The sequence below is a fragment of the Papaver somniferum genome, chromosome 4 (genome assembly GCF_003573695.1).
Source record: "Papaver somniferum cultivar HN1 chromosome 4, ASM357369v1, whole genome shotgun sequence".
NCBI lineage: Eukaryota > Viridiplantae > Streptophyta > Magnoliopsida > Ranunculales > Papaveraceae > Papaver > Papaver somniferum.
Window position 1 is genome coordinate 136,132,307 of NC_039361.1, and position 72,089 is coordinate 136,204,395.

At 38.7% G+C, this 72,089-nt stretch overlaps 2 protein-coding genes and 1 long non-coding RNA gene across 4 annotated transcripts; 2 read left to right on the top strand and 1 right to left on the bottom strand.

The window, feature by feature from the left end:
- The first annotated feature begins 14,634 nt into the window (after positions 1-14,634).
- LOC113362750 (TPR repeat-containing protein ZIP4-like) lies at positions 14,635-20,007 on the top strand. Of its 2 annotated transcripts, XM_026605244.1 has the most exons (6): positions 14,635-16,156; positions 16,680-16,869; positions 17,034-17,066; positions 17,566-18,189; positions 18,413-19,108; positions 19,545-20,007. In XM_026605244.1, exons 1-5 carry the CDS (start codon positions 14,844-14,846, stop codon positions 19,082-19,084), a joined length of 2,832 nt encoding a protein of 943 aa, XP_026461029.1. In that variant the 5' UTR covers positions 14,635-14,843; the 3' UTR covers positions 19,085-19,108; positions 19,545-20,007. The 2 variants fall into 2 exon arrangements, with proteins under 2 accessions (XP_026461029.1, XP_026461028.1); XM_026605243.1 differs by lacking the exon at positions 19,545-20,007 and having other exon boundaries at positions 18,413-19,280.
- A 7,995-nt stretch (positions 20,008-28,002) lies between these two features.
- Positions 28,003-28,872, top strand: LOC113273165. The gene has a single exon (XM_026522928.1). The coding sequence runs from the start codon at positions 28,003-28,005 to the stop codon at positions 28,870-28,872; it is 870 nt and encodes a 289-aa protein (XP_026378713.1).
- Positions 28,873-29,746: 874 nt separating this feature from the next.
- On the bottom strand, positions 29,747-31,215 carry LOC113362751. The gene is made up of 4 exons (XR_003365809.1): positions 30,728-31,215; positions 30,547-30,644; positions 30,227-30,442; positions 29,747-30,137 (listed from the first exon to the last, which is right to left on the bottom strand). It is a non-coding gene; the product is annotated as an uncharacterized LOC113362751 (long non-coding RNA).
- Positions 31,216-72,089: the final 40,874 nt, after the last annotated feature.

Genomic DNA, 72,089 nt, shown 5'->3' on the forward strand with positions numbered 1-72,089 from the left:
TAATTTACTTTAAATTATAATAACAACAATTATAATTGCGGAAAACAAAAGTAAATGACACAGCAAGATTTTGTTAACGAGGAAACCGCAAATGCATAAAAACCCCGTGACCTAGTCCAGGATTGAATACTCTCAGAATTAAGAGACAAGCACGGTTTCTAATATGAATGAAGCACAAATACTGGAACAACGTAAACTCAAGCTTCAGTCACTTCAATGTATTCAAATGAAACATCTTCACGAACCTGAGATGCAAAGAAAGTTTCATCATCACTTTGGTTCACAAGATTGCTCATGTCACCATTATCAGTTCCATCATCCACTATTCCGTCGTTTCACACATGATGTGACGATTATATGAATTAGAGTGCTTCAAATATAGAATTCAAAGGGAAATCACACAATTTATAATGTAAGTGATTAACGTTATCAACATCCTTCATTAATCGTTCAATACACAAGCAAATGGTCTAAAGACACAAAAGGGGCGTTTTGCAACAAGCTCGTCTGAGACGGTTTTAAACTATCTTGCACAAAAAAGCGAGATGAGAATAATTGGTGAAGAATCTAGGGATTGGTCATATGCCATTCACTTCTTATGTATGTCCTCTACAACATATCCAAAATTCACAATAATTGGATGAACGAGCAAAAATATGTGACCGAAACATTGAACTACATGACAACCGAAAAGTTTCTGAAGACTTCCTGGAAGTTTACTGTTCGTTAATTTCGACCACCAAACGGGCTCAAAACTCAAAAATATTCTTTGGAAAAGCTAGGAAATTTCCTGGGAATAAAAAATCTGGGGTAGATCATGAAAAATGGACATCGTATGAAGATTCTACAATATTTTCAACGAAGACCTAACTTATGAATTTTCTGATAACGAATTATGATGAAATTTTTCATTCATCCACATGAATCTTCATCCATTTAACCAAGGTTTCATGTATCTATCAAGATGATGCAATATGAAAACTTATTTGGATCCTCCACAAGTCATTTGTGGATTTAGAACGACAACAAGAATAAGTCCACCGCAGCCGGTGATACATATTGATGCTTTGAAGACCAACAACTCGATGGAATGATGATTTCCTATTTGAAGAAGAGACTCACAAGTGCTAAACCTACCAAGTTGGTCATTTCACCACCCAAATCAGCGGTGCCTTGTATATCCACACTCACTGGACGATGCTCTATCATACTGCCAGAGTCCTTGTTCAAGCTATTAATCGCGCGCGACATTTGAGCAATTAGAGAATTCTGGTAGTATCTCTTATGACTAAGTTCAATTGCTTATTTCGTTTGTAATCAGGAAAAAAATCACCATCCAGTGCTTACTGTGAAACATGATTGTCCCTCACTAAGCAGGGGACTTAATGTTAATGGTGAATTTTTGACAAAGGCTAAAATCATAAAACCATGATCTTGCATATTTCTGACACGACTTTGGACATGTATGTGAAAATCATATTTTATGTTGCGTGAAAGCTCATTTCACAATCCCTAACTAAGTGAACATCCTCTCAGAGCATGCATGAATATATGATCATTAAAGCCTCTCAACTGAGCTTTCAACACTTCGCATATTTCATCAATAATTCTGTATAGGAATCAATAATGATTGGACGACTCCTAGACATATTGCATGCTAGTATAGAGCATTAACGTCTTCAGGATGTCTCAATGTTCCCTGACTATAAAAAATTGATATTCAGAGCGAGTATGATGTCTCCACCATCTCATACCTCGATTCTCGAATAAACGCTCTTAGACATATTGCATGCTAATATAAAGCAATTCATAGATTAATTCTAGCGCAACATTCATCAATTGAATTCCTAGATAATAATCTATTTTATCTCATTACTCCGTTTCATGGCTTATTCTCAGTTGAATTCCATGGATTAGTAATAGATATTCACTCTCATTACTCCGTTTCATGGCTTACTCTCAGCTGAATTCCATGGATTAGTAAAATATATTCACTTTTCGGGCATTTAGGCCAGCACCTAGTAAGCCCCGAGAAAATGGTGCGAGTGTACTTAACAATAATGCACGAACGAGCACCCAAATATGCATAAGTGATCACCCAAATGCATAAACGAGCATTCAAAAATATGGACGAACGAGGAAACCTATGCAAAATATGAAAGAAAAATAATAATAAAAAATAAAGGAGTGGCGCGCACGGGACCGGCCCCACCGGCAGGATGGTCATGCCGCCATGGCCAGTCTCACGCCTCCCCTTTTATTTTATTATTTTTCTCATCTCATGAAAACTCCTTTGTTTGAGCAAAACTCGTAGTTTCTCCATATTTCCTCACACGATGAAAAATAATAATTTAAAATAGGGAAGAGCATGGGACCGGGCATACTATCCGGACGGCCATGCCTTGGCCGTGGCAGGTCCCACGCCTCTCTAATTACTTATTTAATTATTATTTCTTCCCTCATCTCATGAAACTCCTTCTTTGAGCAAAAAACCTATTTTTTCCATATTTCTCCAATATTGCTCAAACTTCCAAAAAGCTAAATGGACACACGACCGTCCGGGCTTCTCACATCAAATATTAAAATATTATTATTTTAATATTTCAAAATATCGGTCGCACGAGCAAAGTTCTACTTGCCCATTCAAGCAAAATCGAAAGTTTCAGTCAAGATCAAACTCTTCTGAAAATCCAAAATATTGCTCGAACGCACACCAAAAAATATCGAAATTCTCAGAGTTGAGTCACGGGCTGATGAGCGTCGTTTACTCAACAAAATAATAAGATATCTCTCATTAATTAACAAGTAATAAAGTTGTAGTAAGGATCGTTCCCACGAGGAGTAATGCAATTGATATGTTATCTAAATTAACGAGAATATAAAAGAAGGGTAGTTGGTTGATATAAAGAAGAATAAAAAGGATAATAAGAAAAAGATGATGATAATTGAGAAATCCTTCGCCGTTACTAACCGTTAACTCAACAGTGTACCTGTTTATCTCTTGTTAGAATCAATTGTCACCAACCATAGAATAACAAGTACTCTTAGCTATCCCCAAAATTCATGTTCACTGGATACGGAAGTGCTCGACTACCAGATTTTGTCCAACTGTGCCACCCTGAGGTACGCTTACAAGGTGTAACTCAATCAAATGCTTTAAGGTTTGTGAATTTAGGTTTGATCCCAGCAGTTAAAAGGTATTTTGAGAACAAGGTGTGGGACGATAACTTTTATGGAGACATGTACACCTACAAGAGTAAGGAAAAGTCCCAAGATGTGGTTTATCTGAAGTTGAGATGCCTGTTGTGTTAGAGCACTGCTCGGTCGAACTCGCAAGCGTTTCTATCTCAGGCTTGTTGTCAAGTTTAGTTGCCAAAACTACAAGTCTTGATTTCTAGTCTACTTATAGCTAAGTCTCGGACTAGGATAGAAAGTGTAGTCGAGCTCAAAGACTCCATGGAGATCATCATACAAAGACGAAGAACTACTCAAGGAACTGGTGGAACTTCATAGACTAAAATGTATGTGGAGACTTGAACTTATCTATCACTCAAAAATCTATCTACTCTATCTTCTATCTTGAGACAAAAGTCGTATTGCTATATAGACTTTGATTATACACATTTGCTATTTTGAGATGAGTTTATCTCGCTTATCTATTTCTCGATATATGTGTTGGTAAGCTTTCGCTTTGGCCAAGTTCATCTTTACTAGTGACGAAAGTCATTTAAGTTTCAATTACTTGAAAATTGCTTTGACAAAAAATGGTTTATGAATAACAACTATATAACGTCCTCTAAGAATGTTTCAATGATTGAAATGAGAGTCTAGATTATATAACCATGGTTGGATATAAACATTGTGTGGTAACTCATACGTGTGTAAGTCCTTATTCCTTGAACCAAAGTATGCGTACTTTGATGCTCAGGAAAACCGGAACTAAAGTCCGCGTACCAGTACGCGCACTGTCGGAAGTTCACATCCCGTGAATTTCTGCTGGAGTTTGTGAACTGAAAACAAACTTAGTCCGGGTACTTAAGTCCGCGTACCAGTATGCGTATTTAAGTTGGTTATTTTCTAAAAACTATTATTCATGAACTTAAGCTTATATAAACTAAGGAATCTAAGTTTGAAAACCGTGTCTATAAAGTTCATGAATCGATTCGAGTGAATCAAATTGTTTTTGCTTCGGTTGTGTCTTGTATACTTCTATAAGATCTAGAAATTGAACAACTCTCTAACTAGTTCATTTGAGTCATTTGAACTAGTTATGGTAAAGAAGAATATGGTTGGTATGAAAGTGCTCATATGGCTAACCATTTGGTTAACTACTGTTGAACCAACTAAATGTACATGTTTGGGTACGGTTACACAAACCTAAATAAACGTGCATTTCATTTGTGTGTAACAAGCTAAGTTTCGATCTAACGGTTGAAAGATATTAGATTGAATCTAATCAGGTTTTCATCTAACGGTCAATATTGAATGATTTGTTACTAAGCTAACATTGATGGCAAACCCTGATTTGAAAGACTATATAAAGGAGAACTCTAGCAACTGGGAAACCTAATCCCCACACCTCCTGTGTGATACTAGTTGTATTAGCTAGAGTCGATTCTCCTTTAACCTTAGGTTTCTATCGAGACCCTGTAGGTTAACGACTTGAAGACTTCATTGGGATTGTGAAGCCAGACCGATACTACTTTTCTTGTAGTTGTGTGATCTGATCTTGTTGTTTCTATCGTACTAAGGAAAATCGTAAGATTGGCTTCAGATTTATTTCTCCGATAGGCAAGATATAAAATAAGTCACAAACATCTTCGTCTCATCGTTTGTGATTCCGTAATATCTTCTTTCTCTAGTCGATTAAGATTATTGTGAAGTGATTGATAATTTTAGGTTGTTCTTAGAGAATATAAGTCCGGGTTATCAATTGGTTCATGTTCACCTTGATTTATCAAAAGACGGAACAAAAACTCGTAGGTATTTTTGTGCGAGACAGATTTATCTATTACCGTAGACTTTTCTGTGTGATACAGATTTGTCTATTAAAGTCTTCGATTTTGGGTCGTAGCAACTCTTAGTTGTGGGTGAGATCAGCTAAGGGAATCAAGTACGTGGTATCCTACTGGGATCAGAGATGTAAGGAGGGCAACTGTACCTTGGATCAGTGTGAGATTGATTGGGGTTCAACTACAGTCCAGACCGAAGTTAGTTTGTAGTAGGCTAGTGTTTGTAGCGGCTTAATACAGTGCGTGTTCAATCTGGACTAGGTCCCAAGGTTTTACTGCATTTGCGGTTTCCTTGTTAACAAAAATTATGGTGTCTGTGTTATTTCTTTTCCGCATTATATTTTGTTATATAATTGAAATATCACAGGTTGTGCGTTGAATTGATCAATTGGGAAATCGAACCTTTGGTTTTTGATTGAAATTGATTGATCCTTGAACATTGGTCTTTGGTACCGTTCAAGTGATTTCCCTTGTATTCAATTAGACTCGCAGGTTTCTATTTGCTTGAGTAAGTATTGAATCGAGAAAGTGAGATATAACTCTTTGTATACTTTTATTAAGATTGAGTCTGACTGTCTAGTTGATTCTCTTAAAAGTATATTGGAATTAGTCCATACAGATTTCTGAGCTAAATATTGGGTGTGGTTGTTAGTCCCCCACTTTTTCAATTGGTATCAGAGCAAGCAAACACGTTTTAAGACCTTACAAGTCTCTGTTTGTAGCGATCTGACTTTGTGGACAGGAATTTGATCTCCATAAACGTACCACCAGTTTTCGATGGCTTAAACTACTTATGGTGGAAAATTGCTATGTGTGCTTTTCTTCAAGCTCGTGATTTTCAAACATGGGTACGTTTTTTTAATGGATATGATCCTCCGGTTAATACAGAAAGCGATATATCTATACCTAAGGATATTGGTAGATATAGTCTAGAGGAAATTCTTGCTGCAAAGCAAAATTCTGACGGCTTAAATGCTATCATACATGCCATTACCCTAGATCTTCAGCACCATGTGACTACATGCATAAAGTCTAAAGAAGCCTGGGATATCTTAGAAACCGTATTTGAAGGAAATACTAGTGAGAAAGAAGCTCGGCTTCAAAACCTAAATTCTGATTGGGAAAACCTTCATATGGCAGATGAAGAATCTTTTGATGAGTTTAATCACAAAGTTTCTGAAATTGTTAATGCATCTTTTGCATTGGGTAAGACCATTCCTGAAAAGGACACTGAGATGAAAATTCTCAAATCATTGCCATCTAGATACGATTCTAAGAAGCATGCCATCGTTGAGGGAAATAACCTTGATACTCTTTCCAGAAATACTCTTTTTGGAAAGTTAAAAATTCTTGATTAAAATTATGTTCGAACATCTGCATTCAATGTTGTTTCCAACACAAGTGAAGCCTCTAACTTTTCTTGGGTTGATGAATGTTGTTCCAATGATGTTGGTTTTAATAAATCACTGATAACAGAAAGGATCAAAGAATTTGTAAAAAGAAGCAATAGATGTGATAAACATCTTTTGTCATCTTTTTCTTCAGACGATTCAACAGAAGAAAAATCTTTCCTAAGTATCAACGTCTTGGATACGTCTAATGGATGTAATGAACCCTCAGCTCTTGTAGCAGAAACATCCACCTACTCAATTTATGATTCAGAACATGAGTCTGACACAGATATTTTTGAATTCTTGAATAGAGAGTTTCTTCAAGAAAATCTTCAATTAAAAGCTTCATTGAGGAAACTTGAATCATCAATCCAGGTGAAAAATCTTGAGATAGATTGTCTTAATGATAAACTCACCAGAACCATAGCTCTAAAGGAAAAAGAGATTAATACTCTTAAGGATGATCTACAGAGATTATCTGGAAGTTATGACAAAATTTCAGCAATGTTATTCGGTCAGAAATCCTTTGGAAACACAAATGATTTAGGATTTAAAGGCAAAACTGCATGCATAATCAACCCCATTGTTCCTGATCATGGAAGAATGAAGGTTGATGGTTGTGATAAACAGAAGGAAATTCAACAAGACAAAGAATCTTTATTTATTTGTTCATTTTGTGGAAATGCAAATCATGTTCAAAGCACGTGTTGGAGATTCAAAAGGAACAACAAAAGAATTTCCAAACTTCAAAAGAACATGCAAGAGACGAATCTGGATAATCAACGTGGTTTTCCTAAAACCAGTGTTTCCAGAGTCGGAAGAGGTAGGAAATTTGTTTATACAACAAACCTTGGTAAACCACTATGTGGTAAAAGAGGGGAGCGTTTGGCTCACGTCGTCACTGTATAATATCAGTGACGTTCGCATCCTCATCTTTAACTTGAGAAAATGAGGTTTGCGTCTATGTAACTCAAGTGGTGTATTAATTTTTGTTAAGAAAATATTCTCCTAGTATTATAGATAATGGATCATTAAATCACGGAAGACTTGTTTTACATTCTTCTAGGGTTTGGGCGTTCATAAGTCTATTTATAATTGTTTGTAGCTTTTTTTCTCTTTCTCCCTAGAAGATAAAGTTTCATGGCTCCTGTAACTAGAGGTACCACAAGTAAGGATGCAGTCGAAGCAGTTAATGTGTATCTGTGTAAAAGAATCTCTTCCTCAAATGTGAAGAAAGTGAAAGCTACAAATGATGGAGAAGGTTCTGCCTCTAACTGCCTCTTATCTGTTATCATCTTGATAATAACTTTAGAGGTTTGGTGAATGATTTCATCAACAAAAGAAATGATTTAAAATCTCAAATTGTTTCATCTTTAGATGAGATAACTCACTATGAACAAATGTTGTCTCTAACAAAGAACACCTTGCATGAGATAAAAAGAGAACTTAGTGAGTTGACTGATATTTCTGAAGATTTGGAGGAATTGAACGATCCCATAATCAATGGGTTTTTCAATAATGAGAAGGAATTCTCGGTAGATGCTCTGAGAAATCTCTACAACATCTAGTAAATCTTCTGATGAGAATTTATTTTCTTGTTTTATTTATAAGAATAATTAGAGTTTGGAATAGCCATTATTGTGATTACACATAGCTATGTCCAACGTTTTCATATTCATGTTTTCAGGTTTACTTGTTTAAATTCTAAAATTGTTTGGAAGATGATTTTTTGCAGTATTAATGTTTATGGTTTTATATATTGCAATTTTTCATGGGATATGTGTGTTTGCGTCCGTGAACTATGATTGTCCCATACCTTGTCAAAAGTTAAGTCTCTCATATGTCGATACACATGTATTGATAAAAGAATGAACGAACTTTTGAAATTACAAAAGTTTTAAGCGTATTATATGTCATTATACAAATATTGATCGAAGATAGGATAGACTTTTGTTTACGAGGATTATGTCTATTGTATGTAATTGTGAAAATAGTGATGGAAAATAGAACGAATCCTTGTCTATTATGCAGTATTGATCTTCCCTGATCCATATTTTTATATATATATATTGTGCGGCTCCATAAGTTCTCTTATGTTGAGCATTTCTTATTAAGTTAATCATGGGTTTTCTTGTGGTTAATTTAGTTGAGTATTTTTGGATTCAAATTCATATTCGTATGTGATTTGTTATGTCCAAATAAATCCTTCTTTTCTTGTGAAAGTAAGGTCGCTCTTGTTGTTCTTTCGGGAATGACATTTTATGAGGGAGATTTCTTAATTGAACTTGCGCTTAATTGCCAAATCTTTGTGGGGAATGCGGCTGTGGAATATTATAGGGGTTATCTTGTATCTTTATAAACTCCTTGATGAAAGCATTTAGCTTCGGATGTATGATTGCATCTAAAAAGTTGATACGTGCTTTCTTTTGGTCATGAAATCTCTCTATGTAAATTCCGTTAGGATCCCACTAGTTTTCGTATCTTTGCCAATTTTATTGACAAAAAGGGAGAGAATTAATGTGTACTTCACACTACAAATACATATGGTTTTCGGATCATAATGTAAGGGGTAGTGGTTTCCATGTGATATGGAGTATTGACTAAAGGAGAGTGATACATATCACCATAGTATTGTTGTAGAAGTTGTGATACAATTGAACTTTGATGTTGTGTAATAATACTATGACACTGTGTAACAATGATTGAGAATTCTTGTTTTCTCATTGTTATGGCTACGGAGCGTTGCTATCTCAAGATTGTTGTCAAATTTAGTTGCCAAAACTATAAGTCTTGATTTCTAGTCTACTTATAGTTAAGTCTCGGACTAGGATAGAAAGTGTAGTTGAGCTCAAAAACTCCATTGTGATCATCATACAAAGACGAAGAACTACTCAAGGAACTGGTGGAACTTTATCGACTAAAAGGTATGTGGAGACTTGAACTTATCTATCACTCAAAAGTCTATCTACTTTATCTCTTATCTTGAGACAAAATTCGTATTGCTATATAGACTTTGATTATACTCATTTTCTATTTCGAGCCGAGTTTATCTCGCTTATCTATTTCTCGAAATATGTGTTGGTAAGCTTTCGCTTTGGCCAAGTTCATCTTTACTGGTGACGAAATTCATTTAAGTTTCAATTACTTGAAATTTTCTTTGACAAAAAATGGTTTGTGAATAACAACTATATAACGTCCTCTAAGAATGTTTCAATGATTGAAATGAGAGTTTAGATTATATAACCATGGTTGGATATAAACATTGTGTGGTAACTCATACGTGTGTCAGTCCTTATTCCTTGAACCAAAGTATGCGTACTTTGATGCTCAGGAAAGCCGGAACTAAAGTCCGCGTACCAGTATGGCACTGTCGGAAGTTCACGTCCCGTGAATTTCTGCTGGAGTTTGTGAACTGAAAACAAACTTAGTCTGGGTACTTAAGTCCGCGTACCAGTACTTAAGTACCCGGACTTATATAAACGATTATTCGTGAACTTAAACTTATATAAACTAAGGAATGCAAGTTTGCAAACCGTGGCTATAAAGTTCATGAATCGACTCGACTGAATCAAACCGTTTTGCTTCGATTGTGTCTCGTATACTTCTATAAGATCTAAGCAATTGAATAACTGTCTAACTAGTTCATTTGAGTCATTTGAACTATTTATGGTAAAGAAGACTATGGTTGATATGAAAGTGCTTATATAGCTAACCATTTGGTTAACTACTGTTGAACCAACTAAATGTACATGTTTGGGTATGGTTACACAAACCTAAATAAACGTGCATTTCATTTGTGTGTAACAAGCTAAGTTTCGATCTAACAGTTGAAAGATATTAGCTTGAATCTAATCAGGTTTTCATCTAACGGTGAATATTGAATGATTTGTTACTAAGCTAACATTAATTGCAAACCCTGATTTGAAAGACTATATAAAGGAGCACTCTAGCAACTGGGAAACCTATTCCCCACACCTCCTATGTGATACTAGTTGTATTAGCTAGAGTCGATTCTCCTTTAACCTTAGGTTTCTATCGAGACCCTGTAGGTTAACGACTTGAAGACTTCATTGGGATTGTGAAGCAAGACCGATACTACTTTTATTGTAGTTGTGTGATCTGATCTTGCTGTTTCTATCGCAATAAGTACAATCGTAAGATCGGCTTTAGATTGATTTCTCCGGTAAGAAAGATATAAAAGAAATCACAAACATCTTCGTCTCATCGTTTGTGATTCCGCAATATTTTCTTTCGCTAGTCGATTAAGATTATTGTGAGGTGATTGATAATTCTAGGATGTTCTTCGGGAATGTAAGTCCGGGTTATCAATTGGTTCCTGTTTACCTTGATTTATCAAAAGACGGAACAAAAACTCGTAGGTATTTCTGTGGGAGACAGATTTATCTATTACCGTAGACTTTTCTGTGTGATGCATATTTGTTTATTAAAGTCTTCAACTTTGGGTCGTAGCAACCCTTAGTTGTGGGTGAGATCAACTAAGGGAATCAAGTGCGTAGTATCTTGCTGGGATCAGAGACGTAAGGAGTGTCATTGTACTTTTGATCAGTGTGAGATTGATTGGGGTTCAACTACAGTCCAGACCGAACTTAGTTTTTAGTAGGATAGTGTCTGTAGCGGCTTAATACAGTGTGTGTTTAATCTGGACTAGGTCCCGGGGTTTTTCTGCATTTGCAGTTTCCTCATTAACAAAACTTCTTGTGTTTGTGTTATTTGTTTTCCACATTATATTTTGTTATATAATTGAAATATCACGGGTTGTGCGTTGAATCGATCAATTGGGAAATCCAACCTTTGGTTGTTGATTGGAATTGATTGATCCTTGAACATTGGTCTTTGGTACCGTTCAGGTGATTTCTCTTGTATTCAATTAGACTCGCAGATTTCTATTTGCTCGAGTAAGTATTGAATCGAGAAAGTGAGATATAACTCTTTGATATACTTTTATTAAGATTGAGTCTGACTGTCTAGTTGATTCTCTTAAAAGTATATTGGAGTTAGTCCATACCGAATGCTAAGCGAAATATTGGTTGTGGTTGTTAGACCCCCGCTTTTTCAAGTTGGACAACTTGACGACGAAAAATGTTGTCTTTGACCTTTACAAGGGGGATTTGGCCAAAGGAAAAAGAAAGATGATTGGGTGCGACGAGCAAGCTCATTATTTTGGGCTTTTGTTTCACCCAAGAGGATATGTAATGTACAAACCAATCAGAGTCGCAAGATAATGCGGATACATATAAAAAATCCCAAAGGAGCACAAGAAGTTTAAAATCGATGAGAAAAAAAGCGAGTCATTTGATAATGATATTGAGATTGTTCACGACCCTTTACCATCATGTAAATATTGGGAAGACATATGGTACAACAAACATGCTATGGATGGTCGATTGAGAACAGATGATGAGGAAATTCCGGGTTACATGTCGTGGTACCTCAATATTTCGCATACTCGAGTGATACGAGTAGATGAGAGGCCCCAGATAGAGGATAAATATACAGCTCTCGAATACCTGGTGCGTATTATTTCTCAATTACGATTTTGTTAATTGTTTTAGCATTATTTTTTTAATATTTGTTGTTTAAAATGGAAACAAAGAAGACGAGTCGGGCATTTGATAGCCCAAGTAAATCTATCTATCAGGAAACAGAAAAATGTTAAGGCCAATGAAAAGCTGATTGATATATTGAACAGTCTTGAAAATGTAGAAGCGGGTGCAAAGTTTGGGGAACCGGTGGAGGAGGAGCCAAAGAAAAATAGGAAGAGAGTTACCACAAAAAGGAATTCTGAAGGTGCATCAAGTAGCGCCCAACCTGCTAAACGAGGACGAGGTGGTCGTGGTCGGTATGGGGATGTTAATGAATGAATGGTTTCAAACTTATGTCTTTAACTATGAATAATTATGTCGTCAAAACTTATGTCTTAAACTTATTGTTGAATTATGTTTGGTTATATTCCTAGTTTATGATAGACTGAATCTGATTTCTTTTGAATTTTTTTTTGTGTTTGTCTAAGACGCGATGAAAGAACCAACTACAATGTGTGTGCAAAAAATGCATGATCCTGGAAGTTTTTTCTCTCACAATCGGTTTACATTTACCTGTATAAAATCCGATTCTAACACTTCTCCAGGGGTACAATTTCATAATCGCGTTTTGAAAGTGCACCACATAGACCGATTCTGAAAATTTCATCCATCTGGTTTTTAAGTTTTCAGAATCAGTTTATAAGGACAGTTTTAAAGTCCGATTATGACAAAACAAAATAATCCAGGGTTTAGATTACTTTAAGAATCGGTCTTTGTGGGCATCAAATGTAATCTGATTCATGTGAAGAAAAATGACAATGTTTTTGTATCTTTTTTAGACAAGAATCCGATTACAAGTAACATATTAAAAACCGATTATTGAGAGGCAAATTTTGACAACCTTTATAATCGGTCTATGTTGGCATCACATGTAATCCGATTCTTGCAAGGAAAAGTGACAGTTTTTCTGTAACTTTTTTTTTGCCAAGAATCGGATTACATGTGCAATATTGAAAACCGATTATTGAGAGGCACCTTTTATATTATTTTGCAAGGACACAATCGGACTATGTGGACATATCTAAACTCTGATTGTTTGAATTGAATTTGAAAATAAATAGCCGTTGATTCCTTATCTATATAAAGACAACCTCTTTGATCCACTCCCACATCACACACTTAGCCTAGAAAATGGAATGAGATCCAGAAGTAGATGAGAAGCTCGTGAAATGGGAACCGTATGAAAATTTATGTCTCGTTAAATCGTTTGCTAATATGTTCCGTGAACGTTCGAATGAAATCTATTCAATGTTTTGGAAGAGAGTTAAAGAGTTCTTTTACGGGCGTACCGCGAATCCGAATAACCGCAAGTGGAGAGACTTGGCATTTCGATTCAACTACATAAAAAGTGCAATGCGAGAGTATGTTAAAGTTAGAAATATGGTGTACCAACATCATCCACAAGCTCCTTTTAGGGAAAAACTGAGTAACATGATAATATTTATACTTATGTCATCGTTAAAAGTTCACATACTAACATTTAAGAATTCACTGAACTTCAGCTGGAATGTTTCAACGGGCTTTAGAGAATTCGTTATGGGGAAACTAAGCTCATTCACCACAAAGAAATATACGATGTTGTACCGACGTGCTCGGAGGTCCATTGACGAACATTTGATGTGTCAAATTCTAGAATTCCCATACTGAATCCTATATATATAACACGCTAATTTCCTAAACTATGTAACGAATAATCGGTTTATGTGGGCATACATAAACACCGTTCCAATAATCGGTTTATGTGGGTATCGAAAAAACCCGATTCTGGGTTTACTTCGTCATTTGAAAAAACTCAACCCAGAATCAGTTTACAACTACACTAACATCAACCAATTTTGGATCGAGTTTTTTTTTTTAAAAAAAATAAAAAAAATCCAAGTTTTGATGATGAATTAATGATAGTTGATTTCAGGGTTAACTTGATTAAACATCATTTAATCACCCAAACAAGTACTAATTAATCAGGTGTAGTTTTGCCATTTAGTAAAATAATTGGATAAGGGGTTGTCCATTTTGCTTCAAAATATTCTTTTTTGTCTCGTAGTCGTAAGTCCAAAATAATCACACTAGACCCGAAATTAGCCGGGAAAATAAACCTAAGTCTAAAGGTACAAACGCTCTCCATATAGAAAGAAACTAGTAAAGCATTTCTAAATAGAAAACATTCCCAATTAAGCGAAATATGGTTGTGCATCACATAATTTAGTTTAATACTTGGTGTGTAGTGGTCGTATGACGTGCTTTTCACTGGAGTGTGTATTAAAACAGCGCCCGAAAAGTGTTGTTTGAGGTTCGTTTGGATTGATGCGCAAATTAAAAATACGCCTGGCTAAATTTAGTTTATCAACTGATCTAGATTTTCGGCTAAAGCTAAAGCCAAATTTAATTTCTCCAAAAACAGAAGTCAGAAACAAAGGTATTTTATTTCATAAAAAATCGACTTTTATTTTTGAAAGTCGATGTGAAATTTTATATCTAAACTAATTTCTTATCTTTTTACTTTTAGAAATCAAAAAATTACTTATGAATGCATACCGAAACGCCCTGTTAAGATATTTGCTGATGATTGTGGACGCTTGTAGAAGTGTGACAGACAAGCTAGTATCCTATTGGTACCCTTCATTTGTGAGGTAACACACTCCACCTCTCTTGACAGTTCAGTTCTCGTCGCTCTACTCAAGAATCGTACGGTTCACAGTTCAGATTAGAAACTTAGAAATGTTTCCGATGGTTTGCCAAATTTAAATTTTAAATTTCAAATTCAGAAAAAAAATTTATTCCTCCATAAAACGAAAAAGGACACTCTCAGTCATTCCCCAAAATTCTTCCCCGCCAAAATGAGAATCGCAGAGCTTTCACCAGATCTTCGTCAAACCGAAACCCTTACAGAAATACTCGAGGAAATTGAATCTTCAGTCAAAGAATTTGAACGAATAGTCTCTACTGAAAATCCATCAAAAGAGACAACAAATTTCTGCTCAAAACTTCAAAAAGGCTTTTCTCGATTAAATTCACAATCTCCATTATCGAAATCTAATAAGCTTCAGATTTGGAAACTGAGTTTTCGGTTATGGAATGCTTGTGTAGATCTTTCAAATCTAACACCTGCTTGTGGAAATAGATCAGTACCTGTAGATCATGTAAAACTTCGTCAGATTTCTGCAGATCTCCTCTTTTTTGCTGGAGAAGTACCTGAAATTCCATCATCAGATTTCAAAGCTGCTTCGTTCTTCTACAAAACTGGTTTGCTTTGGCATGGTTTGAAGAAATTTGATCTCGCTGCGGTTTGTTTCGAAAAAGCTACGGATTTAACATCGAAAATTGAGGTTAGTGAAATAACAGATCCTGGTGAGAGAAAACTTCTTTTGGATTTGAACCTAGCTAGATCGACATCTGCTTGGGATGTTTCAGAGAGAAATCTCGCTCTTACTTTACTTAGTCGATCTAAAAACTTGTTATTTGGATGTCCAGAAAGTTATAGAGCCTTAGCAAATCAGTATTTGATATTTGGAAAACTTTGTTTGTCTAGTAATAGTCAGACATCTACAGTTAATGAAGCTTTGAAGTTAATGAATGAAAGTTTAGATTTATGTGATAAGGGATTGAGAAGTTGTAAAAGAGGAGATGAAAACCTAGAATTGAAAACTTTGAGATCTAAATCATTAAGATTTATGGCAGCTGCTAATTTACAGTGTGAAGACTATGAGAGTGTTTTGAAATGTATCAGAGTTTTGAGAGAGAGTTCTGGTGGTGGTGGAGAACAGCATCCATGTTTGCCTGTTTTGGCAATGAAATCTTGGTTAGGGTTAGGAAAGCACAGGGAAGCAGAGAAAGAGTTGAGAGGGATGGTACTAAACAAGGGGATTCCAGAAAGTGTTTGGTTGTCTTCTGTGGAAGCGTATTTTCAAGCTACAGGAGTGGCCGGGGCTGATACAACTAAAGGAGTTTTTCTAGGGCTGTTGGGGAGGTGTCATGTAAGTCCTAAAGCAGCAGTTAGGGTGGCTCAGGTGGTTGTTGGTAGTGGTGAGGGTTTCCGATTGAGAGCAAAAGTGGTAGCTGAGCTCGTCTCAGACGAAAGAGTGGTGGCACTTTTCAACGAAGAAACAGCAGCTAATGAAAGAACATCGATGCATACTGTTTTGTGGAACTGGTGAGTCGTATCTTCTACTCCTCAATTCTATACTTGAATTTGGTCTCATGCTGCTCTGGGAAAAGATCATAAGGATAATGTCAATATATAATGGGAAAATCATGCAGATTCTAAGTCTCTGTTGTCTTTGTGAAAAAGTACGCCAAGCAACTTTGTGACCATCCCCACTAAAGTCTTCAAAACATACACACAATCCAATGTCACTTCTGTATTAGCCATCTTGAATAGAACCACAAGTTGGGGTTGGGCATACTCAAGTGAACTAGGATTTTGCATTCCTTTGGATTAAACCAACACAGTCTAATCTTCTCTGGAACCATCAACTTACTTAAAGCCTGATATGTAAGAGCTATAGGAGGCCTAGTATCAATACACCAAACACTGCATAACCACTTTTTAAGCCCAAGCTTATCAGTTGATTGGCAATTTCATTGCAAATTATACTTCTAGGTTGTGGCCATTGTACATTTATCAACTTGGCCTAATGAAGTTTTGACAACTTTACTGCTGTTGAACTTGGCAGTGGAGCAGAACATTTCAGGTTGAAGGACTACGAGACTGGTGCAGAATTGTTTGAGAAATCAATGCTTTATGTGCCCCACAATGTAGAGAATAAGATTCTTCGAGCAAAATGTTTTAGAGTGTTGAGTCTCTGTCACCTAGCTCTCTTGCAGTTTGATAGAGCTCAAGAATACATCACTGAAAGCGAAAAAGTAGGTTAGATTTACACTTCAGTTTCAATTCCTTCCCTAACTAATATAATTAGTTAAATAGCTTGTTTCAGGTTTTATTCTGTAAAGTAAAGATGCTTTCGTGCTTCTGTTCCATCCAATTATGAGAATATCCTACTAACTTATCCAGATTTTTACCTTTGCAGCTTCAGCCGAATATAACATGTGCCTTCCTTAAGGTATTGCCCAATCCTGTTTACCAGTATTCCCTCTTATTAGTATGTCTTTTCTGCAATGTTGAAAGTACTCTACTATCTATGCATATGTGGCAAAGATCTGAAATGTTTCCCTCTAAATGAGTGGATCTAATTTCTTAATACATGATACTCCGTATGGATATATCTCAGTTGCGAGTAACTTATATAAGTATTACTTTAAGTTGAAACTGTTATCTGTTTAGGATCTGTTAGGAATTAGGATTCTTATTTTAGCAGTTGTATCAATAGTATTTACTTTATGTTTAAATACATACCTTATCTAAACACTCAAGTGTATATCAGTCAAATGTCCTTTGTTCGAAAACCCCTGTCTTCGTATCTGCTGATATTCAGAATGGTGACATGTATTCTGTGTGCTTATAAAGGCGACATGAAAAAGAACAGTTTATTATTGGAGGGTGTATTCAATATTGCTCTCTACAAGAGTATGACCATCCTTTAATGTTCTTAACACATGCAGTTCAAGATCTACCTTCAAAAGAATGAGGAAATAGGAGCCATTGCACAGATTCAAGCCATGGCATCCTGCCTTGACTTCAACCCCGACTTCTACTTCCTCGCAGCTCATGAGGCCATTGCTTGCCATGCTCTACCTGTTGCTATTGCTTCTCTCTCCGTGCTCCTTGGCGTATACTCTCATGGAAAACCAATGTCAACTCCGGAGGGGGTAGTGCTCCGAACCCTACTCACACTCCTCTCTCGGGATATGGTAGAGGAGACAGAAGTTCTGAAGTTTACGAAGCATGCTCACATTCGCATGAAAGAGATTGGCCCTGAGAACTTCTTAGGAAAAGGAGAGGTCGGGAGGCGCGAACGGAATTGGTTTGCATGGAATTCATGGAATAATGGAACACGAATGGGGAAAGAGAAGAAATACAAACTATGTGCAGAATTTCTGGAGCTGGCATCGGAATTCTATGGTGCTAGGATTGACGGTGATGAAGTAGAAGATCACCGTCCCATGATCTGCAAGTCGTTGATTCTAAGTGTATCAGCCAATATTGCAGCAGAGAAGCAAAGTGGCGTTGCACTGAAGGAGTCTGACTTGAAGCAAGCTGGGCAACTGTTGGACAGAGTTGGTAAGGTATGGATGCTATTTTATGGTTTTATTAATGCTTCATTTATTCGCATTCTATAGTTAATGGTGCATTTGTTTGTCTGCTGCCAGGCAGCATCTTATATCCTATATACATGTCATATGATGTATATACTGTTTACAGAGTTTTATTGCCTCCATTCCTTTACATTTTTTTTCTCTTAAACTCTTTCCATGACATGTATCATAATTTTATATATAATTCATGCAGATGCTGCCTGGAATGCAGCTCAGCGATGACTGTCAATCCGTTGATTCAAGCCTCCACTTCATGTACACTCTCAATGCTTATAATCTACAGGCTAGGCTTGATAATTCTAGATCTCAACAGCTTCTTTTGGTAAAGAACTTTGCATCTTCAAAGATGTGTACACCCCAGTATCTCCTCCAAATTGGTCTCAATGCTGCACAGGATGGTCAACATTCCAACTTAGAAGTTTCTGATTATGCTCTCAACACATGCCTCTCATCTCTTCTCAACTCCCCTTCTCCAGATTATCAAAAAGTTGCCCTTGTACTTCGGAAACTAATTGGAATAGCTGGATTCCTAAAAGGCAATGCAGATGATGATGTATACAACGTGTACAAGCAAGCCTATAGGATTATGATAGGGTTGAAAGTGGGTGAGTATCCAACTGAAGAGGGGAAATGGTTAGCTGTGACAGCATGGAATCGTGCAGACATGCCAGTCCGACTTGGGCAGGTTGTTATTGCAAGAAGATGGATGACAATTGGGTTGGACCTGGCCCAGCACGTACAAGGGCTGCTGGGATACAAGGGTACTATGGAGGATTTTCTTGCAGAGTTTGATAAGAAATTTAATGGCCTTGATGACTATGAGTATGCTGATAGTGATAATAGAAGTACTGTCACAGAAGTGTAAGATTGTGGCTGGTGTTATAGAGAGGTACGTATAAATCTGGTTAGTCAACTGTACTGTTAGTCTGTTATGTCGTAAGTTACTATCCGTTAGTTCTAGCCGTATCTTGATTTTTTGTTAAACAGCATAGGATTTAATCCTGTAATTACTTAAAATTCTTCTCTTGTTGTGAATAAAGGTCATTTTATTCTCCTCGCCATTTTTCTGTAGATAGTAGGACCGTGTTCTGATTTGTCTGTCTATAAGTATATTTTGTTCTTTTACAGATACGTTTGCGTTATTACTTGACTATTCTGAATTACTTTCAAAATTAGGTTATACACAGGCTGCTGAAATTGAAAGTGCTTAGCCGTTGTTTATTATTGCTACAAAATGGAGATTTCTATTTTCCATTTTGGATAGCCAGAGGAGTCAATTTCAGTAGACATTTTCTTCACATGGGCTTTGTATTTTCCTTGTGCAGTTTTTGCAGCATCGTTGAATGCTTACTAAGTCCAGGAAGCATGTTCAGTTCCATGACTCGCTCATCTGGCAAGACCCACTTCAATATGCTGTGCTTCTTTTTAGCCAGTAACTTACATTAACGGTAAGCTAGAGCGACACATAACTTTTGGGGTTATGAAAATGTGTTAATGTTGTAGTAGAATAATAGGGGGAAAAGGAAGAGGCGGAGAAGATAAGGATTTTTATTGATTAGCCTATCACATAAGTAAAGTATCCTTTATATACATGTAAGAGAAAAAATTTAGGCTTCTAGTTGGGCGGCACACCCATGGGCCGTAGGCCCTACAACACCCCCCTTGTGTGGTCCAATAGAACTCCGTTTGTAGTGCTTCATGTATAGTGCTTCAAATGTAGGTCTTCAAATGTCGTCCTCTTCTTCATGACTTGTGATGAAATCAATCGCATCCTTAAAACTTTGACAAGGAAAAACCCAGTGGGATAAAACCTTGGTAAAACTCTTCACATGTAGTACTTCACATGTTGTCACGTACTTTATATGTAGTTCATCACATGCAATACAATTTTCAAATATCGACGAGTCTAAGTTAACTGCCTCGTTAAAACTTCGTCAGGAAAACACAGAGGGACAAAATCTGAACTAAAGAAAAAGAGTACAATATTAAGCAAACTTAGAACATAGATGGACTCAAATATGTTGCCTCATTAAAACCTTGACAAGGAAAACCCAGTGGGATAAAACCTTGACGAAGGGAAAAGAGTACAACGTGATAGATGCAAGTAAAAGTGATCCGTTGCAGATGATCACTTTGCTCCGTTGAAGTTGACTAGTTGCTTCACAACTCTTAAGGCAGAAAATCCTCGTGGGAAAGACAATAGCCTTAGCTGGGAAATTATATTCCCGGTATTTGTTGTTGTCTCATTAAAAACCTTGCCGAGTAACAAAACCCTGTGGGAAAAAGCAACCTCGGTGAAGAAAAATAGTTCAACACACCATTAGATGCTCCCCCTGATGTTAGATAATTTTCATTAGTCTAATGCATTCAAAAGGAGTTTATCACACTTTACTTTGGTGACTTGAATGTTTATAAGACCATGTTGTTGATTCTGGAAGTTACGTTGCTTAAGAGAATATCGCGTTTCATTTCTTTGATTCAGATATTTTCAGTAATATCAACGTGATCTCTATATCTTCAACGTTCAACATACTTGATGTTTTTAGTGTTGTCTCGCTAAAAACCTTGTCGAGTAACAAAACCCTTTGGAAAAAACTATTCTCGATCGAAGGAAAAAAGAGTACAACACAGCTTCAATTTCGAAGTAAAATATGTCGACATCATATCCTTGAATCCTCCACCTGATATCGGCATCTCCCCCTGATTACTTTCAGAGTTGTTCCAAACAGTTTCGTTAGTCATGTACTTTTCGAAACTGAATATCGGTAATGACTCAAAAAATAGTCTACCATATCTCCCCCTGATTGCTTTCGTTGGAGAAGAGATTATTGTTCCTTCATAATCAACAACCTTTGGATTGCAGTTCCTTAAGCATTCATTTTATGTCTTTGCTGGGATAAAAAAAAACTCATGTAAATGGTTACTTTTAAGTACATGGTTACATTACCATTCCAATGACGTTGCGTTGGCGCTGAGCTATATCTAGCTAACAAGTTCCATGAGGATGTAAAATTTAATCGAGTATATTACTATACTAAGTACAACAATGCGTATAGTGTACTTATATATGGGAATTTCATCCCCAACACATCTTTGTCATCTTCCTTTAGACGAAATGGTCACTTACTTATATTTGAACCTTGACTAATCATGGGAGTGCTATCAGTATGCATGTCTTTATTAAATTGCCTGACAACTTTAGACATATGCAAACTGGTGGAATGATATACCACAATCTCAGTCTTCGATCGAGCTTTCCCCAGATTTTTAATCTCAAACTCAGATTTCAAATAGCTTTTAAGGTCTCTTATTACATCAAGAGTACCCATCATGTCTGTACCATCGACATAGGTAGCTACAATTCCAAAATCAAGAACTTTCTTATGAATACGCAAGGAAAAATAACGTACTTGTCTATCTCATCCAAATCAAATAGCCATTTAGACGGGTATACCACATCCACCTGATTGCTTCTATCTGTAAGTGAGAGTTCTATCTAACTGTAAATGCATTATGTGGTTTAGAGTCACTTGATTTGGGTAACAAAAGACTATCAAGTACGTACTTTTGTAAATAAGTTCTATCTCTTGATTCTTTCAGAGATACGTAACAACCACATACATATGTTGCATTTCAAGTCCTTTTGAAATTACCAAGCTAACTGAGTAGCTGAATACTATGAAGTTCATTACAAAACAATTCCAGGGTTTTGTGAGAAACCTCGCGCCACAAGGCGAGTTTTTATACTTTAAGACTTCTTTCTTCTCATTATGCTTTATGAAAAATTAATCATGTATGTCCAATATGCTTTACACTTGGTTGGTTAGTACTACTACACCAAATACATGTATATTTGTCAAAGAACCAAGTTCTACCTGGATTGTATAGGCCAAATATGCTATTCGTTGACATTAAGCAACAAGGAGCACGGTTCGATTTCATCTTGCTCTATTTCCTTAAGTAAGTGTATATGAAATTAATCATCAATATGCTCGCATGATCTTTCCATTGACTCGTGTGCATTCTCATAATCCACTTGGGATGTCATTGTTCTCTGGAATCATTAAACTTCAGAGCGTTCTCCAGTTTGATTCATGGACATATTCAGAGAGAATCATATGAGATGATTTCTGATGATATAAGTAAGTTGTTCCTTCCTCACCTACTTCCTTTCTAAGTGAGGATTAATCGAACCAAGTGGTCTCTCCAACTTCTTTTATGGAGCCACAACCTCAACCACACTTCCACTAAGTGTAGTTGCAACACCTTAGTCTATGTTGTATATCCCTTATTGAGGATTTGTAACCTTGCAGGTAGGTTTGCAGCTGGTAAGTGTGATCTCATCACTTTAGAGACATCAATGTACATTCTGAAAATCGATTATTCTTTCACTTCACATTTACATTTGTGGAGTACAAGAATCAATATGAGACACAGTGGGAATACACCGCGACAATTCCTGTCGTTCCCTTAGAAAATACTTTTTCTTATCTCCCTCTAACGATGGGAAGATTGTCTCATTAAAGTGATAACCCGCAAATATAGCGGTAAGAGATCTTCTGCCAAAAGTTTTAAAATGCGGATAATTGTTGGAAGTTCTTGTCCAACATAATCACTTAATCATTTCGATGACCCATCATAGTACGACGTGGAGTTGTAAGGCACATATATAGTGCAACCAAAAATGTGTAAGAACACAAAATGTTAGGTTTATATCCAATTACCAACTGGTACGCAAATAATGGTTGACCAACTGTGGGTCTTAAACGAATAAGTGAATATACGTGTTATATTGCATATTCCCCAAGCAGTTAAAGGTAGGTTTGTACGCATAACCATGCCTTAGGAACCATATTTAACCTTTGAAGATAACCTTTGCGAAACCATAGGGTATAGGATGCTCTGCATTGATCCTATTAAACATGCAATAACCATAAAGTCCTTTTGATATATACTCTCTAGCATTTACAAGGGTTGGTGATTCCTTACATGTATAATGTTTGCTAGTAGTTTTCCAAACGCAACATTACTTGGGAACTATAACTAGTCCAAAATGTCAAAAAAAAATCCATGAGAGCCATAAGTCACTTTAATGGTCCCCATTCTGCATGGATATTCTTCTAAATATCACCTCGTTTTCTTTGTAATATGGATCGTTTACCATTTACATCTTAGGATGGTCTCGGTCCTATTTTACTGAAGGCTTTGTGCATCTACTTAAAAGCATAACGGGAAGGGGTTTGTGCATCTAGTTCTCTAGAGAACACTTATTGAGAGATATGTTGTTACTTCACATTCTGTCGATGTTTTTCTCGTTGTCTCGTCCACTCAAACACAGTGATGTACATATGAGTCCTTTCAAAACGAAACATCATATCACAACCAAAGTGCCTTTATGGTTATGTCAAAGTCTGTATGAGTCAACTCTCAATATTTCATCGTCGAAGTCAATATGGATTCAATAATCCAAATACTATAGTGACTTACATTTCACTAGATTGACTCATTAGTTTCTCTAAGATATATTTCCTTCCAAATATATTAGAGACTATAAAATATGCAATCCATCACATTCTCATCATTGTGATTTTCCATATGATTCCACTTGCATGTGTCTCTTTGGAATTTAACAAGGTGATTATTTCTCGATACATATAAAGCTTTTGTGACTCTTAATCTTTGTTCCATCTTGGGAAAAAAATTTGAGCATTGCTTCGCTCGATGATCTAATCATCGTAATCACATTATAAGGAAATAGTTCAAAAACTACTTTAAATTCCTTGAGAGTTTCGTGTAATAAGTGGTGTGACCTTATTAGGTAACAAAAGAAAATCTATCTCATTTACTTTAGAGTGTTACCGTTCATGAAGATGATATACTTTTCATCATAATGTATGAATGATCCTTATAACTCAAGTAATTTTGAGTATATCTCAAGTTCTTTAGAGTATTTCAATCTCATGAAAATGATATACTTTTATTCCATAAGTGCAGACAATGAATTTAATTCTTCGCAATTTTTTTATATTTATTTTAGCTAATGAAATATATGTCAAACTATCATGTAGACAACAATTTAGGATCAAAAATATAGAATCTAACCATACGAATTCGATTGGATAAAGGTAAGAACAAAAATGGGTAAGTGTATTGACTTGGAAAATTTCTTATTTCCATTAATGTTGATGTCTAGGACATGGCCTTCTCCAAGAATATAGTGTGTTTGTTTTCCTTTAAACTCCCTATATCTCTTGTAGTTGACTACTAATATATGATACTTGCATTACAACGCTTGTAGCATTCTCAGTAAAATGCTTATACTAAGGTTTGGTATGAGTCAGAATTACATCTTTGTCCCATTATAGGTATATACATTTTCTTTGTATCATTACTACTGGAGCCAGAATTACATCTCTGACTCATGGAAACTTTTGTGAGTTTCTTTCCACAAAACGTGAGGTGTGCTTTATTTACAACATACCATTGTCAAAGTTATTGACTCATTATAGTCTAACAAGTGGATTACATCCCACTTAACATTCAAGTTTGGGGGAAAATGAATGTTTCGACAAACTTCCTTCAAAGCAATACATCGTCTGAAGTTAATATGTCGCCTTGGAAATGTTGAAGGTATTCCTCTTTGAAAGGTATATCTTTATAAGTTGAAGATTTTTATGAAGAAAGTATTGTACTTGTATACAGAAACTTCCACATCATAGACTCTTTAGTGGTGCTCAAGTACTTCTGAGTTCAAAAGGTCAAATTAAAGTCGAATTGGTTTAGTCAAAGTCTGGTCAACTATTTGATCAAGACCCGGTCCATTGGGTTGACAAGGTCATGTTTAATGAATATAAACATATATGGTCCATTATATATGAAATATTCAGGCCCATTTATAATAAGTGTGAAACTATTAGCATATGAGCCCAAAACATACCGTTAACCCTAAAAATTGAATTTGTTTTCTTTCAACTGTTCTGATCGACAGACAAATGCATCATAGTCCGATCATGATTAAATTTGTACTGTAGATACACCACAATGTTTTGAAAAACATATTAAAATTTCAAAGATATCCAACAGGTAGATAAAAAGATATTTATGACGCCGTATAACTGTTCCAATTCACGTTTCTGTGGACACAACAGGAAATATCACGTACTTTGGAGTAATTTCTATGGTTGGATCTTTATGAAAGTTTGACGGTATATCCATGAGGATAACATATACCACGTATAAAAATTACAGAATAATCCAACGATTAAAATTATACTAAGCTTAGGTTTTTCAACACTGTTATAATTAAGGTTTACTAAACGAAGACAGTTCTACTAAAATCAAAATTTAAAGATTGCATCATATTCCGATTTGATTTAAATTTTAACAGAGTAAATAACGACTAAGATGAACGTACTAAATTTTCATGAAAATCTGGTGAAATCCATACGTTTGAGAATCATGCTTTTGTGGAACCCTAATATATACTATGAAACGAAATTTCTTTGTTCAAAAGAAATACCTGGTAACGCATCCATGTAAAAAAAAATCAACCGATCCAATATAGCTCTGCGGTATAGCTTCGTGCATGATAACGTGCTGTAGTAGAATAATAGGAAAAAAAAGGAAGAGGCAGAGGCAGAGAAGATAAGGATTTCTATTGATTAGCCTATTACATAGGTAAAGTATCCTTTATATACATTAAAAAGAAAACCCTTAGGCTTCTATTTGGGCCGCACACCCATGGGCCATAGGCCCTACAACAGCTAACACTTTTTTTCTCGATAGGCTTCAAAACAACAAAAAGTTCCTGAAATGGATAGTGAGTTGAGAGTCGCACTCCACTTCAATATGTCGAATTCCCAATTTATTTGCAAAATGAGTCCTTGACGAACTGCACAAACTTCTGCCACATTATTGGTTGCTCGGTGAAGATGCTCAGCGTAAACAACCATAAACTGACCATTGTCATCTCGAAGGACACCCCCATTCCTGCAAATTTACGATCATTAAAAGAACCATCCGTATTAAGTTTAAAATGAGAAGATTGTGAAGGCTTCCATTGAACATTAATACGCCGCTTATGATCATGAGTGACAAGCAAAGTATTTTGCAAAAGAGTTTGGTATGTTAAAATATCTTGGATAGCACAGTTAACGATTTGTTGACAATTAATCGGAACATTGCGGAACATATATTGATTTCTAGAAACCCAAATATACCATAACAAGTGAGGAAATAAAGAGTTCCAGCGCATTGAGTCTACAAACTGGCACAGAGAACGAACTTCCCCGTCTAGAATGTACCTGTTGCCACACCGAAGAAATGCTAGTACAGTTAAAAAGCACAAGTAGAGTGCACGTGTATTGCACATCGGTAAAGACTATATAGTCCTTGCATTTACATGTTCCAAAAAATATGACACGCTTTAATTAAAGAAAGTTGTTCTCTTTATTTATCATTTACTCCCTCCGTCCCACTGTTAAGTGACCTAGTTGAAATTTGCACAATTTTTAAGGCAAGTAGGAGAGAGAGTGACTTCCAATTGTGTTTTCCGTATTTGTCCTCAAAAAATATTCTAATACCTGCTATGCCTTCCCTCCAATCTCCAACTTTTCAAATCTGACAAAACCAAATTTCATTTTCAATACAGAAACCCAACATATCTGTTTGGTCGGATTTCTCAATATTAATTCGTTCGAATTTCAAAATTTCTAAAAATCACTTTGATCTCTACAAGAAAAATCAAAAGTATACTGAACTTCAGATTAATTTGGTTTTTACAAAAACAAGGTTCCAAAATCAAATTGAGATCTCTCTTCAGGTGATTTAATCTGAGATATATCTTCACTCAGGATATTCAATATGAGATCTCTCTTCACTCATAAACTTCAGGTGATTCATATGTACGCATGTACTCCATCTGAAAAATCAACAAGAAAAGTTCATCAAATCTCCACCTGAAATGAGATAAATTTCAGGTCTGAAAAATATCAAATCAAATTCTCAAAGCAGGAGTATTGTACAGCAGGAAATCAATTTGAGATTCAGAATAAACAGAACTTCTAAGGTAAATCTCTAAATATTTACCTCATTTTGAAATCATCTTAAGTTGTGAAGCATAGTAGCAGATGTAAAACACTGCACATGTAGGATTACAAACTGTAATGAAGAATTCATTATAACTAGGGCCTTTACACCTCTTTTGGGAGCCTGTAGAAATAACAGATTTCAGAAAGCAAGGTCAAATTAACAGAAGAATCTGCATCATCTAATTTGCAATTACAAAGATACTCCAATTTCACATGGATTTTACTCTCTACATCAATATATTATCCAATAGTTGTAGAAACTGCAGATATACTAAGTTAAGCAGCGCATCATAGTTATCATTTGGTCTTCAACTGTAAGCAGGAATACTTTGAGAGATAATCCTAAAGGTTTAGATCAACTACATTATCGTTTAATTTTCAACTGTAAGCAACTTCCGAAATTTTCATGAGATAATCCTAAAGGTTTAGATCAACTACACCCTTATTTTACATCAAAGATTTCTAGGGTCAAACATCAGACTCCTTGTCCAAGGTTGCATTCATAAACTAATTACCTCTAACTGAACTAATTGGCAATACCCTTTGAATTAATTAAGGTGATGGTGATAATCGATGAGCTGGAGGAGATTGAGTTCATTACGAACAACGAAGAACTGGATGAGTACATGATGAACAACGAGGAGATGGATGGATTGAGTTCATTACAAACAACGAAGAACTGGAGGAGGAGTACATGATGAACAACGAAGATCTGGAGGAGATGGAGTTCAGTATACTTTTCTTCATGACAAAAGCAACAGAGAATTACTACCTTCATCCGGAAGAAACCGAACCATATCGTACATGTCAAAGTAAAAGGTACATTAAAAAGGTCATGTTTTTGGCAGCAGTAGCTCGTCCTAGGTTCGATGAGTTTGGGAATGAAGTTTTTAACGGAAAAATAGGTATATTTCCTTTTGTAATAAAGAAGGCAGCAAAGCGAACGAGCAAAAATCGTCCGGCTGGAACACTCGAAGATAAACCAATTGAATCAGTGAACAAAGACGTTACAAGAGCTTGTTTGATTAAGAAATTATTACCAGCCATTCGGGAAAAGTGGCCAAACTATAATGGGGAAACTATCTACATCCAACAAGATAATGCGAAACCACATATTAAAGTGGATGATGAAGAATTTTTAAAAGAAGCCGCAAAAGAAGGTTTTGATATTAGGTTGAGATTCCAACCTTCACAAAGTCCCGACATGAACGTTCTTGATCTAGGGTTTTTCAGGGATATACAATCGTTACAGCACAGAGAGGCGCCTACTACTGTTGGAGAACTTTTATCGGCTGTGGATAAAGCATTTAATGAATTATCGGCACAAGCTCTGAGTGACGTATTCCTCTCATTGCAACTATGCATGGTAGAGGTTCTAAAGCTTCATGGAGGAAACAATTATAAATTGCAGCATATAGGGAAAAAGAAACTTGCACGCATTGGTGAACTTCCTACTCAAATCGAAGTGGATAAGAATCTGGTGAAGGAAGCAACTAATTACCTCTCATGTTTAAGACATTTCTGCAATGCTGGAGAAACACATGGCAATGATATCATTATGTAGTTTCTGGAAAAAGCCTTCCAGCTGCTAGCAAAGGTTACTTCAGCAAACCATACATAGTTTCTCCAGCAAGAAAACCTCGAATGGTTTTATCTACAGAGACAAACAGTCACAATAAGCTGTTCATTTTCATGTAATTTGACATGGTTTCATTTCACTGTGTTGGTATTTTCATGTAATTTTACATGGTTTCATTTCACTCAGCCTGTAATCTTTACACTCATAAGTTCACATGAAGATAAGCTAAACCTTTTGCTATCTCCAGGCAAATCTTATGCCTTGTTGGCCAGTTCAAATTCAGTCACTTTCTTCTTTACCTAAGATGGTGAAATTTCTAGTAACTTACTTTTGCTAACTCTATTGTACGTTTCAAATATGTAAGGCCCTCAACAGAAAGATAGGGACCTATAAGGATGTAACTCAAGTTACATTTTTTAATCTTGAGTATCATGAAACCTTACTTCTTAAAAGTCTGAGAATAAAACAAGTGGAACCAAATAACGAGCAGGACACACATAAAAACAAACCTGAAGCTGCTCCAAAACAAAGCGCAGACCCTTGACTGTTGCATTGACAAAAGAAACATTTGAGTTCTCTCCATCTTGAGAAATCCCTCCTAGCTCATTCATCAACTTTTTGTGTGTATCCATCACATCATCCTCGTTAGCAGGAGCTGAAATCTTTTGCAGGGTGACTAATGCAAACTCCAATGAGTACTGAAAATTGAAAGAAATATGAAGATATGTAGCTGATGAATTCCATATGGTGACACAAGTGGCACTTTATTCCCCTGCAAGTAAGACATGAAACTAGTTAACCTTGTGTGCATACACAAATAAACAATAAGATTATCATAGTTTATGTTTCTTCATGCCTTGGCCACGCATACATCATAGTCTCCTCCTCCAGCTAAAGCGCGCCAATGACTTGAAAGTGGATACGATGAATTAGAGACAAGTCTACGGTCGGGAGTGCCCACTAAATTGTTGGATTCATGGGAATCAGTATTATGAAATGCTGTTGTGACGATGCCAATGTTGTACAAGTCATATTCTTGTTGCTTGCTACATGGATGCCAAGTATTAACAACACTCTGTGGGATGCAAATCTTTGAGATGGACACTTGTCCTATCGTCAGTAGCAATGAAATGAACCCTAGTAACAAATCTACTCACTGTAATGTTTGAACTGCACTATTTTTGCGACCTCAGCAAAAGATGAACCCGGAGGCCGCTGTAGCAACGGAACATGAGCTAAAAACTCAATTACTGCTCATCCAACACCAACAAGAATCATACAAAGTTCTGTACATTCAAGAATCAGAAAGAAAGAGTATGATGTTGATGAGGTTAATTACCTTGTTCAATATCCATTCGCCGGTGGTGGTTCTGAGGAAGAATTCTCGATATCTGGAATGTATGCGTTACCCAAAAACCTATTATTCTTCTTCTACTACTACTTTAAAGAGATGAAATTCTCGATATCTGGAATGTATCAATCTTAAACATTTCGTTAGAAGCTCCACTGCTTCCCGATGCTATTCAACTACTAGTAGTTAACTTGTACTGATCAGCTGCACATCAAAACCAAATCATATCAAAGAAATTCCAAGAATGCATCAATTACTCTCAAATAAAGAAAAGCAAACAAGATTTACACAATTACAAATGTACACACCTATAGGAGTAGTTTTGAAGTATAATCACGAAACTCAATACATATATTCACTGCCCTCTCTTTAGTCATTCATAAACCTATGGCTCGAGCAAAGTTCCCTGCAAGTAATATTGTTCAGAAAATTCATTATAAAACAACAAGTCAACAACAACAAAAATGCTTCATAAGTTTACGTACTTACGAAATCATATGAGAAACCTCAATTACATGTTGTCCATCAAATTAATCATATCATATTCATCACATGGATCTAAACATAAGTACAGTCTTAAGCTTTCCCTCCCTGTCTCTCTCTCAGACATGCATACACAAAACAGTCAATCAATGGCAACAACAAGGAAAGCTGATAAAACACGTTACCTAAGGGTTTGATTCATCCATTGAGATGGGTCAGTTAATTTTAACATGAAAAGAACAAATTACACAAATTAGAACATATCCTAAATTTGACAAATTCATAAAATCCTACCCTATCCCCCTTGAATACCAATTCAATAATCAAATCCCTATCCCCATTTAATACCAATTCAATAAAATTTGATCTAAACCCTATATCAGATTCAATTTCAAACTTTGGTAGATTTATTCATAAAATCAAAACCCACACAGAATATGTTAAGTTTAACCCAAAAATGTAATCTTTTTATCAGATTCAAATAAAATTGAAGATAGAAAAACTAACAACAGAGAAGATGAAGATGATGAAGATGAGAAGACGGAGATGATAAAGGTGATGGTGGTCATCGTAGTAGAAGAAGAGATGCCGTTTGACGGTGATGGTGGTGGTGGTGGTGGTGGAGATAGGACCGAAGAAATGGAGAGTAAGAGTGAGACTCAGGAAAAATGAAGGGAGAAATGGGGAGTGAGAGTGAGACAGTGGGAAAATGCGTGACATTTAGGGAGAGGGAGAATTTTGGAAATTCACCCCATTCATTTGGAATAGGTCATTTAATGGTGGGACAAAATTAAAAACCAAGTAGGTCACTCAATAGTGGGACGGAGAGAGTATCATGTAACAAAACACTGCCCGTACTGCACCTAAATTTTGTTTTCCGCCTCCACTCTTACATGAATAGAGTGTTTCCTCTGATTTGTACTCCCGTCGACGAAACAATGAATAAAATTATTAAAGAAAAAGATACGATCAATTAGCATGATTCGGTCATCAGGTGTTATGAGGAATATCTAGTAATGTGTCTTGTGACAGCCAGGTCACAAACTAAAAACCAATAGGTGTAAGGTGTTCGATTTTTCCCCTAAACTAACAAATTCAGAAATGTTATTTGGCTCCCTATTCTCCACCTTCCTATTCACCTCCCTATAATTTAAATCTCACATCCATTTCGAGATCCGCATTCACATTCAGGTGGGATTCACCATTCTCCTAACGTGGAGTTTAGATTATAGAGGGAGAATAGAAAGGAGGAGATTAGGGAGCCAAACAAAATTACTGTAACAAATTCGTGTTTTTTTAAATTAATTTCATCTCCCTATGTTGAAAAAAATAAACATAAAGTCAATTTCATCCCCTTGTGTTGAAGTCCTCCCATCCCACGTATATGAATTGATTAGTGGGACATTCACACATTAGGCAGTACCATTTATACACGTCCCACTTACTCGTCCTGGTGGCATATAACCACAAACGCATACGTAGCAAGTGTATAAGGGCATTTGTGGATGAAATTGACTCTGTCTCTCCTCCTTTTTGTCATTCATAACTCCACAACGGATCTCTTAATTCGTATTATCTTCTTCTAAGAGCTTCAGGTGATGATAATAATCAAGTTGATATTTTTTATTTTAGGTTTTCTTTTTCTTTTTATTATTTTTCCTCTCAGTGTTTGCAAGTTCATCATCATATTTCTAGTTGTAAATTGTAAAGTAGCTCTATTTTGGTTTAATATCAAGTTCCTTCAGATTGACATAATTCAAAAGCTGTAACCATATAGTCGGGATCCTTTTACTTGAAATGCTTAAATTTGTTCTATGGTTTTGTTAAAATTCGATAAGAATTTGATGGAGATTGGAATTTTGGGGGTTAGAGTCTCGAATTCCAATTGGGAAATAAGTTCAAAATCAGAGTTGTTGGTTCTCTCTCAAAGAATGATAGTAGTGATTACGGTGGTGGTGTTTCATTTTTGAATTGCAGTGGTGATGTGTATCGGTGACGGTGAATTGGATAAATGATAGTGTTGGTGTTGTAAGGCGCTGATTATGATGTGTGGTAAATCGAGTGGGTAGATTATGTCAGAATTTTGATAATGGTTTGTGTATGATGATTTGGAGGTGGTGCTGGTTATGATTTGGTGGTGGTGGAGCTGGGTACTGCAGAGGTGGTGTTGAGGAAAGGGAGTAGCAGAGGTGGTGGTGAAGGAAGAGAGTATTTTGCTAATGTTTGATTCGAAGTTTCCTCTGCCGCAGGTGCAAAATTGAATAATGAACTAAAAGGAAAATTGAATAATGAACTAAAAGGACAGAAGGGAAATTTAGACATTTCCAGAGCGGTGGTGTCGGTGGCGGTGCTGGTGACGGTTGTGGTTATGCGGTGTCGTCTCAGATCAGGTGGTATGGAAGTGTAGAAGTGACGGTGGAAATGGTGGTTGTGGCGGTGGAGTTGGTGACGGTGGTGGTGACTGTGGTGGTAGGTGAAAAATATAATAAAGGGTGGTGGCGATGGATGGGTGAAGAAGTATGAATAGAGAGAGGACTTAAAGGAAATGGTGGTGATGTCTATGATGGTGGCGGTGTGTGATGGTAATTTTTGTCGGAGGATAACTTGGGAAGAAGCTAATTTTGCTGGGGTATTTTTGTCCAGTAACCAAAAAATTCACCTGTGACGGGAATCTTCAGAGAATATTCGATCATCCAACGGCCCAGATTTTAAAATAAAGTATATCCAACGGCTACTGTTATTTAACTCTTAGAATTTTGATTAGTCTTGTTCTCGGGGAGGGTGGGTGGGGGGAAGATGTGGAAAATATATTCAATATCAGAGTGGCACATTAAACAGCTAGGGGAATCAACAATCCTCCGACGGTAAAGCGTTTGCCTAACCAGAAGCTTGTTAAGACAAACCTGTCATATGAAATATCTAAGTTTTTGAGGTACAGGAAGTTTCCATATGTAGTACCAATCAGAATTATAGTCCTCATGTTTCAAGTTGCGCCTAATAAGATGCCGGTAGGCACTTTTAACAATGACCTCTCCAAAAGAGTTATGAATCCAAATCCATTTATCAACTGCAGATGCAGAATGTGGAATTGGAATAGAAAGAATGTTTGTACAGACATTAGGTGGCACAGCAGCTCGAGTATCAGTTAAGTTCCAAGTGGAGGAGGCCCTGTCGATAACATCTTTGACACGGAGATCAGAATTATCAAATAAATGAGGATCAACAATGGAAATCAGGGGAATATTCTTGACCCAAACATCATTCAAAAAACTAATATCTTGCCCGTTACCAAGACTCCATCTAAGACTTGGAACAATAGCATCTCTACCTGCCATAATGCTACGCCAATTCCAAGAACAATTCTTCTTGACAAGACAGGTCCAAATGTGTACACAATTTGCCCCTTTTCTTCGGGCTTGAATGACTAATGGGTGCCTTGAAGAAAAACTCTCGTCGCATATTCTTCTCACTCCTAATAACTTCTCCTAGATACTTGGGCACGTCTTTTATTCGTGCATTAACTGCTTATGTAACGGGCACGTTTCCCATTCCTCCCTTAATTTCCTTCTCTTTCTTTCGGGTATTTTAAGGATAGAAAGGAAATTTATTTTCATTCTTCCTAAACGCTCTCTCATGTTTTCATTCTTTTTTTTTTCAGCCCTTAAATTTTCTGTCTGTCTTCATTGAACCTGTGACCTTAGATTCTCTGTCAGTCTTCATTGCACCTGTGATCTTAAATTCTCTGTCAGTCTTCACTAGACCTGTGATCTTAAATTCTCTCCACCTTAGCATTAATCACGCCTGCTTCCCCTGTTTGTTTCTTCTACTGCTGTTTTTGCCGGTAAGTTTTTCTTTTCTTTATTTCCACTGTTTCACGCTGTGTTGATTTGTGAATTCTCTACTACTTTTGTTCCTTGTTTGTGATGAAGAACTTCTTATGATGCTTGCATACTAGTTTGCCCCTGTTCTTCATCTTAAATTAAGGAAGCCACTACTTCGAGGGTGTGAATTTTATGAAATTTTGAGCATGTATACTAATTTTAGGGTTTCTGCGTTATCGTGTGTGTATTGCTATGGATGTGGTTTTTTGATCTTTGGTAATGTTTTTTGATTGTGTGTAACTCGTTCTTGATTTTATTCTTTTCGCAGCCATGTCTAACCGTCCGCGGATTACTTATCAGACTCCTGATTCTGGGCTATCGAGATCTCCTCCGCGTCGAGAGTCTCAAGATGATGTTCGTCGGAGTCGAGTTTCTTCTGGAGCGAAAGCCTCGTCCTCTAGGGAAGAGATTCCTCCGACAATTCCGTCTGGTTCCCGAAGAGTCTTCGATCGCTCAGCGGCTCGTCCTCGTGATGATACTAGGAGTACGCAGGCTCCGCCCCGCGCTGTTGCTTTTGACATTCCTCCTCTACGTTCGTTAGTGCCCGAGCATCATCTGCGGTCTTCTCCAACTTTTAAAGGGAAGAATACGAAGGGTGTAGCTCCTAGGGTTGAATCTTCAAAGAATCCCCCCGTGAAGAGAAAAGCTTCGGAAGCGTTCGTTAGTTCATCCGGCCCCGCCGAGGAGGATGAGGCTGCTCCCTTGATACGCAGTGTCTCTGTTAGCAGGAAAAAAATAACCTTCAAGCATATCGATCTCGAAATATTCAAGGAAAAGCATGAGCTTCAAGCCTTCAGGGTTCGTTTCTATGCCTCTGAGGATGATATTACGTATGAGCTTATCTCCAAGTATGAGTTCGATGAATTTCATTTGTTAACGACGGTTGGAACATTCGAAGCTGGTCTTATGCTGCCGTTGTACAAATCAGGTGATTCCTTCTACTATGACGTGCTCGCTAGTCGTGAAGGCTCTTCCACCAATACTCACAGCCGTTCCGTATCCCAACTATCGGGGAATTATCTCCGCGCCCTGAAGGAATGCTATCTGCGGAGTAAGGGGGAAACGTCGATGACTTGTTACGTCCCCAATCCCATGGAGAAGGAATGGTATACTCCTGAGAATTTCAATAACTCCTTCGGTGATTACGTCAATAGTAGGAATCGCAAGCCGTGGAGTGTCAGCCTTCGGGATCTCCCTGCTCCTCGGGGCGAGATTCGTCTGTTAAATGAGGTCAGCGATGCCAAGCTGAAGTATGTTCCTGGCACGGAGGCGTCTAGTCGTCGGAAACTCTTCCCCGCGCGAGAGAGGATCAAGCGCGATCATGACTACGAGTGGCACGCCACCGTTATCGAGATAGTTGGTCCGTGGGCTTACGGTTGGATTCCTGGTCCCCGCGGTTGGCGGCCTACCGAGAATAGTAAGCCGCGCGAGTCTCCTCCTGTTCGCTATGGAGATTTCTGTCCCTGGCGTCTGAACTTTGCGGGTATGAATTTTCCTTATGCCCTTGACGTCGTAGAGGGAGACGAGGAGGATGATTCCGGTGCTATACTCCCACCGAAGAATACCTCAGCTGCTCAGGTACGCGGATTCTAGCTGCGCTTCTTTTTTAGAACTTCCATCAGTCGGGAAAAATAATTCTTTTTGTGGTGTTGGTTTCAGGTGTTGAAAAAGAAAAAGATTAGGCCGAAGCAGTCTTCTACTACTGTGATGGGCGAGGTTGAAGCCCAAGAAGAAGTTACTAGTCCAGTGAACGAAGAGTTTGCTGAGGATGAGATTACAGATGGGGAGGAACGTACTGGTACCTCCCCTATCAATGTCGAAGAAGAGGTCTTCACTGGTCATGCTGGTGATGAAGGAAGGAACAAAGCCGTGGTGGCTGATGACGTTATTATCGGGGATGTTTCCGTCCCTGCTGGTGATGCCGCGGATACCCTTCCCACTTCTCAAGAATTTTCTTTTGATCAGATGTATTCCACGGGGGAGTTCTTTGACGAAGCCCTCGATTTTCCCGAGGACTTGTCTTTACTTTCCCCCAATGATGATTGGGATGTTCTTGGTGGTGATGGTAATGGGGACGCTACTATAGAAGATGTTGGTGCGGAGGAGCCTGCTGTGCATGTAGGCGCAGAGAAGCATGCCAACATTTGTGCTGAGGGGGTCGTGTCAGAGAAGGGAAAATCTGTCGTTGATGCGCCTGCTGATAATCTTCCCCAGTCGCCGACGTCTGAGGGTGAGGATGCCATCATGGATTGGTTTAAGGAAAAGGATCTTCTACTTGTCTCTCATCCCGCTCCTGTTGTTGCTGGGGAAAAGGAATCAACCGCGTATACCCGTCGCATGATGGAGATGTCTTCTAAGGCGCGGGTGTCTGAAGCCTGGGGAAAAAGGTTGACTGTTCCCGAAGCTACCCTTGTGCCGGAGCCTCCTACTTCCGTTGCCGATATGATGGCTATCGCCGACGGGTATCAATATGGCTTTCCGCAGCAGCGTGTGCTGGAGGTAAATTTTTGTACATACTTCTACGTGACGATCAGATGCTTCGGTGAAATAATGTTTTGTCATCTTGATGTGTAGATGATGAGGAGTGAGCATTGTAACCACGTGCTGTATCAGTTCTTCAAAGCGAAATCTCTGAAGCTCGAGGCTAAGCTTCGTCACCGAGAAAAGGAATTATCTGCGGCTGAGGTGGAAATAGAAGAATTGAAGAAAAGCCTTAAGGAGAAAGAAAAGCTGGGTGAAGCAGAGGCCGGTCTTCGTTCAGAACTTGTTGTTGTGCGCGCGGAGTTAGAGCAAACTCGTAGCCAAGTTTCCACTTTCACAGGTTTGGTTCTTTTCCCTCGCCGTATGTCGTCATTCTTCTATTTCTTAGTTGTTCTGTCTGAGTCTCCCCACCCTATCTCCAGTGGGTGGCGTCCCCGAGATGATATGGCTTCGAAACGAAAGAGCTCGGCAAAAATCTCGTATTAGAGATTTGGTTGAGAAAATTAAGAGTGAAGCTAAGAAATGGGATGCTCGGGCTGAGGTATGGCGCGCGCGGCATGTTCAGATGGTCGACATGCAAAATCTGTACAACCATGATCGTGCTTTATTTAATGGCACACTGCTGTGGACCCGTGATAATCTGCGGGAAGCCCGTGAGCGTACTTCCTTGTTGGAATCTAGGATTCAGCTGCTGGAAGAAGAATTACAGACGGCTCGATCCATTCCTCTTTCAGGGGTCCAGGATAATATGCTCTGTCTTGCCAGAGAAAGAGATGATGCTCGTGCTGAAGTCTACGCTCTCAGCAATGCTCTTTCCGCGTCCCGTGCCGACGTAGCTCGTCATGCTGAGTCTGAGAGGAATCTTGAAGTGTGCATGTACAGACTCAGCAAAGGGGTCTCAGAGATAAATAAATAGGTCGACCACCTTCGTCATATAGACTCGATGAAGCAGGTAGAATTAGATGCCTGTCAATTTACTCTCACCAACCTTCAACTACACTATAAGAAATTATCCGCGGAATATGACCATCTTGATGAAGCGCGTGATGCGGTTGTTAATGAGTATGAAGAGGCTTCGGCTTGTGTCGAAGGTATAATCCCATTTCATCGAGTGTGACCTTGTTTTTTTTCTACGCTAACTCCGTGGTGTTGTCTTTTTCAGAGCTCGAGGGACGCCTTCGCGTCACAAATGAAAAACTTGAAAAGGCTCAATCTTCCTTAGCGCAGCAGGAAGAACAGACCAATCACTTCAAGAATTTAGCGGCAACCCGCGAAGAGGCCGTTGGTGCTGCTTCTAGAGAAGTGAATCGGCTATCTTCGTTATTATCCCAAGCCCAACAGCGGACAACAGTTATTAAGCACAAGGCTCGTTGTCAATTGGCTGAGGAGACGAACAAGATGCTGGAGAGGATAGAACTTGGCCTAAGGAACGAACATGGTCTCGTGAAGAACTATCCTCGTCGTCCCGTTCCTTCTGCCTTGCCCAGCTCCTCGGGCCCCTCTTCTGGTGGGAGCGTCCCATCAAGTCTTCGGAAGAATCCTGCCGATGGGGCCGCCATCTAGGTAGAGACCGCAGCGTTCTGTAGGGTCCGCGGCATCATTATACTTTTTGTAATCATGTAACAAGGATATTTTTTGCTGATAATCCTGTAAAAGGAATATTTTTTGATTGTGTATCCTTGAATTTGGCCTTTCACTTCTTGTAATCATCCTTTATGAAATGAATCCTCTTCTTGATATACCTGCAATGTTGGTTTGTTTTTATTTTAAGTATTTGTGAAAAAACAAAACAAAAGTTTTTAAGTGTTTGGGTGCGGTACTGAAGGGTGGTACCTTCGTGATCGTCTTGAGACCTGTCACCCCGCTGGCGAATCCTGGGCCAGAGGATTCCCAGAAGGTGGGGGCCGGGGCAACGTTCTAGGATATGGGATTAAAATATTTACACACCCATTCCGTCGACCCGTTGCCTTAAGATTGGTTGGGTATCTCTTTCTGCTGGGTGCCTTCCCCCTGGTCCTACACTTATGGAAACTGATGGGGGAGCCCTGAGAGATTGTAGATTAACTACTTTCCCCAATATTGTCGGTATATTCCACTGATTTGATAATTTGGAAGCTTGTTTGATTGATAAGTTGAGGCCTGCAATTCCTCTTCCAGAGATAGAAACATGTGGAGCGGTCAGGCTCCCTTCTTCTTCTGGTACACTCCAAGCAGATTCAAATCTGCGTTGCTTTTATGGGAAGTATGGTTTGAGCCACTTAGCATTCCAAGGATGCCGGAGGACCTCTCCTTTTAGATTACGAAGGTAGTAGGAACCGTTACCCGCAACGTCGTGTATTATAAAAGGTCCTCCCCATGTAGGTGCTAACTTTCCCCATTTCTTTTCTTGCTGATACCGTGGGATTGTTCTCAACACATACTGTCCCTCTACAAAATTCCGTAGATTTACCTTTTTGTTGTACTCCCTTGCTAGTCTTCGTTAATAATTTTCCATCTTTTGCAATGCTACTTCCCTTCTTCCTTCCAAGTCATCCAACCTTTCTAACATCATATCTGTTGTGAGGTTTTTCTCCCAAGCTTCGGTCTTCGTGGTTGGCATGAGGATTTCCGTAGGTATGACTGCTTCAGCTCCATAAGTTAGAAGAAACGGGGATTCCCCGGTGGAGGATCTTCGTGTTGTCCTGTATGCCCATAACACATTGTGCAGTTGTTCGCACCATCTTCCCTTATGCTCGTTTAATTGTTTTTTGAGTATAAGGGCGAGGGTCTTGTTGGTAGCTTCCGCTTGTCCGTTGCTTTGAGGGTATATGGGGGTGGACTTGTTCTTTCTTATTTTGAAAGTATCGAAGAGCATGTCTATATTTTTCTCCTGTAATTGCTTGCCGTTATCAGATACAATTTCAGCAGGTATACCAAATCTGCAAATGATGTTCTGGAATATGAAAGTGAACACATCCGCGTCTCTGATCCTGGCCAAGGCCTTAGCCTCCACCCATTTACTGAAGTAGTCCGTGGCTACTATCAAAAATTGTCTCTTCCCTGATCCTTCGATGAAAGGCCCGACGATGTCTACGCCCCATTTTGCAAATGGCCACGGGCTATCGACGGAGTTTAACATTGTTGCCGGCGCGTGGATCTTTTTTGCGAAGCGCTGACATTCTTCACATCGTCGGGACATCCTCGCGGCATCTTGTATCATTGTCGGCCAGTAATATCCTTGCATTTTTGCTTTGTCAGCTAGTGATCTCATGCCGCTATGATTCCCCGCGTCACCATAATGGATATCATTTAGAATTCGATGCCCCTCTTTCCGGGACAAGCAGCGTAGTAATGGTCCAAGGAAGGATTTCCTATACAGGACCCCATCCCGAAGATCATATCTTCCCACTTTGGAGAGTATCTTCCTAGCTTGTTTCTGATCCGCAGGTAAGCTTCCTTTTTCGAGAAAGGCATGTATTGTCACCCTCCAGTCCTCTTCGTTGCTGAAGTCTTCGTCTTGATTTGCTCTTGACAGGATATTCTCTTCGTCAAAGTCATTATGGATGTCTTCTCCTACCTGGTCTTCGATATTTTCTTCCACCGCATCTTGATTGGTAGCGAAGGAGAATTGAGATGCAATCGAAGGCTCGTATACCCTTGCTATTTTAATACCTTCGGCATTTTTATCCCTCAGCATGGATGATATATATGCTAGGGCATCCGCCTGCCTGAGGTCCCTTCTGCATAAGTGCCGGAACTTAATGTTCGGGATTTGTGATGCCAATGTTTGGACCAAGGCCATGTAAGCTGAAAGGGTGTCATCGTACACATTATACTCGAGCCCTATTTGCCGTATGACAATCTGCGAATCACTTGTCAGCCTTACATCGGTTACCCCCATCTCTATTATTATACGTAGGGCATGTACGACAGCTTCGTATTCAACAATGTTGTTGGTATGCTCTTTGAATTCCAATCTAAGTGCCTGTATAATCCTTTCTCCAGTTGGGGTGATAATGACAATGCCTATTCCTGCTCCTTCCTTATTTTTAGATCCGTCGACAAAGACTTCCCATTGTCTTTGACTCGCAGGTTCGAGGATATCCATTGGATCCTTGATTTCTTCCTCGGCTTCTTGTATTCCCTTAATCTCTTCGTCGTTGTCAAGGGGGAGGTCTGCTAAGAAATCTGCCAGATCTTGGGACTTCTGAGAATGTTGAATTTCATGAATGATGTTGAATTGGTCCAGATGGGTGTTCCATTTGGCTATTCGGCCCACTTTTCCCGTGCTTTTGAGGACTGCTTCCAATGGTGCTTTGCATGGTACCCTGACGAGGTGAGTTAGGAAGTAGGTTCTCAGTTTTTGGGTAGCCCATACCAGTGCGAGGATGAGTTGTTCAATCTTAGTATAATTTCTTTCCGCAGAATTGAGTGTCTTGCTGACGTAATAGATAGGATGTTCTACCTTTGTATTGGTTTTGACTAATACCGCGCTGACTGCGTCCTCCGTTGCTGCTATGTACAGTGCCAAAATCTCATCAGGGTCTGGCTTCTGCAGGATCGGGATTGAGGCTAGATGTTCTTTGATTTTTTGGAATGCTTCCTCGAATTCGGCGGTCCATTCGAACCTGCTCCCTTTTTTAAGAATATTGAAGAAATGTTTGCATTTGTCCGAAGACCGTGCAATAAATCTGCCCAACGCTGTTATAGGCCCATTGAGCTTCTGCACTTCCTTTAGATTCTTTGGGGACGGCATCTCTACTATGGCTTGAATCTTCGCTGGGTCTACCTCGATGCCCCTTTTTGTTACCAGATACCCGAGGAACTTCCCCGAGGTGACACCGAAAGTACATTTCTCCAGATTCACTTTCATGTGATGCTGTCTCATTGCTTCGAAGATATTCCTCAGGTCCTGGTGGTGATTTTTACGCAGCTTGCTTTTGACGAGCATGTCGTCCACGTAGACTTCTAGGGTTCCTCCAATCCATGGCTTGAAGATAGCATCGACCATCCTTTGGTATGTTGCCCCTGCGTTTCGAAGTCCGAAAGGCATTCTGGTATAGCAATAAAGGCCATGTGGGGTATAGAACGCTGTGTTTGGCTGATCTTCTTCTGCCAGGGCTACTTGGTTGTAGCCAGAATGTCCATCCATGAATGATAGTTCTTCGTATCCTTCTACTGCTTCCACTAGCTGGTCTATGCTCGGTAGGGGATAGCTGTCCTTTGGACATGCCTTGTTGAGATTAGTAAAGTCGATGCATATTCTAACCCCTCCATTTTTCTTAGGAACAATGACCATGTTGGAGATCCAGGTAGGGTACTTGACTTCCTTGATAAATCCTGCGTCTAGTAGCTTCCGAAGTTCTGTTTCTACTGCCTCATGATACTCTGGAGCCACTTTTCGTATTTTCTGCCTGAACGGGGGCGTGCCCGGTTTGATGCGTAGTTCATGTTGGATTACTTTTGGGTCAATCCCCGGCATATCTCCTAACTTCCAGGCGAACACATCCGCATATTCCTTAAGTAATTTGGTTAAGGAATGTTCTCTTTCTTCGTCCATGATGGTCCCGATTTTGATCATCTTCGGGTCATCTTCCGTTCCTATGTTGATTTCCTTTACGGGTTCTACTGGTGTGAACACAGGCTTTGGGTTTCCGAGGACTGGAACGCTCTTTAATTGCTATTTAGCGTGTTTCTGTTCTTCGCTGGTTGTTGAGGTACTTGTTTCCGTGCTTTGGACATTACCATCTTTCGTCAAGCCCTTTCCTGTAGTTTCCTTAAGGAACAGGTCTACGGCCTTCTCTTTCGCGGTTTCTTGATTTTTTACTCTTCGCATTTTTCGCTGCTCTTCTTGCTCATTGTTGATATGATCCTGAGTGGCCTGGCACTCTCGCGTAGTGATCCGATCTCCCTTGATCTCCATTATTCCCTCAGGTGTTGGAAATCTGAGATATTGGTGGTATGTTGCCGCAACTCCTTTGAGATTATGTACCCATTTTCGTCCAATAATAGCGTTGTAGGGGGAAGGGGTGTCCACCACACTGAATCGGGTTTCCAGTTTCATGGGCCCTGCGTTAACCTGTAACACGATGTCTCCCAAGGGCTTCGTGGCTGCTCAATTGAATCCGTAGATGGTGTGATAAGAGGTCATTAACTGTTCATCATGGAGCTTCATCCGTTTGAATGCATCATGGAATAGGACGTTTACAGAGCTCCCCCCGTCTATAAGGATCTTTTTGAGGTTACATCCAGCTACTGGTAGTGTTAGGACCAAGGGATCGTTATGGTCTTCCATATCTTCTTTGATATCCTCGGCATCGAAGATGATAGGAGATTCCATCCATTCTTCGTGTTCGTCCACCGCTATACCATCGACCTTATACAACTCGCAGCGGTCTTCGAATTCCTTCCGTAACCTTTTTCCAATCTGCGCTGTGAGTGAGGGTCCTGTGGCTTCGGAACACGAGATGGTGTTGATTGTTCGGTTTCCTTCCGGAAGTTGGACTGGTTTGGTTCGTTTGGATCTGTACTCGGTAACATCCTTTCGTATGTAAGATTTGAGCTCTCCCGCATCAATTAATTTTTGGATCATTATTTTAAGGTTCTTGCACTTTTCGGTCTGGTGTCCGTTGAAACAGTGATATTCACAGTAATCTTTAGACTTCTCGGATCTCGGGGGCTGCTTTCCCTTAGACCATGGCCACTCTAAGTTTTCCCTCCCTTTGATCTCTCGTAGGATACGAGCATAGCTAGCGTTGAGTTTCGTGTAAACTTGATCTTCGAATTTTCGGTCGCCTGTTCTTCGTTCATCCCTCCGTTCCTTCCTATCTTCGTGAGGTCTCTCCCCTGAGCAACTCCTTTTGGCCCTATTGGTTTGTTCCGCTGAATTGGTGCGGTGAGACCTCTGCGGATATGCCCTCGGGTTTTCCCGTTGAATTTCTTCAAGTCGAGCGTGCTTTTCGATAATTATTCGAAGATATCCCTCTGTCTTGGGCACGCTCCCATGAATTTCAACAAATAGGGGACTCATTCGGTCTAAGCCCCATTTGTAGCAGTTGATGCTTACCACTGGGTCCACGCTCCCTATGGCTTGGAAGATCTTGTGCCATCTGTTAGTGTACTCCCTCGTGGTTTCCTTGTAGCCAATTGCTAGTGAAAAGAGCTTATCCATCCCGGTGTTTACAGTCTTGTTGTACATGTATGTTCTTAAGAATTTCTCTGCGAGTTGGTCGTATGAGTGGATGGAGTTTGGTGGAAGATTATCAAACCATGATAACGCCGATCCCTTCAGGCTTGACGGGAAGTATCTGCAGAGTACGGCGTCGTTTTGACCCCATCTAGCTAAGACACGGTTGTAGTACCGAATATGTGCAGCAGGGTCGCTGGATCCATCATAGCATTAGAACGTTGGGACAGGGCATTTCAGTGGAATAGGGGTGTTGGCCAAGCGATGAGTTAAGGGCGTGGAGTTAGCTTCTCTCATGACCTCTTCTAACCTTCCCCCGCCTTGTTTATTTTTTAATTTCCTGATCTCGGCCATCATCTCATCTCGTAGTTCCTCCATTGCGCGTTGGTGCTCTAAATTCTTCGGCTCATTACCGTCTGACTCTCCATCGTCATAGTCCGGGTCGGATACGCTACGTCTCCTTGTCGCGTCTTCATTAGCCGCTATGACGACTCTACAGTCTCGGTTTGGCTCTGGTGCTTGGAGCTTGCTTCCTCAAGTTGTTGGCTGGTCTTCGTGCTTAGAGAAATCCGCTCCTTTAAATCTTGATTTTCTCTGGCCAACAGAGCTACAGCTTCTGCGTAAACCTGCTGGCTCTTCCTCAGTTCCTCAAGCTCAGCCATTAGTCGGTGTGATTGGTTGGACCCCTGATTGGGAGTCCCAGCGCGTGCTGCTACAACCATGGTGCCGCCCTCCTCCATGGTATGTACTAAAGGTGGCAGGGTTTCAGCCTCGGTTGCTGGTATTTCCAAATTGGGGTGAGCGCCCCTCTGCGGTGCTAGAGTCGCCGGTATGGTTTGATTCTGATCATTTGTTAGTGGCATTCCAAAAGTTAGAAGGTGCGCGGGTTGGAATGTTCTGGATTCATCCACCCTTTCTTTTGGTTGATTAAGTTGACTCATGGCGAAGGTATTGCTAGCCTCCGCAACCTTCGGGACTACCGCAGCCTCCCCGTACTTTGTCGTTGCTGCTCTGAGAGCCGCCGCTGCAACTGAATTAGCGTTCATGGGTGAAGTGATTTCCGCAGTATCTTGCCTTCGATTGGTCATTTTAGCTTTATCTCCTCTCTGCTTGCTTCGGGTGATGACCGGGGTTGTCCTGGGTGTTTCTTTTGACAAAGCTTTGGATTTTCCTGCTTCCTGCGTCTTTTCCATCACGTGCCCTTTTGTTGATAATGAAATCTCGCCGAAACTTGCCTTCTTTACTCACAACACGTTCTTTCTGCATAAGTTATTTCAAACAACAAAAACGGGAATATCCGCGTGAAGCGGGTTAGTTGGCGAAATACAATCTTCCAAGAGAGAATTAATACACGCAAGTTATAATATACGGGTTAAAGTTTTATTAAAGGAGATCCTTAGTATAAAAACTACGAAAATTGTAAATCCGACGGATTAGAACAATAACTCTTATCGAAGATAAAAGGCGGGTTTTTGAACACAATACAGTTAACGAATGATCTATACGGTCCGAGCTGATAAATCAGAGCAATCATATGCCAATTTAAAATGAAATCACAGGACAAGATAAATCTTTTACTGGGACGAAGTCCCTGTTTCTAGCGCCAAATTGTGAGCACAAAAACCTGCGTGAGGGTCCGAACGCTCACAATCAATCATTATCATCTAAAGAGATTGTGATGATGATATGCTGGTGTTGATTCATTGGCTCAAAACCTTCGGGTTTATCATGGCCTCATCTAACAACTCCATGCGAGGCGTTTGCGCATGGGATATAAGTATTAAGGAAAACAAAACATATAAGTAAACATCCATGGAGCTAAATAAATGTAAAGTGCTGAAATATAAATAAGACCCAGGTTTACGTGGTTCAGCACTAAGGCCTACATCCACGGGGTTTGTTGTTTTACTATGTTCTTCACGGTTACATGAATAGTCGAATGACTTTTTGGTTTACATGTTTCTCTCTTCTTAGTGATTAACTTACCCTTGCAATCTCTCTCTCTCTCCTTCTCTCCCTGATTTTTCCGATCCCCTTTCCTCTTGGTGGAGATTGGGTATTTATAAGGTTAGAACGTGGGACCCATCTCTGAAGACCGTTGGAACCTTATCTTCTTGTGTCCTTGCGTCCATCATGCGGAGGTCTGTGTTTGCCCCTTGATCCCGCAGAAGCATCCTCGCTCGTTCCACAGGTTGGTCGACACGTACACTGCTCAGAGTGTTTAATGCGGGTAGTTGAGGGGTCTGCTCGTGTCAGACAAGTGTCTTCTGCCCCTGTCAGTCCGTGTCAGCTAACTTTCTCTCCACCGTTGATCATAGCTTCTCTTTTGGGGATGAGATAAAGTAATTCCTCGGGGTTTATTTGGTGTTTCGTGACGCATCATGTTTTGATGTTTTGGCCTGCATGCTTTCCAGTATCTTTTTATATACACGTGTCTGATAGTGAGATATATGTGTACACAAATAGCATGAACTCTAGATTTCCCATGATAGTCCTGCCAAATGAAATGTTTTCGATAACGATCAATAAGTTTAAGTATTCCTTTAAGCAATTGTAAGGAAGACATAAGATGGTTGGATATGGGGTCAATGGCCGATTTAACAAGAGTGCACCTACATGCAAAATATGACTTTTCCAACCTTGTAGCCTAGAAGAAATCCTGTCTATAAGATCAAGATAGGTAGAGTTGTTAAATCTGCCCCGCTGAATAGGAACATCTAAGTACTTACCTGAGTCAGGACCTCTTTTAAAGTTGAGAATATTGGCCAGAGCAGTACCTTGTTTCTTACCGATGTTGCTAGAGGTGATGAGTAGAGATTTTTGAAAATTGCAAGTGAGACCAGGCCACCTGCAAAACTGATGTAAAATAGATTTAAACTTAGTAGCATTCTTGTGGGTAGCCTTTAGAAACACCATACTGTCATCTGCAACAATAAATTATGAGTTATGCAGGGATCCCCTCTGGCCACACAAAATCCCTGAATAGTCTTTTGTTCAATATTAATCGTGATGAGTCTAGAAAGGACTTCAAAGACAGTGATAAAAAGGTAGGGGGAAAGAAGGTCCTCCCTGCCTAAGACCCCTAGTGGGAAAAAGACATCGGTTGGAGAACGGTTTATAAGAATTTGAAAAGAAACAGAGCTAACGCAGGTATGAATAAGATGAATCCAACGAGTACTGAAACCAAGGCAATGCAAAATGTTTGACAGAAAATTCCACCGAATAGAATCAAAAGCTTTAAAAAAATCTATTTTTGAGTGCCATCAAACCATTCTTACCTTTTTTGGCTTTAACGGAATGGAAAATTTCATTTGTCATGATAATAGAATCAAATATTGACCTATCAGAGATGAAAACATGCGGAGTCTCCGAGACAAATTCGCCATGAGTTTGGTGATAATTTTAAGAGAAAGGTTGCACAGACTTATTGGTCGATATTCTTTCATAGTGTTTGGATCTTTGGTTTTAGGAATCAAAACTATGAAAGTTCTATTCAACTCAGGGCTAAGGCTACATGTCCTAAAGAAATCTTGGACTAGAGCAACTATATTAGGGCCAACAATGTGCCAGTAGTTTTTGTAAAACACTCCTTGAAGACCATCTGGACCAGGGGCTTTAAGAGCCCCTAGTTGGGAGATCACTTTTTTAGTTTCAGATTCTGCAACATGTGAAGTAAGCATATGATTTTCCTGTTCAGTGATCACATAAGGCAGTAAAGAAGATAAAGTATGCAAATCACACGACGCAGTATTTGGATCAGTGAAAAGAGTAGAAAATAATCAATTATGTGTGAATTAATGGCCTCATCTTCCTGTATCCATTTTCCATGATCGTCTTTTAACATGACTATCTTATTTCGATTTCTTCTAACTAAAGTAGTAGTATGGAAGAATCGGGTATTAATATTCGCTTCCTTAAGCCATTGATTTATAGATTTTTTCTTCCAAATAAGCTCCTCCATATGTAAGAGTTTAAGATAATCATATAGGTGAAAGAACATAGCTTCTTTATTAGTAAGAGAAGGGTTCAGATCAAAGACATCCTGAGCTATAGACAAATTCTCCTTAGCATGATTAATTTGAGCATGTAAGTGGCCAAAAGTATGTTTATTCCATTTCCTAGATGCAGTTTGAAACTGTTTCACATTAGTATGAAATGCAATATCAGCTAACGTGAAAGGATTATAATTCCAGTTTGCTCTAACTACAGACTCAAAGCGTTTATTCTCAGTCCAAATGGCTTACATGCGATAGGTCGAGGTTTAAATTTTGACTTAGGAGAAAGGTTAACTAAAACAACTCGATAATCTGAATTGAAGTATGAGAGATTGCAAACATGTGCTTCAGGAAATTGATGTATCCATTGAGCATTTTCCATAACACGATCCAACCGTTCCTTAATATTAGCAAAGACAATACGTTTGTTATTCCGGGTTAGTTTCGGACCCGCATCACCAAGATCAATGAGGCCTCACCTATCCATTAAATTATTCAATTCAGAAAACTTAGAAGCCCAGGATACAGGTCCAATATCAGCGATAACATGCTTTTCTCCCCATACCCGCTTACGACAATTGGCATCCGTACTACCACAGATGGAATATAAAATCCAAGGGTCTTGTCGTCGCACACTAACAACTGCATGTAAGGCCTATCTAGATTGAGAAGTAGCTTCAATGTTTAGTTCTGCTGAATTCCATGGAAGACAAAGGCCATCTGAGGATCCTTGTGGTTCCACACTTATAAAATCAGTATAACCAAGTTGGCTAAGCACCTGAGAATCCTGGAGTCTAATAAACGAGTTTCTAAAATAGCAAAAATGTCAGGCTTATGATTCCTGATAAGATCTCTTGATACAGCAACAAAGGAAGGTCTGGTAGCGCCCCTACAATTCCAAACTATGATTTTCATTCCGAACTGTACAAAATAAGGTTAGGGAGCAATCATGTTCCCATAGGACTCATTGGGTAGAGTGGGGAAGGTCTCCGGTAGGAGACCCATATTCACAAGAGGTGTGAATGTCGCTTTGAATATTCTCTGGTTGGTGACATCCAAATCCCACCGTGTAAAAAAAGTCTATCGCGAATCTCCACAGACCTTTTGGTCCTCTTACTAGGGATGGAGTTTCCACTAGTGGTGGAAGAAGGACCTCGAGCACCTTCCCTTCGGACCAAATCCTTGAAATGCAATCTTTGTCTTCCAGAATTCCGTGGATGACCTCGATCGGTGGTAAAATTAGCTGGAATGGCATATGTCGCAGTGGATGTAAAATCTTGTCTATGTGTTACATTAGAATGGAAAAATCCGGCAGCTGGGGATTATGTATCAGATTTGGAAGAGAAAGTGAAAGTTGTTGATGAAACCCCTCTATTTCCTCCATTAGTTAGTGTGCTTGATCTAATTGGTCCCAGTTGTATACTATCATCATTACTAAATTGTCCCCCAGCTGTTCCAACTCCTCTTGTGCTCTCCTGACCATTAAGTCATCTGTTAGAGCATTTCTCGGTTGAACCCACCAAGCGTTGGTATGTCAAGTTTGGTTGTCATATTTTAGTGAATCAAAACTCATGTTAAGAGTCGCTTGATTATGTACAAGAGTCAACTTCGTATAGGTTAGCTTGAAAGTATTAGGATATGAGATATTACAAGTATTGCGAAGTCTTGAAGATGTGAAGAAGCAAGGAGCTACAACGACAACAATCATCCTTCCACTTGAGGTTAGTGATATTTGACTTGAACTGTTTCATTCCCCAACGTATCTTTCAAGTCGTGCATATTGAAAACATAACTGTGAAGCATATTTGAACTCTAGATAGACATAGTATTAAGGAATACAATACGAGGTTTATTGCTTAACCATTAAACTTTGTAGATAAGACATCGCCATAATCATTTAATGCTATTGTGATTATGTATGGGTATGAGGTGAGGATTTCATCCTAGGGAACAATGTTTACATGTGTTCTAAGGAAGTAAGTTCATAAACTTGTTTGTGGACCGAAAAGGAAATTGCCAGGTGTTATTGGTTTTGTTATTCATTGCATATCTTATGAACAACCAATACATGTGATAGAGTATAACCGCTCACAACTTGTCGTGTTCTTGGTAGAAATATTCACAAAGGCCTGACTTATGTATTGGTATAACTTTTATTAGTAAAACCGATCTTAAGTAATCACCTGTGGTATGATCGGATTTTGTATGTCTGACCAATTGAAAGGAAAGGGGAACCGATCCTTGTAAGGGGTGCAATACATCAAAGGGAACCGATCCTTGTATAGGGTGCAGCAAGATTTATAGCAGAAAGGGGAACCGATCCTATGGACATGTGCAACACGTTTTTAGGCAAAGGGGAACCGATCCTATAGACATGTGCAACACATATAAGTTAGATACCATATATATATGTGGGGAACCGATTCTAGTACCTAGTCAACCGAATTTTTGGAAAGCTAGTATGACTATGCACAGTACTTACATGGAGGTAGAACATAAACTTGTTTTGGTAGAACCGTTAAACCCATGATTGTGATTGAATGTTGGTTTGATCAATCACATAGTTCTTGAAAGTCAGATGAACCAATTCTAAACTTGTTTGGAAGTGTGGCAAATCGGTTTCAAGGTTGTAAGTGTGAAAAAGAACTTACAAAGTAAAGATGTCGACAAACTTTAAACACGTGCTGTGAATGTTTATTTCTTTAATTGTCAAAGATATTCCTTAACGGCTAAGGGAAGAGAATCCCAGGATCATAAGTAAGTTAAGAATCTTTTAATTAAGGTTATTAATTTCATTTTTTAGGGAAATTACAGAATTAGTAATGTGCATTTACTAATTAGATTTTTCGAGAGATTTCGATCGTTATTTTCGGACAGGGCATTTCCAAGAATTATGAAAACCGAATCTGTGCTTTTATGAATATCTTGAGAATATTTTCGGTTTCGGAAATTCCTTGGTGTCCAAACTTCCTTGTCTATAAATACTCGAAGTTTACCTTTCTAGCAAACTAATCCTTCGTAACAACAGATTTACTCTTTTGTTGTTGTTACTGGTGTAGCGGCCTATTTGGAGAGGAGAGTAACCTAATTAGACGAAATCTCATACGGCCGCCCAGTTTAAAGTTTTCTTTTGGATTGAGAATCTCTAACGTGTACCGTTGGTGGGAAACTATATAATTGCGGTTTATCTTTTGTTTTCGATTGATTTGATTGACTAACGGTGGTTGAAATCTGATTGCACCTTGTTTTTTTTATTCTTGAGAATCTTCTCTTCTGATATAAGATTCACTCAAACTAGTTAAGAGTTCGACAAGTATCCTTAGACTGTTGTTAGTTCTAAATACGATCTTGTGATAATCCATTGTTAACAGACTCCGTTCTGTGCGCGATTGATCACAAGAGATTCAAGTGATTGTGTGCAGGTTTTTATTGGAGATTTAAGAAGATTTGAAGACAAATAAGATATTGAAGATCTGACTTGGGTTTTATAATCTTTGGTATGCACAATACTTGTTTCGGTAAAATAGGATCCAATTAATAATCGGTTTATCCTTGTGGTAGACTGGATTGATTAATTGAGTAGATCGGCATCAACACGATTCTTCGGATTAAAGGTGTTGTTGACTTAATCTTAAACGATTACCTTTGGGTGATTGAACATAAGATAGATCTAAGGACCTGACGAAGGAGTTTATGTTGAGATAAATGGAAGAGCCTTTTGTCCGACTCATATCACTTGGTTGAATAGGGTTGATACCAAACAGATTTGTTGTTCCTTTACTGTTTGGAATATGAACCAAAGGAATTGTTCCAAGTACATGACTTATTTATAAGTTGGAGGCATGGGAATACAAAAGGAACTAGGTGAACTATAGGGTTAGTTACTTGGTCTCAACTATACGAAATTAGTGTAATTTTGTGTAGCGGCTTAATCCTGAGAGTATTCAATTCTGTACTAGGTCCCGGGGTTTTTCTGCATTTGAGGTTTCCTCGTTAACAAAATCTTTTTGTGTCATTTACTTTTATATTCCGCATTATAATTAAAGTAAATTACAAAAACGTTAATTCCTATTTACTTGATAAGAAATCCTATTGTGTTTGGTTAAGTCTGAACCTTTGTATCAAGTAAACCTACTTCGTCGTTGTATTGTCTCGATCTCGTATCCAAAGACGATCACACGAAGTGTGAACAGATTAGTTGTATTGTCTCGACTCAGTCCATAGACAATCACTTTCGGATAAAGGACTTATAGGTAGGAAAAGTTTTAGCTTGAGGTATATTTGGGTACCCTCGCCTTTTCAATTGGTATCAGAGCAGGCAAACACGAAAAAATCCAACAATCTGTGTTTGGTGCGATCCAACCTATAATGCTTTCTCATCTTTTCGTGCTCATAATATTTGATGGGAAAGGCACAATAAAACAGGATCACATGTACCTTGTGTAGTAGTTTATCAAAAAACTCTGTGATAGTATATGGGTTGCTGCGAATCCATGGCAGTCTGAAAAATGTTCATGTTTAAACATGTTTCTCCAAATTGGAGTTATTTGGAATTTTCGGTTGTTTTTAATAAACCTTCCAACTTAAGTTTCTCGGATTAAGGGAACAAAATATATTGTTTTATATTTTCGGATTTTCCAGAGGTCTTTTGGTCCGAAAGTTGTCTCTTTTAAGAGGAGAAACTTTTTCTTGCCTGTATCTGAAACCCTGAGGAATCCTTTATATTCGTTCATGCCGACTCGCAGTGTCTCAAAGACTAATAAGGAGGAATCTCAAAAGGTTAAGGGTTGTCAAGGAGTCAATACAGAGAGAAAGAAGAAAGGCATTATGTCTGATTATGATTCTGATAGTTCAGTTGGATCACAAGATGAGTCATGTATGTTAGCTTACAACAAACAAGATCCAACCAAAACCCAATGTATTCGTTCTGATAGTATGTCTCAATATATCTAATGTTTTGATGAACTAGAAACCAATCTTGCTATGGCTATTCCACATCAAGATTGGGTAAAAGAGAAGTACGAACGAACAAGAGGAATTCTTGCTGAGCTCGAAGATCTGATTCAAGAACTTGAAAAACAAGAAGTGGTTGCAGACAAGTCTCTTGAAACATGCGTTAAGAGTTTGAACACTGAAGAGACCTCAGTGAACAACAAGAGCACAACTAGAGATTAAGTTATTTGTTGTAATACTTAATCTAGTTTAATAGATATCAATTTTTGATTTCTTTCATTGATTGTATTGGTCTATTATGAATAAAACTATTATGAATAAAATTATTTGATTAGTAATTTTTCTTGAGATAGTTTTCGGTTTACATAGCATGTGCTTAATTGCTTTTATCTTATTGCTATGTATGTTTATGGGATGTTTTATTTCGGTTTTACTACCTTAATATTCGATCTCATATACTGTGAACCCTTATGGTTTGGGTGACTTTTTGATTTAGCGGGATTAAGTTATAGACCTACTAGGTAGCCTTTATCAAAGGATCATGAGGGGTTCTGATAGAAACAATATGTGAAAAAGTCACAATATGTTGAATCGGTTTTGGTTTAGCATAAAAGCATATGTGTTTCGACGGTTTTCAACTTTTGCTTGAAACTGTTAAAACCGGTTTGCAACCTTTCTCTGGTAAAGGTTGAGGTGTGTTATTATTCTTTTGTTTATGCATAAGGATGACAACGTGGTGATATTTAGATATCAATTCTCCCTGGACGAAGATGCTATCATATTGGAGAAGTGGATGCGAAATTTGAGGTGACAATCTTGTTAGTCAATTGTTTTCCTGTTTAAGAAATGCCTGGGTTTATATTATATATATTTGTTGCTTTTACTTAACAAAACTTCAGTTCAATTGATATTTATTCTATGATGTGTGTATGGATGTGTGATTCAGTTGGTTCCGGTTAAGAAGAACTATTGTTATCTTGCTTTATTGTGTGGTATCAATTGTTTAGGCTTACAAAATTTCAGTACATATGTGTGTGATTCAATTGGTTCCGGTTAAGAAAAACTATTGTTATCTTGCTTTCGTACGGTATCAATTGTTTAGGCTTACAAAATTACGGTGCAATTGCGGTGCTTTTGATGTCTATGTTGTTTCAATTTCTTCCGGTTGAGGTAAATAATTATGCAAGTTGATTTATTTTGGTTTGTATGAATTATTTATGGCTTAACGAAATAATTTGTGTACGGGATGAGTTGTTTAGTCCAATTCGATTCAGGATAAGAAACTAAGTTAATTCTGATCTTAGTTTGTCTTATCAAAGTGAGGTTTCGGTTATTCAAGTCTAATCGAATGCCTAAACAAGGAATGCTAGTTAAATAACCTATTACTTGTCTTGTTTAAAATTGAAAGGTCTAAGTTTATGGATAATTAGAACCTGATGAGAAAAATGGAGTTTATCTTTATTTTGGTCTTATCGAATTAAGCGGTTGTTTTTGAACAATCGGTTTAGCAAAGGGACTAATGTGCTTAGTTGTTTTTGGTTTGCAAAACTAAATTGGAAAAATTCGGACAATTGTTTCCTTGGTAACATATCAAAATAAGACTACTTGTAGTTTCGGTTTTGATATTGGTTATCAGAACGTGATGTGTGGAACCCTCGTGCCTAACTCTACAGGTTTGCAAGTCTATTATGAGATTTGTAAGATTCTTTTCGTGTTGTCATTTATTTTTTCGTTTCTTTGTCATTTTTGTGACAAAAAGGGGGAGAAATATATGGAGTAAACAGGTGATGCTGGCATTGATTTTATATTGATTGGCATCGGTAGGGAAAAGAACATTGGTACTTGAATGTTTTATCTAACGAAAGAGTGAAAGCACAGACTAAGGGGGAGTAACATGTCATATAAATTGGTATGACAAAGATGTGCGGATTAAATATCTACCTATCTTCCTTAGAGAGATTATTAGCTTTGTTATTATAATGTCAACAACGACATTTTCAAGGATTGAATGTAAGCAGTTTTACTGTGCTGTTGAATTGGGAATCAAGCGGATTGTAATGAATTCTTGTAATTTGTTTATCCATATGATGCAAGAGTTTTGTCACTAAAATTGACAAAGGGGGAGATTGTTAGAGCATTGCTCGGTTGAACCCACCAAGCGTTGGTATGTCAAGTTTGGTTGTCATATTTTAGTGAATCAAAACTCATGTTAAGAGTCGCTTGATTATATACTAGAGTCAACTTCGTATAGGTTAGCTTGAAAGTATTAGGATATGAGATATTACAAGTATTGCGAAGTCTTGAAGATGTGAAGAAGCAAGGAGCTACAACGACAACAATCATCCTTCCACTTGAGGTTAGTGATATTTGACTTGAACTGTTTCATTCCCCAACGTATCTTTCAAGTCGTGCATATTGAAAACATAACTGCGAAGCATATTTGAACTCTAGATAGACATAGTATTAAGGAATACAATACGAGGTTTATTGCTTAACCATTAAACTTTGTAGATAAGACATCGCCATAATCATTTGAACGCTATTGTGATTATGTATAGGTATGAGGTGAGGATTTCATCCTAGGGAACAATGTTTACATGTGTTCTAAGGAAGTAAGTTCATAAACTTGTTTGTGGACCGAAAAGGAAATTTATAAGTTCATAAACTTGTTTGTGGACCGAAAAGGAAATTTCCAGGTGTTATTGGTTTTTTTATTCATTGCATATCGTATGAACAACCAATATGTGTGATAGAGTACAACCGCTCACAACTTTTTGTGTTCTTGGTAGAACTATTCACAAAGGCCTGACTTATGTATTGGTATAACTTTTATTAGTAAAACCGATCTTAAGTAATCACCTGTGGTATGATCGGATTTTGTATGTCTGACCAATTGAAAGGAAAGGGGAACCGATCCTTGTAAGAGGTGCAGTACATCAAAGGGAACCGATCCTTGTATGGGGTGTAGCAAGGTTTATAGCAGAAAGGGGAACCGATCCTATGGAAATGTGCAACACGTTTTTAGGCAAAGGGGAACCGATCATACGGACATGTGCAACACATATAAGTTAGATACCATATATATGTTGGGAACCGATCCTAGTACCTAGTCAACCGAATTTTTTGAAAGCTAGTGTGACTATGCACAGTACTCACATGGAGGTAGAACCGAAACTTGTTTTGGTAGAACCGTTAAACCCATGATTGTGATTGAATGTTGGTTTGATCAATCACATAGTTCTTGAAAGTCAGATGAACCAATTCTAAACTTGTTTGGAAGTGTGGCAAATCGGTTTCAAGGTTGTAAGTGTGAAAGAGAACTTACAAAGTAAAGATGTCGAAAAACTTTGAACACGTGCTGTGAATGTTTATTTCTTTAATTGTTCAAAGATATTCCTTAACGGCTAAGGGAAGAGAATCCCAGGATCTAAACATAAGTAAGTTAAGAATCTTTTAATTAAGGTTATTAATTTCATTTTGTAGGGAAATTACAGAATTAGTAATGTGCATTTACTAATTAGATTTTCCGAGAGATTTCGATCGTTATTTTTGGACAGAGCATTTCTAGGAATTATGAATACCGAATCTGTGCTTTTATAAATATCTTGAGAATATTTTCGGTTTCGGAAATTCCTTGGTGTCCAAACTTCCTTGTCTATAAATACTCGAAGTTTACCTTTCTAGCAAACTAATCCTTCGTAACAACAGATATACTCTTTTATTGTTGTTACTGGTGTAGCGGCCTATTTGGAGAGGAGAGTAACTTAATTAGGCGAAATCTCTTATGGACGCTCAGTTTAAAGTATTCTTTTGGATTGAGAAGCTCTAACGTGTACCATTTGTTGGAAACTAGATGATTGCGGTTTATCTTTTGTTTTCGATTGATTTGATTGACTAATGGCAGAATCTGATTGCACCTAGTTTTTTTATTCTTGAGAATCTTCTCTTCTGATATAAGATTCACTCAAACTAGTTCAGAGTTCGACGGGGATCCTTAGACTGTTGTTAGTTCTAAAGACGATCTTATGATAATCCATTGTTAACAAACTCTGTTCTATGCGTAATTGATCACAAGAGATTCAAGTGATTGTGTGCAGGTTTTTATTGAAGATTTAAGAAGATTTGAAGACAAAGAAGATATTGAAGATCTGACTTGGGTTTTATAATCTTTGGTGTGCACAATACTTGTTTCAGTAAAAGAGGATCCAATTAATAATCGGTTTATCCTTGTGGTAGATTGGATTGATTAATTGAGTAGATCGGCATCAACACGATTATTCGGATTAAAGGTGTTGTTGACTTAGTCTTAAATGATTACCTTTGGGTGATTGAACATAAGATAGATCTAAGGACTTGACGAAGGAGTTTATGTTGATATAAACGGAAGATCCTTTGTCCGACTCATATCACTTGGTTGAATAGGGTTGATACCAAACAGATTTGTTGTTCCTTTATTGTTTGGAATACGAACCAAAGGAATTGTTCCAAGTACGTGACTTATTTATAAGTTGGAGGCGTGGGAATAAAGAATGAACTAGGTGAACTTGTAGATGGGGAAAAAAGATTTGCTGGTTTTTACGGAATCGAGGAGATGACCGTGCGGAGGAGACTCCTTGAACCGAGCAAATGCTCAACCTCAGACAGATGCATTAGAAGAAGATACTTCTTTATGTTTGAGAGATCAATCTGTAGGACTCCAGCCTAACCAAGACAATGGTCGTTCAGAGTCAATTCGGTCATAACAGAGGATGGATCGATCTGTAGGAGGGAAGCTGAGAAATGTGTGAGCTCAATGGTGATAGAGATTTTAGGTGTGTTGTGTATTCTGCGTAAGAAAGTTCTGAATGATTGAATTTACTCAGTTGAGAGTGATTGCTCAAACGATGAGTTCATGTAGACGAAAGATTTTCTGTATGAACTTGTCGAGAAATTCTTGTCTGTCTCAATCCTGATTCAAAGGCCTTTTATACTGCCAAAATTGTAAATACCTTGATCCCATGAAGTGTGACAGTTGCTGGAGTCAAAGAGTGGAAAAGTGGAAATCGTTTTAAAACCGGTTGCTCATTGTGCGGAGACTTGGTTGATTTTCAACCCACTACTTTGATAACTCCTCCAACTGATTGCACGACTTGCTCACATTCTCGTCGTGTGTATGAACACACGTGCCGTAGATCTCCAGACCAAAACCCTAGTTAACATCCACCATGTGACACGATTGATGTCTCGTGATTGTGGAGTCAGTTGCTGACTTCATGGGACGATGAGTCCTTGTATTGCTGAGTCTTGATTTTCAAATGTTCTGAGACTCATGAATTGAACATGTCTGTTGAGACAAAGTCATCATTTTCGATTTTTTGATAACTTAAGGTGAGAAAATATTGTTAAATCGTTGAATATTGATAGTTGAATCAATATTCCTTAGTCTGAGCAAATATTGCTTGTCTGAGCAAAATGTTAATTTAAGATGATGATATCTGAGCTGAGCATAATTATTAAAGTGTTGATCACAGGATCAACGTAAAATTATTAGTGTTTGAATCTGCTCAGAATTACGTTTTTGCATAACTCTGGATTCGAAACCCTAATTTTTGATCAATTGATGATTTATTGAAAATCAATCATAGAGTGAAGGAGGGACCGACTACATGGGATGACGAGTTGACCATGTAGCGCCTAGATGTTCAAATGAGCAAAATACCAAAGTCTCTTGAAGACCAGTTGGTGAAAGGATGATTAAATGCTAGTTTAATCATTTATTAAAATAGTGCTCGTGTGAGCGTTAGGTAGTAAAACCTGATTATGGAGAGATGAGAGACCGACCAAGGGGTCATGGGACCGACCCTTGGTGGTTGTGGGACCATCTTATGGTCGTTTGAGCAAACTCCATGTTGTTTGAGAAGAGTTTGGACCCAATATGAGCAATTGAGTAAATTAGGTCAAAATTATTAAAACATGCGGGACCGGCTATTTGCAAGCCTTAGGGCCAGCCTTGGTCGGTTAAGGAGACATGCCCGTCTCACCATAATGTCCGTGTCTCAGTCCTGAGAGTTTCGATATTGTCTGATGCGCGTTTGTGCAACATTTTGAGAAAAAATATGAAGGATTCAGGGTTTTGTTGGAACTGGAGAATCTTCATTAGATGATGAAAAATAATTAATAAAATAGGGAATTGAAAGGTGTGGGACCGGCCACGGCTAGGGCATGGCCGGCCATCTAGCAAGCTCGGTCCCGCAACACCTTTCCCAATTTTATTAAGATAATGAGACAAGGGCGTGTGGGACCGGCCACGGCTAGGGCATGGTTGGCCGGCCCATGAGCCCGTCCCGTGAGCTTTTCCCTAATTTTATATTATTTTTCATGAGTTGAGGGAAATATCATGAAATCAGAGAATTTTCATGGGATGAGGGAAATAATAATATAATAAGGAATCATGAGGTGTGGGTTCGGCCACGGCTAGGGCATGGCCGACCGACTAGTGGGCCCGGTATCGCGACACCTTTCCTACGATTTCTTATTTCTTTGATACGAGGAAACACCATGAGACTGGGGAGTTTCCTTGAGACGAAGGAGATTTGTTCAAATGAAAGGATTTTCATGAGATCAGGGAAAAATAATAAAATATAAAATTGGGTGCGGGACTGGCCACGGCGTGACTGGCCAGCCAGTGGGTCCAGTCCCCTGACGCCTTTGCTAATATTTTTTTATTATTATTTTTCTTCCTATTTTGTATAAGTTCATCGTTCCTTCGTGTTTTGGAATGCTCGCTCGTGCATTCAGGTGCTCGTTTGCGCATTATTGCTGAATACACTTGCACCATTTTGGTTAGGGCTTACTCGATAGCTGCTCAGATACTCGTACGTTGAATATTTATCACTAACCCATGGAATTCTGCTGAGAAGAACCATGAATTGAAGTAACGAAATATTATGAAGAACGTAGAATAAATCCTGAATATTCAGTTAATGAATTTAAGGATTAGAGATAATTAATTGATGGCTTTATACTAGCAGGCATGCTGTCTAGGAGCATTAATTATCTGAGAATTGAGTAATATGAGCTTGTTGAAGCGTCATATTTATTACGTATAGTCAGGGAAAACGTTGTTGCATCCTGAAGACGTTATCGCTCTATACTAGCAAGCAAGCTATCTAGGAGCCGTCCAATCATAATGATTATATACACATGTCTTTTATATAGTCAGGGAAAACGTTGCTACATCCTGAAGACGTTATCGCTCTATACTAGCAGGCAAGCTGTCTAGGAGTCGTCCAATTGTTCGATTCCATATAAAAGTAATTACTGAAATTGCTCAATATTCATTAGATATGCCGTTGTCTCAGTTGAGAGACTGCACATCTGCATATGCTCTGAGAGACAGTATTCTCAGTCAGAGGTTCTTGCGGCATGAACTTTCATGCTTCGATGAGAGACATGAGCCTCAATACTCATCTGATTGCTGGATCAGGAGTACGTACAATTATGGTTTTACGATTTTAGCCTTTGTCGAAAATCCACCATCTACATTAAGTCCCCTGCTTAGTGAGGGACAGTCATGTTCCTCAGTCAGCACTGGATGGTGATTTTCTAGTCATAAACGAAATAAGTAATTGAACTTAGTCGTAAGATAAGATGTTACCGGATTTTCAATTGTACGAGTGAACCATGGATTGAACAAAGATCCCAGTGGCATGATAGAGCATTGTCTAATGAGCGTAAAGTGGTGTAGCACCGCTGATTTGGTGATGGAACCTTGGTCGGTTTAGGATTCACGGATCCGGGCCCAAGAAAGGAATCCGTTTTAGCGCAGACGTTCGTTCGTTTGTTAGTTTAAGAAACAAACAAAATAGACCTGAGTCTAATGATAAAATTTTTGTCTATGAGCTTTCACGAAAAACAAAATTTTATTTTTTAAATACGTAAGATTTGACAAAGTGGAATAAACTCTCGTTTCAAAGGTGGATGCTCGTACGAGAGAATTTTTTTTGAACAAACATGCGTCTGTTAGTAATAATTTTTTTTTAATGAGCTTTCATGAATTTTTTTATCTTCGAGCTTTTAGAAATCTTTGAAAATATACTCTCACTTCAAAGACAAATGCTCGCGCGAGGGAGCAAAAATATATATGTTTATTCTTCAAACTTACGTGAGTTTCACGTTAAATATATATATTTTTGTAAAACCAATGTTTTGATTTTGAACAACTGTTGAAAGTAGATAATTATACATGATGAAATAATGTCTGTATGTAAGTTTCCACAATCGTAGAATGGACGTCTATCCAATTTTTGAAAAACCAGTGGATGTTAAAATTCACGTGGGTTGTTCACGGTTTTATGAAAATCAAGTCATGATTTTTGAGTAATGAATTTTGCTCGTCTTTGCAGGTTTGAAGGAACGAGCAAGTTTTCGTTCTGACGTTATAATGACTACATCTAGTGAAATTGTAAATAGGTAAGAGTTGGATTGTTACCATTTTTGTTGCGTGTTTGTTATCGGTATATCCATGACTCCATGTCTTTCGCCTCAGATAGTGGTGACTTCTAACCACCCTTCTGGCTCTTCCGGAGAAGGCTCCAGAAATATCTAAGTCAAAGATGAAGACTTCTGCAGATGTTCATGTGGAGGTGAATCAACCTTTCAGAGACGTTGGAAAGCTGGTACTTTGTATGTCTCTCGATCATCTGGGAGTCGTCCCTTATCAGTAGAAGCACCACCGTCTTCAACAAATGAGATTATCAGCTGAAGATGAAGTCAGGATTTGCGTTGATGGTGTAGATCCTGATTCAGATGTGGGTGAGCGAAGAATTTCGTCATAATTTGTCATCAGAAAATTCAGAAGTCGGTCTTTCAGTAAAAACGCTGTAGAATCTTCGTCCTATATCGCATTTTCGCGCTCTACCCATGTTTTTTCTTCCTAAGAAAATTTCCAAGCTTTAACGAAGAAGATTTTAGATTTTTGAGCATGTTTAGGGGCCGAAATAGGCGAAACAGTAAACTTCAAGGAGATTTCCAGAAAATTTTCAACTGGCATGTAGTCCAATATTTCGAACACATATCTTTGATCGTTCATCCAATTACTATGAATTTTGGATACATTGTAGAGGACATCCATACGAAGAGAATGGTATATGACCCATTCCTAGATTCTTCACCAATTTCTCCCATCTCGCTTCTTTGTGCAGGACAGTGTAAAATCATCTGAGACGAGCTTGTTTTAAAACACTCTTGTTGTGTCTTTGTACCGTTCGCTTGTATCTTGAACGATTGTTGAAGGATTTCAATGTCATTGATCCATTTGAGATCAGGACCCCTTGATTGATACATGAGCATGGTGCTTGCATCCATCTTGTTTTTGTCAGTCGTAGAAACATCACTTCTGGAACCCTGGTCACGAGACCATAACTGAGGTTGCTCTCAAGAGGGGGTGGTGTTATGGCCATGGTTTCATGTCCTGATGGTAGAATTAATTTTATGATGAATGATTAGCATATGAGAGTCTGGTGCCACGGGTCTTGGACTGTAAAACTGATCGTCATGATCAGTGGACCGTCAGTCCCCAGTATTTTGTTAAATTTCTCCTTTTCGTTTTCTCTTCTTTTGGCAAGACTTGGATAGAGGACTCAGGTATAAAAATTAATGTAAAGAGCTAGGTGGTCGAAGTTGGAGGTACCTTGATGAAGTACTTAGTGGAAAGACCTGGTGGACACCGATCGACTGTGGAAGTTATGAATCTCGTCTAAGAATTGCTGCTTGCATGTTGTACGCTCTGGAAGCTGTAGGAACCTCATACGACGTCGGAATTCGATGCTTGACCCCAACTTTTGAAGCTAAGAGACTGAGTTATCACATGAGAAAATAATCACTCAATTTGGAGTTGTAGAGGTCAACCAACGAAGCATGCACATTTGTAATTTTTAATCCCGTACAAATTTTTCAGATTTCGTAGACCTGACGGTAAAGGCCATATCTTTCAGCTCGTATGTCCAATTGATGCGCCCTTTTGGTATGTTGTATAAGAGACGTAGAAGAAAATCTTTCGTTGAGTAATCATTGTCCCATTCCTCACCCATTGGTATGTTTTTTGTAAACCCATGGCCTGAAGTGTGTTGTATCTCACTTGTAGAGGTGATGAGAACATCTTGTAGAAGACTTTGGATTGTGCCCACCAGTCGTGCAAGATTTGGGAAGACTTTCATGTGAACATACTTCATGTCTACACACCTTGATATGAATCATAAGTTCTTGGAGAAGTCCGCTTTGTCGAGCAATACTTCAGAGAATGGTTAATTGATGAAGCCCTGTCATGTGGATGTTGCTCTTGAGACCGTTGACGCTAGATCACGATTGAAATTTCTCCAGAAATTCTTGTTGATGCTGAGACCATGAACGGAGCTCCTCCATATTGATGTCGATACTATGTTTGTAGTTGCTCCAGAGACCGAAAAAGGCTAGAACCATGATTATCGATATAGCCTTTGCTCCTTCATCCAGTGAGCCTTTCACATTCAAGAACTAGTTGGTGAGTTGAGCATTCATAAGATGAAGATGTTCTAGGATTTTATCCCAAATTCTCCTGAATATGACTCTACTGATAAGTGGCTTCGTCAGGGAATCAATGTTGTTGTGGAAGATAACAGCGGCAGTCTCCATTCTGGATGTGAGGAGAAAAAGTTCCTTGGTCGTGCAAGACTTGTGATGTAGAGAGGTTCCGTTGATGAAGTTTCATGGAATCACATCAGATTGCAAATTCCGAAAAGATCAAGTATCCAGTGTATGTTGAAGGAGTTTGTGCCATTCATGGATGAATGATGTTGCATCTGCTTCAGAAGTGTTATCATGGGATAATGAATAATTAGCGTGTCATCGTCGAGATATTTGTGCTGAAGCCAGATGCGCCATTATCGAAGGTGTGCTCTTTGATTGGGAGTATAATTTGAAGGATTCTTAGATGCTTGAGCGTTCAAGCGTACATTCCTTAAGTATCGAATGTCTTAGGGGTTTGATCATCTCGGCCCTGGAATATCTTATATTGATTCAGCATACCTTTCGTTGCGGTAGTGGGATTCAACACTTGTGCAGACATCAGAGCTTTCTGATTTCTTGGAACACATGGACTTGCAGGAGCAACGCCCAAAGTGTTCTTTGCCATGTTTGGACATCATCTCAGTAATGAATGTTTCAGTGCTTGATTCCGAGAAACGTCATATTCAACCACTTGGTAAGATACTAATGCAGTGAAGCTACCATTCATAACGTCTTGCAGAGTTGCTAGCAGAATTGAGTCACCATGTAGGATAACATGTGAGGAAATAAATGACATAGACATGGAATGAGACTTTCCTGAGTGAGGAACTTCTTGATGAATGTCTATGCATCTTTTGCAGGTTCTTGCTTCAACCTTGTCAAAGTTTGAAATTCCTCCAAGTATTCTGATGATGGAATGTCCGTCAAATCTTCTGGATCAGAACTTTCTTCATTGGAGAGATGTGCAACCAAAGGCGCTTTGTCAGTAGCCATCTTCTCAGCATGGATCCAAGCTCGTCTGAAGAACATGTCATATCCTGGATCTTCCTGATTATGTGAAACTTGTTTTCTGCTCAGGTTGAACTTATGTTCACTTTGAGAGTGATGTATCCATAAGTGTTTCCGAGCGTTCCTTCAAGGTCTCTGATAGAGATTGGATGATGAGTAACTTCTTGTAGAGTGATGCCTGCGACTCTGAGGGTTTTCAGTGGAATGATGTTGATGGTGGCGTCAGCATCGATCAACATTCTTCTGAATTCATTTCCTTTGAGATGGACTGTGGTAAGAATTCCCTAGTCGTGCATCTCCTTGTCTGTGGATGAAGGTTCAAAGAGTATTTACGGTATGGACAGGTGTCTGACACAATGTAATTCAGTGTTGAACATGTCTTTCCTTTGTACCTTAGGCAGATAGAACAATTCACTGATATGCTCGATCAACGAATGAACTGCTTCTTTGACTGGTTGTTCGGAGAGTGTAAAGGTTCTGATTTGGAGAGGATTCTACTCCTTCAGTCCCAATTAAAGCTATTGTGGATCAACCTTCTCTTTGAAGATGTGCTTCATAATATTGCAGTTACTTGTTGGATGATTGATGAATCTATGAAGGTGACAGTACCTAGGATTCTCCATTTTTCTTCAGTTGGTTTTTTCCTGACATATGGCAACTTGATTGCACCATCCTGGATCCAGAATTCTAACAATTTGATCACCTCTTCAATGGGAAAAAAGAATTCAGCTTCTGCTTGATCAGCTTCCGTGCTGGGTTGGAGCTTGTGAATTCCGAGTTTGACTATCCTTCCTTTGTGCTTTTGAAGGAGCTGAGGAAGTATGCTTGCGTTGTGGCTCGGCTTTTCGTTTGCTCCCTTCTGCAACAACATTTTTAGAAGGTTGGAGGTTGTACTGTTTGTTGATCAAACATATGCTACCTCGAGTTTCTCGTGGTTCTTAAGCTTTTGTAGCTTTAGATCTATCCAGTAAAGCAAGTGTGGTAGTTGCTGATCTCTTAGCTGCTTCATGAAGTTCTAAAAATGTCTGGAACCGGAGATTTTCCAGTAAAGCTCTGTAGACCGGGATCATTCCATTGATGCACAAGTCTACAAGTTGATTCTTTGTGACATTTGGATCATGACAGTCCAGGGCTTGAACTCTGAACCTTTTCACATAATCATTAGGATGTTCTTTGCTCCTTTGAAACATCCTTCCAAGATCAGAGAGGGTGATTTGCTTTGAAACGAAGAAATGTTTTCTGTAGAAAGCATTAATCATTTCTCCCTAACTGGTGATACTTCCTGGTGTGATGTTGTTGTACCAGATCTATGATCTGTCTAAGACTTTGAGAATTCCTTCAGACGGACGATATGATTGTGTTCATGCCTAATGATTCTAAAAATTGAGAGACATGTTCTCGAGAATTTTCTGTTCCGTTGTAAAGCGTGATGTAACCTTTTGGGAGAGGAGTTCTCTGTGTCGCAGTAGGATATATGGAGGTTGGTGACGTTGGACAGATGATGCCTTGTGTTTTCCTCGATCCTCCAAAAAGTGCTCCAGGTCTTCACGAGTGATGAAACTTGCAGGTTCCTTTGATGGCGAGTCATCTGCAGCCCTGCGGATTTCTTCATCATCTACAACATGGATTGGAGTGACTTCAGGATCAACATTCGAAGATGTTTCTTTGGATTTTCCTTTCTATTGAGTTTTTCTCCGACAACTTGTCTGTAAGAGTCTTGAGATAATTGCATAATTCCTTCTGAGTGGCAGACATGTCAACTTGATTCTTGGTAATAGTTTCTTGCACCTTCATGAGATCACCATGGTAGGAGGATTTTCTCTGACTTCTTCAGGGGACCGGCCGAATATAGGATTGTTGATGGCGCCAGTACCGGGGGTGATCACTGGAGCACCAGTATTCGGAGGATTAGTATTGGCAGGTTACGCTGGAGGAGTGGTATTAGCGGTACCACTAGAGCTTGTAATGTTAGGGTTGGGTGTTGAACCCGAGTTGGTAACTGAACCAGACCTAAGATCGACCATCTTTGTTAGAATTGATATTGCAACCGAGAGAATGATCTCCCACTATGGTCGCCAATCTGTAGATGAGAAAAAAAGATTTGCTGGTTTTTACGGAATCGAAGAGATGACCGTGCGGAGGAGACTCCTTGAACCGAGCAAATTCTCAACCTCACACAGATGCACTGCAATAAGGGAGTGCTTTAAGTTCGAGAGATCAATCTGTAGGACTCCGGCCTAAACCAAGACAATGGTCGTTCCGGAGTCAATTCGGTCAAAAGAGAGGATGGGTCGATCTGTAGGAGGGAAGCTGAGAAATATGTGAGATCAATGGTGATCGAGATTGTAAGTGTGTTGTGTATTCTGCGTAAGAAAGTTCTGAATGATTGAATTTACTCAGTTGAGAGTGATTGCTCAGATGATGAGTTCGTGTAGACGAAAGATTGTCTATATGAACTTTCCGAGAAATTTTTGTCTGTCTCAATCCTGATTCAGAGGCCTTTTATATTGCCAGAATTGTAAACACCTTGATCCCATGAAGTGTGACATTTGCTGGAGTCAAAGAGTGAAGAAGTGGAAATCGTTTTAAAACCGGTTGTTCATCGTGCGGAGACTTGGTTAATTTTCCACCCACTACTTTGCTAACTCCTCCAACTGATTGCACGACTTGCTCACATTCTCGTCGTGTGTATGAACACACGTGTCGTAGATCTCCAGACCAAAACCCTAGTTAACATCCACCATGTGACACGATTGATGTCTCGTGATTGTGGAGTCAGTTGCTGACTTCATGGGACGATGAGTCCTTGTATTGCTGTGTCTTGATTTTCAAATGTTCTGAGACTCATGAATTGAACATGTCTGTTAAGACAAAGTCATCATTGTCGATTTGTTGATAACTTAAGGTGAGCAAATATTGTTGAATCGTTGAATATTGATAGTTGAATCAATATTTCTTAGTCTGAGCAACATGTTAATTTAAGATGATGACATCTGAGCCGAGCATAATTATTAAAGTGTTGATCACGGGATCAACGTAAAATTATTAGTGTTTGAATCTGCTAAGAATTATGTTTTTGCAGAGCTCTGGATTCGAAACCCTAATTTTTGATAAATTGATGATTTATTAAAAATCAATCATATAGTGAAGAAGGGACCGACTACATGGGATGACGAGTCGACCATGTAGCGCCTAGATGCTCAAATGAGCAAAATACCAAAGTCTCTTGAAGACCAGTTGGTGAAAGGATGATTAAATGCTGGTTTAATCATTTATTAAAATAGTGCTCGTGTGAGCGTTAGGTAGTAAAACCTGATTATGGAAAGATAATGGACCGACCAAGGGGTCATGGGACCGACCCTTGGTGGTCGTGGGACCAGCTGATGGTCGTTTGAGCAAACTCCAAGTTGTTTGAGAAGAGTTTTGACCCAATATGAGCAATTGAGCAAATTAGGTCAAAATTATTAAAACATGCGGGACTGGCTATTTGCGAGCCTTAGGGACGGCCTTGGTTGGTCAAGGAGACATGCCCGTGTCACCATAATGTCCATGTCTCAGTCCTGAGAGTTTCAATATTTTCTGATGCGCGTTTGAGCAACATTTTGAGAAAATATGAAGGATTCAGGGTTTTGTTGAAACTGGGGAATCTTCATGAGATGATGAAAAATAATTAATAAAATAGGGAATTGCAAGGTGTGGGACCGGTCACGGATAGGGCATGGCCGTCCAGCTAGCAAGCTCGGTCCCGCAACACCTTTCCCAATTTTATGTATTTTCCCTGATGTGAAGGAAATACCATGAAACTGAGAAATTTCATGAAGTTAAGGAATTTCCATGAGATTACGTAAATAATAATAATAAAATAGAGATTCATGAAGTGTGGCACCGAATATGTACAAGGCATGGCCGGCCAGCCAATGAGCACGGTCCCATGTCACTTTCCCTAATTTTATAATATTTTCATGATTTTAGGGAAATATCATGAAATCAAGGAGTTTGTTGAAACTAAGCATTTTCCTTGAAATGAGGGAGTTTCCATGAGATGAGGGAAACAAATAATATTAAGATAATGAGACAAGGTCGTGTGGGACCGGCCACGGCTAGGGTATGGTCGACCGACCAATGAGCCCGTCCCGTGAGCTTTTCCCTAATTTTATATTATTTTTCATGAGTTGAGGGAAATATCATGAAATCAGGGATTTTTCATGGGATGAGGGAAATAATAATATAATAAGGAATCATGAGGTCTGGGTCCGGCCACGGCTATGGCATGGCCGGCCGGCTAGTGGGCCCGATCCCGCGACACCTTTCCTACATTTTATTATTTCTTTGATACGAGGAAACACCATGAGACTGGGAAGTTTCCTTGAGACGAAGGAGATTTGTTCAAATGAAGGGATTTTCATGAGATCAGGGAAAAATAATAAAATATAAAATTGGGCGTGGGACAGGCCACGGCGTGACTGGCCGGCCGGTGGGCCCAGTCTCCTGACGCCTTTGCTAATATTTTATTATTATTATTTTTCTTCCTATTTTGCATAGGTTCATCGTTCCTTCGTGTTTTGGAATGCTCGTTCGTGCATTTAGGTGCTCGTTTGCGCATTATTGCTGAATACACTTGCACCATTTTAGTTGGGGCTTACTCGATAGCTTCTCAGACGCCCGTACGTTAAATATTTATCACTAACCCATGGAATTCTGCTGGGAAGAACCACGAATTGAAGTAACGAAATATTATGAAGAACGTAGAATATTCCTGAATATTCAGTTAATTAATTGAAGGATTAGAGATAATTAATTGATGGCTCTATACTAGCAGGCATGTTGTCTAGGAGCATTAATTATCTGAAAATTGAATAATATGAGCTTGTTGAAGCGTCATATTTATTACGTATAGTCAGGGAAAACGTTGTTGCATCCTGAAAATGTTATCGCTCTATACTAGCAGGCAAGCTGTCTAGGAGTCGTACAATCATAATGATTTTATACACATGTCTTTTATATAGTCAGGGAAAACATTGTTACATCCTGAAGACGTTATCGCTCTATACTAGCATGCAAGCTGTCTAGGAGCCGTCCAATCGTTCGATTCTATATAAAAGTAATTAATGAAATTGTTCAGTATTCATGAGATATGCCGTTGTCTCAGTTGAGAGACTGCACATCTACATATGCTCTGAGATACAGTATTCTCAGTCAGAGGTTCTTGCGGCATGAACTTTCATGCTTCGATGAGAGACATGAGCCTCAATACTCATCTGATTGCTGGATCAGGAGTATGTATAACTATAGTTTTACGATTTTAGCCTTTGTCGAAAATCCACCATCTACAGAACTGTAGGGTTAGTTACTTGGTCTCAACTATACGAAGTTAGTGTAATTTTGTGTAGCGACTTAATCCTGAGAGTATCCAATTCTGGACTAGGTCCAGGAGTTTTTCTGCATTTGCGGTTTCCTCGTTAACAAAATCTTGCTGTGTCATTTACTTTTATATTCCACATTATAATTGTTTTATTATAATTAAAGTAAATTACACAAACGTTAATTCATATTTACTTGATAAGCAATCCTATTGTGTTTGGTTAAGTCCGAACCTTTGTATCAAGTAAACATACTTCGTTGTTGTATTGTCTCGATCTCGTATCCATAGAAGATCACACGAAGTGTGAATCGATTAGTTGTATTGTATCGACTCAGTCCATAGACAATCACTTTCGGAGAAAGGACTTATAGGTAGGAAATTTTTTAACTTGATGTATATTTGGGTACCCTCGCCTTTTCATCTTCTTCCATCCAAACTTGCTTGGGATGTCTGATATCCAATTGTGAGTGAAGACATTGGGGACTAGCTCTGTGTTCACCATCCTTGATGTTTGAGGAAGGCGGAGAAGTGGGAATGTTGAATGGTACTGCAGGATCAACAACTATATTTTTGCCTTTATAAGCTGAAGTGGAAGGTTCTTGAATATGTGTGTCATAAGAGATAGGCATTGACTGGTCCAAGGAGGTGGATAGTGTGCCATTAGAATAATCACTGGCACCTCATAGTCCACTAGTTCAATTATGCTGAGTCTGTTGGTTAGAAGGAGATAAAGATTGCCACCTTGACCAGCTGAAGGCCTCTGAATGCGCGAAGGATGAGTGGGTCTAGCTCGTTCTTTCGTGGAATGGGAACCATGACTGGAGTATGTGCAGCACACTGAGTAGGGTGAGTACGACGATCATGGTTCAATCTTTCATCATTTGTCTTCGTAGTGTTCACATTTCTGTTCCTTCTCCGACGATCAGATACCATCATCCACGACCTATAAGATTCTTTCTCGGAACTAGAAACGTGGTGTGGAGGAGTCTCATTACTGCAAGGAGTAGTGTCTGAGCCATTTGGAATATATGGACAATGACCAAGTTTATGAGATATTCTGAATCCAACAGTTTTACCAAAGACTTTACCAATTAAACACCATCTCCATGGTTGGCAGGTACTGTTTTTCATCTACGTACCCAAGTGATAAGGTACATTTTACTAGACCGCGATGCACATTTCCCTTACTTATTTTTTAGGGGCTCATAATAGTGCAGACACATAGAACGAAAAAATCTTTATTAGTATATGGGATTAGTGACTCAACAGTATTAGTTTAGCTCAAAACTTTCATTAATTATTTTTTTGATAGGTTACCCACTGCCTCCAGTTGTTTGAATTCCTCATCTTTTTTCCTCTAATCTAACTCCATAACTTCCATCATATGTTTTTCAATAAATATCATAAAGTTTCATTCATAGTTAAATAAAGATTATATGGACTTCAAGAACATCAAGATAAAAGTTCAAAATACAATTAAAAGGTACTAAGGCCGGTTCCTATGGGTGTGGTAAATCTATTGATTTGCCAGTTTTGCACCCACTATGGAGCTGGCAAACAAGCAAACTGGCCTGGTTAAGTGAAAAATTTGCCACTTATCCAGGCCAGGTCAAGTTTCTACCGAGCGGTCAACACTACACCGTACGATTTTGTTTACACCGTTAGCGGCTTTTATAAGACCGCTCGGTCTAGTCTACAACACTACGTAGAATCTGATCCAACGGCCATATATCTTCACCCTTATAAATACCAAATTCCTTTTCCATTTTAACTCACACCTTCTCTTCTCTACTATTTACATTTGTTAATCTAAAACAAATTTCATCATCCAACTATTTCATTCCTTCGTATCGTGTAGTTTCTTTAATATGTCTCAATCTAATAAACATAAGAAGATTAGGGGTCCAAAATTTATCGAAGCCAAAGATGAAAGTATTTGCAGAAACTATGTGTTCTTTACACAAGATAGTATCGATGGTGCCCAACAACAATCTACCAA

Excerpts from the sequence above, each read along its gene's own strand:
- LOC113362750 (XM_026605244.1), top strand. The coding sequence starts at position 14,844 with ATGAGAATCGCAGAGCTTTCACCAGATCTTCGTCAAACCGAAACCCTT. Across the intron at positions 16,870-17,033 it reads ACATCACTGAAAGCGAAAAA|CTTCAGCCGAATATAACATG; the intron begins GTAGGTTAGATT and ends TTACCTTTGCAG. Across the intron at positions 17,067-17,565 it reads TAACATGTGCCTTCCTTAAG|TTCAAGATCTACCTTCAAAA; the intron begins GTATTGCCCAAT and ends TAACACATGCAG.
- LOC113273165 (XM_026522928.1), top strand. The coding sequence starts at position 28,003 with ATGATGAACAACGAAGATCTGGAGGAGATGGAGTTCAGTATACTTTTC.